Source organism: Pinus tabuliformis, chromosome 4_2 (genome assembly GCF_031772625.1).
Source record: "Pinus tabuliformis cultivar Carrire ecotype Pingquan chromosome 4_2, CPIR1, whole genome shotgun sequence".
Lineage (NCBI taxonomy): Eukaryota > Viridiplantae > Streptophyta > Pinopsida > Pinales > Pinaceae > Pinus > Pinus tabuliformis.
The window spans coordinates 62,131,497-62,203,585 of record NC_142304.1 but is presented as its reverse complement, the minus strand read 5'-3'; the positions used below and the strand labels follow the sequence as shown (position 1 = coordinate 62,203,585).

Below are 72,089 nucleotides of genomic sequence, written 5' to 3'. Positions count from 1 at the left end.
GCATCACGATAGTTCAACTCCTTATTATCCACAAGCTAACAGTCTGGTTGAAGCCGTCAACAAAGTTCTAGTCATCATGATCCGACGAATCATTGGGATTCATCGGTCGAATTGGCATAACATGCTATTTTCAACGCTTTGGGCATATTGAACCTCAGTAAAAACATCAACAGGGTTCACTCCTTTCCAACTAGTTTATGGTCTGGAAGCTGTGTTACCCATTGAATGCGAAATCCCGTCATTGCAAATGGCCATCGAGTTACTTCCAGCCACTTCCGAAGAGGAAAAACATTTTTTATACTTGGCTCAGCTAGATGAGAATCGACGTGATGCTGCATTGGCGATCGAAACTCATGCAAAACGTATTAAAGCTCAGTATGATTGAAATGTGACCCCTCAAAATTTTTCGGAAGGAGACCTAGTCTTATTGTACGATCAAGCTAATGATAAATTAGGCTCTGGAAAATTCGTTCCTATGTGGCATGGTCCCTATGTTGTCAAGCGAAAGCTAGAAAAGGGGCCCATGAATTGGTAGACTTTGACAGGGACTCTTTAGGTAAACCCAGAAATGGTCTTTACCTGAAGAGGTATTATGCTTAAAATATGGGTGTGGAGATTTTTAGTTAGGTTAGTTTTCTTTCTAGTTGGTGTGTTTTAGTTTAAAAAGTGTGCTTAGCTTAGAGAGTGTTTTTTCGTAATTATTCCTGCTTACCTTGGTTTTACTCTTGATATTGCAGATGTCGATGCCTCTCCAAACATACATTGGTTTTGCTGATGGTGCTTGTCGTAATACACGAAACATTTCTTCCACAGCTTGGGTTATCTATTCGCCCTCTGACGAGTTGGTATCTATGCATGGGATAATCCTCATTCAAACAACGAACAACATTGCCGAGTATAGTGCAGTGATTGAGTTATTATCTGAATCTATTTCATTTGGGATTCGGAGTTTGATAGTGAGGTTAGATTCTGAACTTGTTGTATTACAGCTTAATAGAGTATATGCAATTAGAAATCCAGTGTTATTGAGATTATTTTTGAGAGTGCGTATCTTGGAATGTGAATTTGATTATATTGAATATCAACATATTCCAAGATCTTTAAATACATTATCAGATGCAATTGCTTCATGAATGTTAAGTAGAAATTTGAAATAATCATACAAGTAAATTTAAAAACATTCCATAACATGTTTTACAAGATAAGCTGGTAATAGTGATATAGTATAATATAGGTGTCACACGGAATAAGTCGATCTTGCGGACAAGATAGACCTTCCTACAATCTAAAGAAGACCTAATGACAAGCAAACCAACCAGACACTATCTTTCTCTAAATATGATTTGATAAACAATAGCAAACAAGTGTTTTTAGGGCCTACCTTAGGACCAACGCAAGCTTGTGGATGCCCTCGCTCCTTCGATCCAAATGAGCTCCTTTGTCGCGAATCTGCAAACACAAACATGGCAAACAAATTAAATAGCACCTGAAAAGCCAATTGCATAAAACATATTTAACATGAAAGTCAAGGAGTCCATGAAACAAATAACATGAGATACTTGTTGAGAAAAATGAGTTTGATTGTACTAATTCAAAAGAAGAAAAACTTTACAACCTCTGCCTTGACGTTGTACAAGCTCCTCCCAGGGTCCAGCAAGAAGTCTCCTCTACTTTGACAAGTTTCACTCACTCCCCAATGAAGCCAAAAAGGTAGGTGATCTCTCCTCTTAAGCTCAACTAGGAAGTCTTGATTTCACCAGCATTTACCCTAAAAAATGTTCAGCTTCTAACCTCTCTAGCAACCAGCCCAATGCCTGTATTTATAGTGCAATGGAGGGAGGCTACTAGGTCCTCCTTCAAAGGGATAAAGCCCTCCTTCAAAGGGATAGCTCCTCTCTTCAAGGGATTAGCTCCTTCTCTTTTGGGATGCATGAACCACCTCAGAGCGAACAATCCACGTCAAAATTCCTTCTAGAAACCTCTAGAATTAACCCAAAGTGAGTTTTTTAAGATAAAACTTGTGCCTTTTGACTTTCACAGGGGTCCGCACCTACACCGTTAGGGACAGAGCGAGCAGGTCCACAGATTTTGTACACAGAAGGTGCAGGACCGAAGGTGACCATGAGAGAAAGTGCGGAACCAGAGTTACATTGATTTTCAATGTCTTTCTCTCATTTTCAAAGCTTGACTTGAAGAGCTGAGGTCTGAGACTTGCTTAGGAGGACAGTACAAGTGATGATAGACCCATACTGACTGCAAATAATCATGGTGACAATATTTTTGTGTAACAATAGGAGTGTGTTAAAATATACATCATCCTCAATCATAGGTTGAAAAACACCTTATGATCAGCAAAAATGATATACAAAAAGCAAAAATGGCATATATGTCTACAATAGGCGATCATCCTATCATTGGTGATGATCTCGATAAGAAACCACTATACGAGCCACCTTACAAAGGAACCTCCTAAAAGGTCCTGGGATCCCAATCGCATAGCGCTGTAGTCGACGAGGAATGTCATCTATGCCGGTCTCTGGAATGTCTCCTATCGAACGCTCTAGATGGCTCTCCAATTCGGCCAAGGTCTCTGCTGATTCGTCCTATGGGGCTGGTGCTGCTGCAGCTGATTGTTTCCTCTCGTAAGTCTAGAGAGCGGCTGGTCGCTGTGGACCCACGTCTGCATTTGAAACTTTTACTATCAGTTTTGGGACGAGATAAAAACAAAAAAAAAATTAAAATAGGAAAATGTTGAAAATGATTTTACCTGAGTCATCCCATTGCTCTCCTGGTGGAAGAGCCATGTTTGGGTCACCGCAAAAATCTACCCCAGCGTAAGGAAAGTCCTAAATAGAAAAAACCTGGTTTTCCAACCAATGGAAATACTCAGGTTTGAATTGAACGACCTCTGTCCCCTCATCAGGATGACGAGCCATAATTGCAACCCATCACATTAGTTTGGGCTCTCAAGGAAGTCCAGCTCCAACAGTGAGGTGCTGCGGGACCAACATTGGGACCCTCTTCAGACCAAAGCTCACAACTAAAGCACCATATCCAAAGGTCTTCAGTTTTCCATTCTTGGCTCTGGTAAGTTGGCCTTTTACATTAGCCAACACAGCATTGCACCAGTTGAAGATGGTGCCTCGAAAGCAGTCAACTGCCATCCGCATTTGGGATCCAGTGGCTATATGTAGTGTGGCACTCCCGCAAAGCCTGGTAACTAGTAAACGTGATCACCATGAGTTCAGGACGGGATATGGTTTTGATGTCTATCCCTTTGTCTCTAGTTTGGTTGTTACAGAACTCTAGCCGGAGGCTATCAACAGACTGGCCACATGGCCTAGTTCCCAATAGACTCAAGTCTTCACCTCTCTTAGGCAAACCAGTCAGAAAGAATATGTCTGCCGACTCCATTTCGAGCTAGTGGCCACCAATGAAGAAGAACTAGTCCTGTATGCTCCACCTGTCTACCAACCACTACAAGAAGTCCACCTGGGCCCTCATGCCAGGTATGGCCCAGAATTTGTACAAGCCGCATGCCTTCAATGCATCAATCGAAGGTTGGTGATTTAATGTGAAAAGGTCTATGTCCCCATGCTCCCATTCTCGCCAATCAAGCATGATGAATACTCTACATCTAATAAAAAGGTGAATTAGAATGCAAAAAACTGAATTGTTTGGGTGAATTTTGAGAAATTTAGGGTTAAAAACCCTTGTTGTGGGGACCGCACTCTCTCTATTAGAGATAGTGCGTGGGTCCGCACCTTGCCTTCATGAAAGGTGTGGACCCCTGACTTTTTCCCCATTGAGAAAAAGTCAGGGTCCGCACGTTACCTGTGTTGTGCCTGCAGGCCCCTGCACGCGCGTTTCTAGCATTAAAATCCTCTAAAAAATGAAATGAAACCCTAAAAAACAAATTGAAATAGATAGAATTGAAGAGTAGGATGATGTGGATTACCTAGAGGAGACGGCGCTCGATTCTGACAGATGGATTTTTCACAATCTTCACGGGAAGTTTCTGACCAAAAGCTCTATTTTCTCACCCAAATCTCAAACGGTAAAAATGAATTGACGAAAGCCCTTTTTATAAGTTTTTTGAATAAATGAATTGTAAATTTGTTTATGTTTCACTTTAGAAAGGTAAATTTTGCAGCATTTTTATCCATTTTAAACAGGTATGAGTAATGCTTGAAGTTTTTGTTCAGGATAACGGATTTTTCAGGTGAAATCGGTCATTTTCGACGAAAAAAAATTAGAGTCACCTTTAAGATCTTTTCTGACTCCTAAAACATGAAAAGGTCACTGAGTTTTTCTTTTTAAAATCATTAAAATGGAACTAAAAAGACAATCCACTTACAACCCTTTTTCTGACTGTAAAAACATGAAAAGATTGTCGTATTTTTGTCGTTTCAAATTCGATATTGGTTATAAAACGACGTGTCATTGATCGCTTTTTTACTTTTTTGGATCAGTGACACTAATTACGAAAAGTACTCCTTGGTTGTAAAGATCAAGCGGTTCTCTCAAATATTATTTTATACTTATTCGGGCTTGGGAGACACAAATTTACAAAAATGGTCAACCCTGGAGTCTTCTTAAGTTTTTTCAGACTCTCTAAAATTGAAAAACGCCGAGTTTCTCCTATACTGAACTCCTTAAAATTTAACAGTAAAGGACCTATTCAATTACAAACAGGAATAGACCACTCCTTCTTAGGGTTCAAATTTAAACTAAGTTGGACTCATCCGAAGGATGAGCTTATAATCAAGAAAATGTTATCCTCCTCAAGCTTGTAAAAAATAAAGAGGTACTTGCCAAAAATGGTGGGGGAAAAGAGAGAAAAATGAGCCTGTTTGTCATACTTTATAACCACTCTTGAACACGACACTTTTATTCACCTGGGTTGGGAAATCCTTTGCCTAACAGTTGATCAAACCACATTGAAAGTCTTCAGCTAGTTTCTGGGTATTAACTTTGGGTCAATTGTCACCAAATCATCTGTTGTGTCGTTATGTGTTCAAGAGGTCAGTGCCAATGAGCCATTCATATGCAAAATATCTGTCATCCATCTTGACCATCCCTGAGTCGATCCTTGCAACTAAATTTCTTCAAACTTGATCTATGATTTTGTGTTGTGGGCTTGCCTACAACGGATCGCTTTCTATCGACTTCAGCTCATTATCCAGAAAGATGATCTAGAAATTATCAGTACTTTGGGATCTGCATGCCTCAATGGCAGGTTTCTCGCCTTCGATGATAGGTTGCATCATTGACCTTTGATCAAAGGATTCTGTGACATGTTCGACATCAACACATCTATTCACATATCATGTATTGTACTGAGTACTTTGAGAGCCATTGAAATTACTGGTGGTTTCTCTCACACTTGTTAATAGTTTACATGATTGATTGGTAATCAAGTGGTTTCTACCATGTTCGACTTCAGCACATTCATTCGCATGGTTAGAATCGTACTATTTCGGGAAGTAGAAATGAAGACCCTGGATCTAGTTTCTACCATCCAGGCTGTGAGGAATTTTGTATTCATTATATTGTGGACTATTCATAAACAGATGGCTGCGTCCATACTATGTCTACATGTGTCTATACTTGTGATGTATTACAATATCATTCCTATATTAGAGTAGTAGTTAGTTTTCTAGTCAGTTTTGATCTGAGTATGGGAATGCCTACCTCAACGATGATATGATCTCATATATATATTTTTCATTGAATTTTTTTACAGGTTCAAACCAGGCTCTCCACAAGATGATCCTCGAAATGATAAAGTACTTCACTCTTCCTAAATGATAAATGAAATCCTCATCTACTACAAAATTCGCACTTTAGGGGGAAATATGTTACACAAAAATATCATCACCATGAGTATTTGCAATCAGTATGGGTCTATCATCACTTGTACTGTCCTCCTAAGTAAGTCTCACACCTCAGCTCTTCAAGTCAAGCTTTGAAAATGAGAGAAAGACATTGAAAATCAAAAAAGCTAGTTCCGCACTTTCTCTCACTGTTGCTTGTAGTCCCACACCCCCTGTTCACATTATCTACAGACCTGCCTGCTCTGTCCCTAAAGGCGTGGGTGCGGACCCCTCTGAAAGTAAAAAGGGCACAATTTTATTCTAAAAAACTCACTTTTGGTTAATTCTAGATGATTCTAGAAGGAATTTTGACGTGGATTGTTCGCTCTTAGGTGGTTCATGCATCCCAAAAGAGAAGGAGCTAATCCCTTGATGAAAGGAGCTATCCCTTTGAAGGAGGGCTTTATCCCTTTGAAGGAGGACCTAGTAACTTCCCTCCATTGCACTATAAATTAAGGCATTGGGCTGGTTGCTAGAGAGGTTAGAAGCTGAACATTTTTTAGGGTAAATGCTGGTGGAATTGAGACTTCCTAGTTAAGATTGAGAGCGGAGATCACATACCTTTTTGGCTTCATTGGGAAGAGAGTGAAACTTGTCAAAGTAGAGGAGACTTCTTGTTGGACCCTGGGAGGAGCTTGTACAACATCAAGGAACAGGTTGTAAAGTTCTTCTTTGATTTGAATTAATACAATCAGATTCATTTTTCTCAACAAATTGTCTTATGTCATTTGTTTCATGAATTCCTTTATCATCATGATAAGTATCCTTTATGATATTAGCATTTCAGGTGCTATTTAATTTGTTTGCTTGTTTGTGGTTGCAGATTCACTACAAGGGAGCTCATTTGGATCAAAGGAGCGAGGCTTCCACAAACTTGCGTTGGACCCAAGGTAGGCCTAAAACACTTGTTTGCCTTTGTTTATAAATTGCATATTTAGAGAAAGATAGTTTTTGATTGGCTTGCTTGTCACTAGACATCGTTAGATTCTAGGAAGGTCTATCTTGTCCGCAAGATCGACTCATTCCGTGTGACAATGTGGTTTTCCTTGAATAAAGGTGATGAGTCAGCCCGCATTATCAATTAGCTGCGAAAGATGGTTGTCCTTAGTGCTAGTTTGACAAGTGAGTTATGATAGGTTATCCCACCTGTGAAAAAAAAAAAACAAGCAACAAGATTCTTAATCATGGAGATTTACCCTCACTTTATCATGGGGATCTGTAATGTGTAAATAGACTTTATTACAATATCATAGCTTATCAATATCACATGCCAAAATCACCATAATTCACTTCATATGTCACTTCTTAATTAATCAATTTAATTAAAATGATAAAAATGGCATAACTATTTGGGAATATTACTATGAATACTCTAGAATATTCCATGGAGGTTAATTATCTACCATCTATTTAATAATTATTAATAATTAAGTTAAAATTAAAAAAAACTCTATTTAAAAATAGGCATGTCTACATAATTATTATTTCAATATATTGTATAAATTAAATACCTATTATTTATTGATTGATTATCAATATTTTTATTAAAAATCTAAAAAATATATTCCACAAAGATAATAAGAAATAAATATACATTATATAATAAACGTGAAATTGTGATTTACAAATTACATTGAGATATTAAAAATGGAAGACACTAAATATATTCATCAAATTGAGTAGCTCATAGGTGAGGAGCTTCACCTGGAGACTTCCTCCGGCAAAACACTCTATAGCTTTCTCATTAAGCATCAAGAATATATAGTTTACAAGCGAATAGGGGAGTTAGAACAACCACCGAGAATGTGGGAAAAAGTTCCTAATCTAAGTCTCACACATAACTAATGAACAGACTCTCTCCAATAATACATTTCCCCATTAATTTCAACACTCCCCCTTAATGGAAGAAGGGTTCACTAGTACGCCTAACATCTCTCTAAAAATTTCAAATTTAATTCTTCCAAGGGGCTTAGTAAAAATGTCTGTAGCATTATCACAAGTATTACAATATTCAATATGGATTTCCTTTGACTGAACCTTCTCCCTAAGAAAGTGAAACTGCGTATCAATATGATTTGTGTTTTTATGAAACACTAGATCATTTGCAAGTTTGATTGAGCTCTAGTTGTCACATATGATAACTGTTGCATCTTTTTGTTCTTCTTTGGCATCCTGGAGTGTCTCCTCAACCAAATTGCCTCAGAGATTGCTACACACGTTGTTTGATACTCTTCTTCTGTTGAAGACAAGTTTACAATGTTCTGCTTCTTGTTGCTCCATGCAATGACCCCATACCTAATGTTGAATGCATAATATGTTACAGATCATCTGTCATCCAAATTTCCAACCCAATCTGAAAAACATGTTCTATCTAACATCAAACGAATCAGTATATTTAATACCAAAGTCCAAGGTTCCTTGAAGATACCTTAAGACGCCTTTTGTTGCAACCCAATGGCTCTCAAGTGGCTTTGACATGAATTGGCTTAATACACTAACTGCAAAAGCCAAATATGACCTAGTTGTAGTCAAGTAAATTAGAATCCCAACTGGTTGTATATACAGTGTTGCATTAACCTCCTTAGAACCATCATTATTCTAAAGATTAATATTCTGTTGTAAAGGCATTATGGCAGCTTTGTATTGATCCATTATGAACATTTTCAATAAGATCCAGACATACTTTCCTTAAGACAAAAAATTCTGGCCATAATCCCTCCAGACTTCAAGACCCAAACAATACTGTAACTCTCCAAGGTATTTGACCTCAAAAACCTGTGACATATTCTCTTTGATTTCTTTAATGAGTTCATCAACATTTCCTGTAATGATAAGATCATCTACATATAAAGAAATCAAAACAATTTTCCCCTCTTCATCAAACACGGTATACATGTTAGGGTCATTCTTTCTTCTTTTATAACTATGATGTAGGAAAAAATAATCAATTTTATCATACCATGACCTGGGTGCCTGTTTTACTCCACATAGTGATTTCCTCAATATACAAGCTAAATGTTCCTCCCCTTGTATAACAAACCCTTAAGGTTGCATTCAATAGACTTATTATTTTAATTCCCCATTTAAGAATGCAAATTTCACATCTAGTTGGTGTATGATCGAATGATGTTTGGTAGCTAAAGAGATTAACATTTTAATTTTGTTTAATTTAGCTACAGGGGAGAAGGTTTCCTCATAGTCTATGCTTTCTTTCTATGAGTACCCCTTTGCAACCAGCCTAGCTTTATATTTGTCTATGCTCCCATCTACTTTAAATTTAGGCTTGTATAACCATTTGCAATCTATGGGTTGTTTTCCTTTAGGTAGTCAACTAGATCCCAGGTATTGTTTTTAAGTATTGACTCATATTCCTCTTCCATGGCTTCCCTCCATTCACTATATTGAATTTCTTCTTTAAAATTAGAGGGTTCAACAACATTTAACATACTAGTTATAAGAGCATGATCCCTATATCTTGATGGCAACTGGATTTGCCTACGTGATCTCCTGAGTGTTGGACTAGCTTCTTGGTGGACTTGGCCAACTAACTACATCTGTACCATCTACTTGTTCCTTTTCTGTTGTTGTTGCTACTATTGCCCATGGTTGTCCTTTGTTTCATCACATCCATCTTCCACCAGCAAAGGCATGTGCCATTCTTCATTGCATCTATCATGGTTTCCATCATCAACCTTCTCATGGAATACTACATCTCTTCTTGCAAACACTTTATGATTAGAGGGATTAAACAATTTATAAGCTTTAAACTCTGTGTAGTACCCAACAAAAATACATTTAATGGCCTTTGAATCCAGTTTCTTCATATACTCTTTTGGAAAATAATAAAAACCTTTGGATTAAAAAAGTCTTAAATGATTAATTGCAGGCTTAAAACCTAATAAGTCTTTGAATGGAGTTATAAAATCAAGGCTTTTTGTTAGACTCCTATTATTCAAATATACTACAATATTTATTTCTTGTGCCCAAAATCCATTATACAGGTTCTTACCTTTTAACATTGCCCCGCACACATGCCACAAGGGTTTTTTTCTTCCTCTCTGCAACCCCATTATGTTGAGGAGTGTGGGGTACTGTGAACTGCTGAACTATCCCATGGTCCTTGCAATATTTGATCAAACCACCCTTCTTGTATTCTCCCCCTTGATTTGGGCAGAGAATTTTGATGAATTTCCCTATTTGTTTTTCAATCATGCTTCTGAACTCTGTAAAATATTCAAAAGTATGACTCTTATTTCTGAGAAAATATACCTAGTAAATCTCATGCAATCATCAACAAATAATAAGAAATAATAGGCACCTCCTAATGACCTTATCTGCATCGGCCCACATAAATCAACGTGCACAAGTTCTAGTATATATATCTTCTTTCAATGTAAGTTTACAAGAAAATCATCTTTGTGCATCTTCCCAAGAGCACATTCTTCCCAATCAACATGAACATTCTTTAAAACAGGAAGAACATTGACCATTGAACATTGTCATGTGGGTGGAAGCCCTTGAGTCCACAAACCAAATTTATGCTTCATCATCCTCAACAGAGAACGCAGAATCAGATATAAACAATCTTAGATTTTGATTCTGATATTCGACAAAAAAATGCCATCCATGCTTCATATGTCCATGTCAAGTTTCATCAAGCCTCTTCCTATGACAATACTTAGCAATATGACCAACTCTACCATAGTAAAAAAATTTGGTTGTTGAATCATTTTTGTCGGAGACATACCTTGAGGTGGCTTTCTCTGTGGTGTACCTCCACCTTTTTGTCCTGCACTTGCCTTCCCTTTGAAGGGAGTCTTCTTCCCCATTAAAGCAAAATCTAAACTTTGGAGTTTTAGAGTCATCTTCCTTTCTTCCTCTTCCATCAGGATCCCTGTCAATTCCTCAAATTTGGGGGCCTTCTCTCTCACATTCAAGCCTGTGATAAACATCTGATAGTCATTAGTCATACCATTCATGGTAATTATGACAAGATCAGTGTTTGACACTGTCTCCCCTATGTTTCCCAACCTATCTCTGATCTCCTTGATTCAAGAGATGAATGCAACCGTTAATTCATTCTCCTCCATTTTAATGGAGATAATCTTGTTATTCAGAAACAATAGGCGATTTTTTTTTTGTGCACCCATCTGAGAGGGGTTGTATTAAGAGCACCATTTTTTTGAGATCTAGAGAGAGACATTTTTTTTTTAATTGTTGGAGGTCCAAAGTATTCTTGAGGTAGACTTGCCAAGATGAATAATCAGATGGTAGAGGCATACATGAATGAGAGAAATAAGCTCGACGGATCCAATTATTCTAATTGGAAATTCAAGTTGCAGGCCCTACTTGAGGGGAAAAACACATTGTTGATGGCAAGTAGTGATGAATTGAAGTCAACCATAGATACAATTGGAACAACAACAACAATCCAAGATTGGGAAAAGAGGGATAATAAAGAAAAATTGTTGTTAAAATTTTCAGTGAAATAAACTGAACAACTCATAGGTGAGGAGTTTCACCTGGAGACTACATCTGGCAGAATGCTCTACAAGTTTCTCACTAAGCATCAAGAATATATAGTTTACACAAAAATATGGGAGTTAAAAAAACCACTTAGAATGTAGGAACAAATTCCTAATCTAAGTCTCACACCTAACTAATGAACAAAATCTCTCCAATAATAAATTTCTCCATTAATTTCAACATGAGACATAGTTTTCACAAAAATGGCTACTACTAATTGAAAAAACAAATTATGTAACTCAAAACAGAAAGACCAAATTATGTAACTCAAAAGGGAAAGACAATACCAATGAAACATATTTTAGTAAAACAACATGAAGAAAAGAGAGGAGGAAATCTAATTGTTGAGGTGGAAAGAATTTTGGATTTGGCTACATACAATTCATCATTTGAAAGTATGTTTCAAACAAATGATTGAGCCTATTTAAGACAACCAAATGTGTAGGAGTGCTTGTCTTTCAAGAAGTATTTGTAAAAAGGAAGAAGAGAGTTAATGACTTGTACAAATTTTTTCAATCAAGCTCTCATGTGGCAGATTCTTCGGTCATCTCGACAACCAATGTTACAATTTGAAAGGAAAAAGTCTAGCTAGGGAAGGAAATTATTTGGATCTTTCTCTCAAGTAGATCTCTCCTCTAGATGACTCCAAATCTAGGGTCCTTATAGCACAACTTCCCTCTAGTAAAGGGAAGAAATTATTTTTCTCTCCTTAAACATCATAGGAGTAAGGAAAAGTTCCAAAGGAAATTCCTTTAGGAGATTAATACTGAAGCATACTCCTTCATTAATTTTTTTTCATGAAACAATAATTTCAAGCATTAGAGCAAAGGAAATTTTTTCAAAAATATGGCCAAGGTGGTGAGTCTATGTTGTAGATGCTGAAGGTTTGTCACGAGGTTTAGTTTCTTTATGGAACCCTAATCAAGATTCCCTAGAGGTTTTTTCTTCAAATGCGGTCATTATTTTAGAGGGGTTGTTGACAGGTTTAGATATACCTTCTACAATGGTGAACTATTGTGGGTCGTATGAGGAAATAAAGGATTTCTAAGACTCCTTCCATCAAAGAGGCCTCTTGGGAAGTAAAAATATTATTCTGGCTAGGGACTTAAACCTGACAATCTCATCCAATGAAGTTTAGGGAAGCAGAGCTAGGATCAACCCTTTGGCTCAATATTTCTTAAATTTGTTTCAGGAAGAGAATCTAATAGACATATGCCTAATCCCTTTAGCCCCTACTTGGAGGAACAATTAGGTGGGCTAGGAAGGCTTTGAAAAAAGGATAAATCATTTCCTCATTGTGAAAAAGATTTCATCGATTTTAGGTAGGTATAGGTCATGGATTTTCCCAAATGGAATCTCATATCACGTGCTTATCTTCCTTGAGATGGATTTTAATGAGAAGAGACCTCATTTTCTCTTCAGATTCAATAATTTCTAGCTGAAGGATCAATCCTTCAATGCACTAGTTAGAAGTAGTTGGCACAATATAGAGAAGCTTAATTTTCATTCTCAAATGGATAAAATTTCTATAACACTGAAAGATTTAAGGAATAATGTCATAAGATTGGAAAAGGATAAGAAAAAAGAACTAAATGCAGATCTAAAAGCCATTGAGTAGAAGTATATCCATTTCATTCAATTTATCAATAAAAATTCCTTTTTGACTTAGGTTAGAGACCATCTTTGTAATTTGTAGACAAGGAAGCTCGATATTTTAAGTATATAAGAAAAAACCTAGAGGAAAAAAGGTAGGGAAAATTGGATTTCATGCGGAGATGGAAATACTAAGTTTTTCGATAGATATGCAAGATATAGGAAGGTAAAAAATGTCATATGGGAAATTATAGATGAGAATGGAAGTATTGTTCCTATCAATCAAGCCTTAAAAAGGATTCTATGACACATGTTTCCTCTCAGTTCAAAAAATCATCTATAAATATCTTCTTAGAGTAGATGCAAGTTTTACAATTTTTCCCTTATTTCTTTTGAGAGGAGGAAGTTGATTGTATTGGGAGGCAAGTGTCTTTGGAGGAATTAGAAGAAACCTTAAAGTGTTGCATTAGAGATAAAAGCCTCGAGCTTGATGGATGGATGAATACATTTTTCTATCATTTATTTGATTTAATATGAGGAGACCCACTAAAAGTAGTGGAGGAATCAAGGATTAAGGGCATGATAGTAGTAACATAAATGCCACTTATTTATCTTTGATTCTGAAACCTTTTAAAGCCATGTCTTTCAACAATTTCAGACCAATCTCTCTATGCAATCTAGTATATAAAATCACATCCAAAACCATTGAGGCAGACTGAAGGAAAAATTGGAAGAGGTCATCTTTGTAGAACAATTTGGGTTTCTACTCGACAGACAAATCCATGAGGCAATTGGGATTACTCAGGAGTTTTTGAATTCAATTAAAAAAATAGTGAGAAGTCCTAGTTTTCAAAATGGATATGGTCAAAGATTATGATAGGGTAAATTGAGATTATCTTAGGCTTCTTCTGATCGAAATAGGTCTGGGTTATTTAGTCACCAGCTAGATCATGGGTTGTGTTTCTTTGGAAAATTTTGTTGATTTAATCAATGGTTCTCCTACATATTTATTTCATAACTCAAGGAGCCTTAGGAAGGGATTCCCCCTATCCCCCCTTCTCTTTTTCTTGTTCATTGAATGCCTTAGCATATTGATCCTCAAGGAAAAAAAGGAAATTGAATGGATAAAAGGAGTTAAAGTATCTCACTCTTAGATAATTACTCACTTACTCTCTATAGATGATGTGATTATTATGGAGGAAGGAATGGTAGAAGGATGACGAGCCTATAAAAGGAAAGGATAATCATTATTTTTTGCCACGCAACAGGAAAGTCAATATCCATTCGATGTTTTTATAACATAATATAGAATCCATTTTTCTAGCTAAGATAATGGATATGTTCCCTATTAAAGTGGAGTATTTGGACTTGGGACTCAAATATCTAGGTTTTTGGTTGAATCCCAATAATTACAAGGAATATGATTGTTTGTGGTTGGTCTGGAAAGTGGATCAAAAAATTGATTTCTAGCATTTTAAGTGGTTGTATTTAGGAGGACTCATGGTATTAGTCAAGTCACTGCTTGAAAGCATTCTAGTGTATTTATTATGCCTGATAAAGGTTCCTTCCTTCATTATTCAAAAAATTAGACAAATAATGTTCAACTTTTTGTGGTAGTGTAAGAAGGAAAAGGAAAATATTCACCTTGCTAGCTGAGTGTCTCTATCAAAGCCCAAATGCATGGGTGGGTGTGGCTTAATTTTTCTTTTGGTTTGGTAAAGCTCTGACATTAAAGAACCTATGGGGGAGTTTGTTTGGAAAAGGCCTACGGAGTTAGTTGTTAAAGGAAAAGAATAGTAAAAAAGACTCTTTTTTGGACTGGATCCAATCCTCTGTATCAAAATTGGTGCATGAAGGCTCTCTGTTATGGAGGGGGTTGATGCCATCCTTCTCTTGGATCTTCAAATGGATTATTTGGAAGGTATGAAATGGATGTAAAGCCAAGCTAGGTAAATATCTTTGTGGTGGGAACCCATCCTTCAATCCTTTCTTATTCCCTGGTAGCTCTCCTTAATGCCAAAGGTCCTTATCTTCTGGGCCAAGCCAAAACCTTTTTCCCCTTCATATGCTCTCAAAGTCAGTTGATTATCTCAAGAGACGTAGAATTTCAAGGGGATCTTTCCACAAAATGGGATAATTTTGTTGAAGTCCTTTCTATAAATGGGGTTTTACTTTCACAAGAAGAGGACAAGTTAGTATGGGATTGGAGACAAGACACAAGGAAAGTGGTGTCCAGTTCAACTTATGAGGCTATCTCAACTACTTTCTGTACCCTTAATATTAAATAGTAGACATCTAAACTTTGGAGGTGGGAAATTCCTCTCAAGATTAGGAATTTTCTATGGTTGGTACTTGAATATAAATCCTAACCTTGGAGAAATTGAAAAAAAGGGGTTTTAGTGAGCCAAATACTTGTTGCCTATGCCTTTCTAGAGAGGAGAGTATAGATAATATCTTCCTTAACTATAAGATGTCTAACGATTTATGGGAGAAAGTGTTGTATATGATCAAAATTTATTCTTTGGGGAAATATAATTATTATGAGGAGTGATTGCAATTATGGGTTTCAAGAAAGAGAATATTTTAAACCCTTCCCATTTTTCTTGCATGGGGCGTTTGGAACGTGTGTAATAAGGTCATTTTTTAAAGCCTTCCCCTCCCACCTATTTCAGACAAATGCTAGAGTCACTAGATACTTCAGGGAGACCCCTTATAGAGACATAACCAAGTCTCCAAGAGTGGTTGTTCCCCCTAATAAGTATAGTGTCCTCCTTATAGCTTTATTTGATGGTGCCTCTGAAAGAGGTCAGTGTGGTGTTGGGTTTGTCATTAAGTTTTTCAATAACCATTTTATGAAGGCTAGTTGAGGGATTGGGTAGGGAACCAACACCAAAGTGGAGCTCATTGCTTCATGGGACCTTCCCATCATTGTGAAGTTAGTGAATCTAACAAGTTTACAGGTTGGGGAAGATTCTAAATGCATTATAGATTGGTTTAAAGGGAGGTTAGACTTACAGGTTTTAAATATTTCTTATTGGAAGTTAAAAATGATGGAGATTGTTCATAATTTTCAATAAATCACCTTCTTTCATGTGTACATAGAAAATAATGTGATGGAAGATGCTCTATCTAAACATGGTTTGGTTCTAAGTGCAGGCACAATTCATCTGGAGGAATGGAGGGACAATGATAAGAAATTCCCAGGTTTCTTCAAACTGTTTAAAGACACACATTTTGTCTCTGATGGTGATCCTAATTTTTTTATTTGATAAAAATTTATAAGGTTTATTAAGAGTTTCCTAGTCCAATTTGTATTGGGAGACACCTTTTGTAACTTCTTGGACTGATATTTTGCTTCATGCTAATGAGACCTTCAAATTTGTTAGATAAAATGTGAGTTGTACCAATTTTGGTTTAGTAATTCTATTTTATTATGGCTAAGCATAGAGATAAGAATGATGTGATCTCAATATTATTATCATTAGAGTCTATAATCTCTTAAATCATAATTTTATATTAGTTACCCTCAAACCAAATATAATACATTGTTAGGTTTACTGATGATGTTGGAAACCTGAACAAGATATAATGGGATATTTTCAATGTATCTTTGATTGAAATTTGAATAGAAAGATACAAAAAACAAAAAAGGTGTGTTTGTCCCAATGGGGCAATATTTTTATATGCAATAAATGTGCAAAAGTTTTGACAATATAGATAGCAAGGCATAATATGTAAAGTAATTATGAAATAGTATTTAGAATGTGTTCAAATTTTTAATATTATGATTGTTAATTAAAATACAATTAGTATAGATTCATCTTAATCATGGATTTATCAACTATTGAGAGGGATCAAATCTCTTGATATGTAAACTTTTTTTTAGAATGAAAAACTTGAAAAAAGATTTATAGTGCTTCATAAATTTGCTGTTTAGATGGATTTATAATGATTCATTGCTTAAATTGAAATTTTGAATATTTTATTATTATGAATATTTTATATTAAAAATGAATGAATTACACATTTCCATCTTGTTAAGAGGTAACTAAACTATTTTACTTTTAATTACTTCTTCATTTTCATCATTGAATTTTTTTACTAGGGTCAATATATATAAACTCTCTCTCTCTCTCTATATGTGTGTGTGTGTGTTAATATCGATATTTAAACAATTTATTTAGGTTATATATTGGAATATTTATATGAAAAATAAAAGATTTTTTTTTTTAAATTACTTTATCTCGCTAAAGTTGATATAAAATTATTTTATTTAACAAAGATATTGTAACTCCAAGAGTCAAAGTGAGATATTTTCCCACATCTCTTTCACATTTGATTGTAATATTAACAACGAATGTTATTAAACCAGCTCACAAAAGGATAGAAAAGATATATCAACGCCTTAGAATTCAGCCTCTTCGAGGGGGCAACCTCCTTTACATTACTCAAATGAAAAATTCTTGGATGATACAAATGACTAAACCTCTCTTCTATATATAAGAGTCTAAGGGGTCACAATATAATCAAGTTGACATAATAATAATAACATAAGGGCACAACAATAACAATAGTGGGTTTCTATGGGGCACACTAATAACAATATAGGGACAATAGGGTCACAATAAAAACAACAAGGGCTATAATGACAATAGTAATGGGGGAATCACTAGTATTATAGGGACCTAACATGCCCCTCTCCTTCTAAAAAGCGTTGTCCTCAATACTTGAGTAGTTCTAGATGCTTCTGTATAAAATTCTCATCCTCCCATGTGGAATCTTTAGTGGATAAGTTCTTCCACTTGATGAGATACTCTGAAATTGATCGATTTTGTAGCTGCCGAGTTCTTGTTTTTGTGACTGGTTCTGGCTGCAATACGATTTTTCCTTCCTCTTCAAGTTCTAGCAATATTGTTTGAACTGGGAGCTTGTCACCTATAACCTTTTTTAAACATGAAACATGGAAAACTAGGTGCACTTGGGAAGCTGCAGGAAACTCCAATTTGTATGCCATAGTACCAATGTTTTGCAATCTTAGCTTGCTTGAGGTACATTTGTTATATGGTTGTAGCCATAGGAATACCCAGTCACCTACATCAAAAATTCTTTCGTTGCATTGTAGATCTGCCTATTGTTTCATTCTATTCTGCGCCAACTTGAGGTTATCCCTTAAGAGTTGGAGAACTTGTTGTTGATACTCGATGTGATGTTCCATTTCTTGAACCTTAGACTTTCCTCTTAAATATGATGTCATGGATGGTGGATGATATCCATAAAGTGCCATAAATGGGGTCATTTTTGCAGCAGTATGGAAGGAAGTGTTATACCACCATTTAGCCAAAGGAAACCATTTGACCCATTGCATGTCTGTTTATTAGATATAAAGCAACGAAGGTATCCTTCCAAATAGTTTTTTACTATCTCAGTTTACTTATCAGATTGAGGATGATAAGATGAGCTATGATCTAACTGAGTACTGAGACAAGAAAATAATTATGTCCCAAAATTTCCAGTGAAAATGGGATCTCTATCGCTTACAATAATCTTTGGGTTTCCATGTAGCTATTGAATTGTTTCCACAAATGCAGTAGAAACTGTACTGGCTTTAAATGGATGCGATAATTCACAAAAGTGTGCATACTTGGTAAGTCTATCAACTACCACCACGATGATACTCTTTCCTTAAGACTTGGGTAAACTTGTGATAAAATACATCAAAACCTCCTCCCAACATTGGCTTGGAATCGATAAAGGTTGTTATAGACCTGGGGTCTTAATTGTTTCAACTTTATTTTTTAGGAAAACCAAACATTCCGCCACAAACTTTTGAATATCCAATTTAAGGCCATCCCAAAAAAACTCCTTCTTAATCCTATGGTATTTTTTTAAAAATCTTGAGTGTCCTCCTAAGGGAGAAGTGTGCAACTCCATAAGAATCTTTTGTTTGAGTTGGGAATTCTTACATAGGTATAAGAGATCTTTGTACCATAACAAATTATTTTTCCAGATAAATGTATCAGATGTACTAGGATCTTGTTGCAACTTTTGAATGAGTGCCCACACTTCTTCATCATTATTCCATCCATCCCTTGCTTCGTTTATCCGATCTGGTTGGATAATAAAAATGCCGCATAGCAATGATTCCACATCCTCATCCTTTCTTGAAGTGCATCTGCCACAATATTTTGCTTCCCTTTTTGTAGATGATTTCAAAGTCATAACCCAACATATTTGTGACCCATTTCTGTTGCTCTTCAGAGGATAATCTCTGTTCTAAAAAGTATTTAAGACTATCATGATCCGTTTTTACCTTGAAGTGTCTTCCCATTAGGTAGGGTCGCCATTTCTTAAGTGCATGTAGTATTTCCAAAATTTCCTTCTCATAAAGAGATTTGTGTAAATACTTTCCTTTGATTGGACGACTTTTGAAAGCAATGGATCTTTCATCTTGCATCAAAACAACACCAATTCCATTTCCTGAAGCATCACATTCCACAATTAAGGTTTTTGTGAAGTCCGGTGTAGCAAAGACCAGTGCTTGGAACATTGCTTCGTTAAGATGTTCAAAGGCCTTTCTTGCTTCTAGAGTCCATGAAAATGCATCTTTCTTCAATAATGTTGTTAGAGGTGCTTCTATTCTCCCATAATTCTTAACAAACTTGTGATAATACCCTGTCAACCCGAGAAAGCCTCACAGATGCTTTATGGATGTGGGGATTTTCCATTCCTTAATGGCTTTAATTTTGCTAGGGTCTACCTTAACACCTTCATGAGATACAATATGACCTAGATATTCCACCTCTTGTACTCCAAAGAAACATTTGGAGCTTTTTGCATATAAATGTTTCTCCTCCAATAGTTTGAGCACCCTGTCAACATTTTGAACATGATCCTTCCAAGACTAGTTGTAGATTAGTATATCATCAAAAAATATTAACACAAATTTTCTAAGGAAGGTTTTGAAAATGGAATTCATCAAACCTTGAAATGTAGAAGGTGCATTGGGAAGGCCAAAAGGCATGACCAAAAATTCATAATGACCCTCATGAATTCTAAATGTTGTTTTCAGAATGTCTTCAGTCTTCATTCGGATTGATGATATCCTGAATGAAGATCCAACTTGGTGAAGTAAATTGATCCATGCACTTCATCCAATAATTCACCAATGACAAGAATGGGAATTTTGTCTTTAATAGTGAGCTTGTTGAGCTCCCTATAATCCAAAAACATGCACCATGATCCATCCTTCTTGTGCACCAATACTACTGGAGCAGAGAAAGAACTTTGACTAGGTTGAATTATACTAGCCTCTAGCATTTTTGCAACCATACGTTCAATTTCACTCTTTTGGGCATAGGGATATCTGTACAGTCTGGTGTTTGGAGGAACACTTCTTGGAATCAAATGAATAGCATGATCATGGTCATGAATAGGTGGGAGGCCTTTGGGAATCTCAAATACCTTGGAATGATTGTACAAGACTTTTTAGAGATCTGGAGAAATATATGATTTAAATGTGGGAACCTCTAGCGAACATAATTGCACAATTCCACCTTGTTGTTCCTTCTATAGAAGCTTTTTCATACCGTTAGAGCTGATTATATTTCCTAGTTTCCCAGTAATACCCATTAATTCAACTCCCTTTTGTTCCGAACAAAATTTCATGAAAAGTTCTTGAAAATTAAAAGCTGTTGTACTCAGAGATTGTAGCCATTGGACTCCTAGTACAACATCAGAACCACCCATTGGAATGGAAAGCACTGGGCTATTCAATACATATTCTCCCATGGATAGCTTGATATTATGGCACTTTCTAGAGAAATTTATGGTTCCTCCACTTGAAACCATCACTTGACACTCTGGTGATGGATATAGGAAGCAATTCAATTCCTTGGCTATCTTTCAATGAATAAAATAATGGGTACTTCCCGAATCAATCAACACTATTACCTTTTTCTTCTTGATATGTCCTTCTATGTTGATAGTTTGAGGAGTGGTAATTCTAGCCAATGCATTACAATATATGGTTAGATTCATTTCTTCTTTATCTAGGGCTTGTTCATAGAGTATATCCTCTTCTTTTGACATTTCTTATTCCTTTTCTTCCTCCTCTTCTCAATCTATGTAGAATAATTTCTTCTCAGCACACTTATGACCTTTAGTGTATTTTCTATAACAACTGTAACAAAGACGTCTATCTTGCACTTTTTTCTTCTAATTTTTGTGGTGTCAACCTTGTAGGTTGTCGAAGGCTAGGGGAAAAAACACTTCCATCTTTATAGTTGTGAGTGGTAGGCTTCCTGGTTGCCATAATTTTGCTTTCTCATTTTTCTTGCTAACTTGAATTACTTCTCCAATGAATCAGCTTCCCAAAGGCGAACCTCATGTTGGATATTATCCTTTAAAGTCCCTATGAACACATCAATTCTATGCTCCTCTGGAATATCTTTTACACTTATGTTCAATTTTTTGAAGTCCCCAATGTGCTCCATCATTGAACCCTTTTGTTTGAGATTTATTAATTGACTGAAAAGGTGTTACTTTTTGTATCCTCATAATGTGCTATCAATTCTTCTGTAAAAATTTCCCAAGTGACAATTTGTTTATGAGAGCAAAGCCATTGATACCATACAAAATGATTTGGTTCCAAATATAAAGTTGCAATACGTACCTTTTGTGTGTTTTTCACATTATGGAGATCGAAAAATTGCTCCATCTGTAGTATCCATGTTCTTGGATCCTTTCCATCAAACTTCCTCATATCGATTTTTGGAACATGGTGGGTATTCAATCCAACATTTGAGTCTATGAAATCATGATTAACATTTCTTCTGTTCTCATCATGAGTTTCCTTTGCTACCCTTTCACCGTTAGTAACCATTTCTTGTAGCAACGTATTCAAATTTATCTTCAATTCTTCCATCTTAGCATCCATTCCATTCATCTTAGTATCCATGCCATTCATCTTAGCTTCCATGCCATCCATTTTAGCTTCAATTACCTTTTTTGATAGTGAAATTTTTTGTACTTGGTCTTGTAATTTTGATATATCATGTTGCATTTCTTCCTCTTCTTTCCGATTCATGCTAGAGCCTTCAGGTCACTTACTAGGTGTTTCCATTCTCTTTCTTTAGGGCATCAATTAATGCTAATAATTCTTCACTATTCCCTTTGAATTAATTCAAACTAATTTTTCAAACCAATCTTATGCAAACTTTAAAAAAAAACTACACACCTTGTTTTCACTTTGTAAGAGCTCAATATTGAATCTATTATATCTTTGTAACTGCGGATCTTGAATATTAGAAATCACATCCTGTAGTGACCCTTCGATTCCTCTTTCAAATCCCGCAAGCCTGATCAAGATTGGATTCTCCAAGGAAGAGTTATGCCAAATCTCCCACGGTGACCTGATTATAGACTAGTTCAGTAGAGCAAACTTGTACGAAGTGTCACATGTCACTGTTTTGACCTTAGTATCTAAAAATGATATACAAAAAACTATAGGCTGTTCTCTTTCTGAAACTTCTTACGAAATTTCAATCTGATGCTCAGAACAAAAGTTATGATGATATTCCCCAGGTCACTTGTTTGGAATGTAATTTGGGAGTCTGCAGAAACCCTAACTTCCCCAGCTCATATCTCTGAAAATATAGTGAGACAAGCTCTGAAATTCGGACCCGAAGTGTAGAACAATTTCGGCTCAAATGGGTTGTTTTTTTATCTTCTAAAACGTCTCAGAAAAAAAAGTTATATCGAAAATGTCACAATGACCTATTTAGAGCAGTGAAACCCTAGAATCTAAACCTCTAATACCAAATGTTATGAAACCAGCTCACAAAAAGATGGAAAAAATATATCAACGCCTTAGAATTCAACCTCTTTGAGTGGGAAACCTCCTTTACCTTACACAAATGAAGAATTCTTGGATGATACAAATGACTAAACCTCCCTTCTATATATAGGAGTCTAAGGGGTCACAATATAATCAAGCCAACATAACAATAATAACATAAGGGCACAACAATAACAATAGTGGGTTTATATGGGGCACAATAATAACAATATGGGGACAATAGGGTCACAATAATAACAATAAGGGCTACAATGACAATAGTAATGGGGGAATCACTAGTATTATAGAGACCTAACAACAAACAAGTGAGCATAGGGACAATGGATTGTTGATGTTTTAGAATGTTTTTAATTAAAATTAACCAAATATGTATAATCATTTATGTTTTTATTATAGCCGATATTATTTTTTTATTTAGATTTTTTTTTAAAGGGACATATGCCAAATCCATGTTGAACATGAACAAAATCACACATCAACCTCATAGTGAGTTGTTGAACGCACATTTAGTCTCAATAAAAAGAATTTAGAAACAAATTTATTGTTAATTTCACATAATCTTTTATTTAATGTCTATGTAAATTAAAATCTATTGAAGTGTTAGAAATCATCACTTTTATAAGTTTTTCTTAAATTATTATTATAATTTGCAAGAGGACCTTTGGTTATATTAATGTGAGGGAATAAACTTGTGAGGGACTTGTGGTGACCCATTGATCCAGGTGGCTCCAGAAATGCTCAGAATTTAGAAGTGGCTTTGGAAAATCTCAAAAATCAAAGCCACTAGATTAAAGTGGAAGCATATTCAGATTGAATATCTTGTCGTAAGATTTCCAACGGCACAAACAACACCTCAATTCGAGTTGGTATGTGAAATTTATGGCCAGTCAAAGTTTTGGTCAAACTAGGCCCATTGACAACCACTAAAGGGGTAACAATTTGGCACTTATCGGCGCATGAATTCCCATGGCCAGAATGAGTGAATTTATCACCTCTTTAATTTGACTAGTGACCCAAATTTGGCCAACAGTTTTTTTTAACCAATTTTTTTAATATATATATATATATATATATATATATATATATATATATATATATATATATATATATATATATATATATATATATATATATATATATATAGGTGGTGGCCCACCTACCCCGCCACCCATCAAACATATGATATATAATATAAAACAAACATAACGAGTCAAGGCCATAGGTGACCTGAGCCCCCTTGACCACCGTGCAACAACCATATGTCAACGACATATTAAGTATTATGAGGCCAACATGATTTAAACCCGTCTGACCTAGTGGGTTAGCTTGCCAAAATGGACGGCCTCATAACCAAACAAAATTACGTGCCAAATATAACAAAGGTGATGCCATAATGGGGGTCCTATGGGTTGGATCTCACAACCTGCAAAAAAAACACTTATTTTATATGCCAGTATTCAACAAGTCATTGGTTGTTGGTTGAAAGTTCAACCCGCATCACATTATCTAAACCTTTACAATTCACCCAATGGGGAGAGGAGGTGGAGACCGGTGGGAATGACCAGCAGAACAGTGCATGAATTAGTTAAGGGCGGAACCCTAATGCAGGTTTCCGGGGGTAGAACCCTAATGCAGGGGTATCTTGTTTTATGTTGAGAGAATCTAGAAGATTCTTTGGGGGTCTAGAAGTGTCAGTGTCAGAAAGGGGTCGACTTTATATTCATTTTTCATGATTTTTTAACCAAGAATCCAACTGTTCAATCTGTTTCTCCATCTAAGGTCCAAATATTTAGGAAATCGCCATAATTATAGGTATAAGCTGTCATTTTGTAATTGCTTATAATTTTATTTTGTTGCCAATTAATGAAAGAGGCCTCCCCACATTGAGCATGACTCGAAGGTGTAGCCCACACTCAGTGAAATCTATTATCAAGTTTCTTTTGTGCCTTTGATCTCATGGTTTATTTTGAATTCTGTTTCTTTTATGTGTTGATATCACTTGGTTACATGCTCTTTTATGTGCAATTCTATGTGCATCCTTGAAGTAAAATATTTGGATCAAGTTTGGTATCAGAGTAGGTCCTCTTGATGTGAGTTGTATGAGTGAATTCTATCCAGGAACAAGATCCAAAGAGGATAAGGAAAACTCAAATCCTTTGATCTCAAAGCGATGTGTGCAACACAAAGACAGAACATGGCAAATGAGGAAGCTGGAATGGAGAAAGAGCGAAATTATCGCAAGATCTTCTTCACCATGGCAGAGGAAGTTGAAAAGTTGTTTTGAGAATATAAAAAGACAATCAAGCCTGAGAAGAAAGAACCAGATGATCATGCCTCAGTAAATCATGAAGGTGGAAGAGGAGAGCCTCTTGACTCACCCTCTCCATCCTCTAGTGATAGTTCTTCTTCTTCCTCTTCTCATCATTCTAATAGGCATCATCGGAATGCATCTAAGCCATTTTTTAAGCTAGATGCAAAGTTTGATTTGCCCACATATAGTGGAGAATGTAATGCAAATAAATTTAACAATTGGATCAGACAAATCGAGGTTTATTTTTGGATTCAATAGATCAAGGAGGATGAGGCCAAGATCAAATTAGCATCTCTTTGGCTGAGTGGAAATGTTCTCTCTTGGTGGGAGAACAAGTTGCACAAAGGCAACAAAAACTTGGGTAATCTCCTTTCTTCTTGGTCCAATTTTGTTTCTACATCAAAAGATTAGTTTTATCCTTTGGGTTATCGACAAAATACTTTAATGGAATGGAAATATTTGAGAAAGGAAATGGTCAAAATGTATAAATCTTCACAGAAGAGTTTAGGAAAAAATATTTGAATTTGGGCATTTCAGTTGATTCACCAAAAAATGTAACAAAGTATATTGGTGATTTACATAGTTACATCACACATTCTTTGTTGTTGTTTGAACCTGCTACTATTGATGCGGCCAGTGTGAAGGCCATTCACCTTAAACGTAGGGGCAATAATGACAAAGAATTTCATACCAAGAAATCATATTTCAAACCTCATAATGGCAAGTTCAAAGGAAAAGGAAACATAAAGGACAAGAAGGCATCTGCAACGAAGAAGGAGGAAGGAGCTAATCCATATTCCACACATTGCAAGAAGGAAGGCCATCATGATGAAGACTATTGGAATTTGCATCGAGATTTGAAACCAAAGAGATTTGGTGGTAAGAACAAGCAAAAGACCATGGAAACCATACAACGGGACCTTGGATCCAACTCCGGTGACGAGACATAGATCACATCAGTGGGCATCGAAGGTACTCTTTCTATTCATGCTAATGAAAATTATGAATTGCATGCAAGTACAAGTCCTTCAAATGAGTCTCCTGTTAATGAACAAAAGAGGATTGAATTGTTCCACATTAGAGTTGTGATGAAACATACTAAAGTGGAAACCTTGTTTGATCCAGGCTCACAAGAATATTTCATTTCAAAATCCTTGGTTAAGTTAGGGTTAGAGACCATTAAGCCTCATCTGAAACCCTACCCTCTTGGTTGGGTGTGTGATAAAGCCAAATTACATGTAACCAAGCAGTGTAGAGCTAGATTTGTGATTGCATCCAAACTAGTAGATGAGGTTGAACTTGATATTGTACATTTGAATATTCATGGAATTCTATTGGGGAGTCCATATTTGTATGATATGAGATCAATTTTTTTCATCATGAAAACAAGTATCATCTCACAAAAGATGAGGTGAAATACATTGTTAGAGCTCATCATGCTAAAATCAATGCCAGTCTTGTAAGTGCAATTCAGATGAAGAGATTGATCAATTCCAGCAAAGGGTGCATGCTCATGGTCATGAGAGAAAAATATCAGAGACATCTGAAGCTTTCCAAGGTTGTGATCCCACTCAAAAAAAATAATTGTATGAAATTGTTTCTAACTATAATGGGATTTTTCAGGAACCAATTGGGTTCCCTCCAAAGCATGACATCCAACATGAGATTCTCTTGTAGTAGGATGTTCCTTTACCGAGGATTGGTATGTACATGTTGTCATCCATTGAGGTGGATGAGATAAACAAGCAGGTGCAGGAATTGTTGAACCAAGGGGTCATAAGGCCAAGTTCTTCTCCATGTCGTTCACCTATTGTGTTGGTGCCAAATAAGAATGGCACATCTAGGATGTTTGTAGACAAAAGGGAACTCGACAAAATAACAGTGAAGAATCGGTACCCACTCCCTCACATTGATGATTTATTAGATCCATTGAAAAATGTTGTCTATTTCACAAAACTGGACTTGCGTAGTGGTTATCATCAAGTTAGGATTGCAAAATAGGATGTATGGAAGACTACGTTCAAGGAAAAAAATGGGTTGTTTGAATGGTTGGTGATGCCATTCAGACTATGCAATGCTCCGACCACATTCATGAGGGTGATGAATGATATTTTCAGACATTTTCTTGATGATTTTGTACTTGTGTATCTTGATGACATTCTTGTTTACAATATAACATGGGAAGATAATGTGAGTCATGTTAAAAGGGTTCTTGATGTTTTGCGAAAAGAAAAATTGTTTGTTAAAATGTCTAAGCATGGATTTGGTAAGACCTCTTTGGTCTACTTGGGTCACATTGTTAGAGGTGGAGAATTAGAAACAGATCCTTCTAAAGTTGATATGATTGTAAAGTGGCCTAAACCCACTGATGTTACAGAGTTTCATAACTTTTTGGGTGTAGTACAATATTGGAGAAGGTTCATTTCCAACTTCTCTGTCACTACATCCCTCTTACATGCTTTGACAAGTGTGAAGAAAACCTTTCAGTGGGGAGGAAAGAAACATAAAGCCTTTGATATATTGAAACAAAAGATCAGTACCGCACCAATTTTTTCCTTATGTGACCTCCAACAACCTTTCGAGATCAATACTAATGCCCGTCGGTATACCATGGGAACAATGTCGACGCAGAAGAGGAAATCTATATGTTACCATTCAGAGACGTTCTCCTAAGATGTTGTGAACTATCCAACATATGATAAGGAATTGTATGCCTTGGTTCAAAGAGTAAAGAAGTGGAAGCACTATTTGATTGGTAAGAAGACCATCATTCACATGGATCACCAGCCCTTGCAGTAACTCTAGTTACAAACCAAGCTTCAACAAGCACGAGATTCATTCCTCCAGTAGTTTCACTTGGTAATAAAAAACAAGAAGGGAACCAACAACAAAGTGGCATATATGCTTTCTCGCCCTCCTATTTTTTCATATATATTTCTGAAAAAAATTTCTTTATATTTTGAAATTGATGTTGAATAGTATGTTGATGACGAATATTTTAAGGAGATTTATGCACATCTAACTCATGGATCACAGGTGGATAATTACCATTTGCAGGGAAAATTTTTATATCATCTTGAAAAAATTTGTATCCCCACCAATGAGAGAATACATGTAATCAAAGAGGCACATACCTCTCTTGTATCGAGTCATTTTGATGTAGGGAGAACTTTGCACCATTGTTGGAGGTTATGTTATTGGCCTCACATGAAAAATATTTTGACTCGATATGTAAAGGGGTGTGTGTTGTGTTCAGTTAACAAGCTTGCGAATAGAAAACTGGGGCTTTACACACCATTCCTTGTTTCGAGTCATCCATGGGAAAGTGTATCAATGGATTTTGTTGGGGGTTTTCCTTTGTCTAGGAGAGGTCATGAATATTTGTATGTTGTTATGGATCAATTTAGAAAAATGTGTGTCTCAATGCCTTGTAAAAAGAATATCACTGCAGAGTATACTTCTCATCTCTTCCTCCAATTTGTATGGGTCCACTTTGGGCTACCCACATCTATTTTGTCTAAACGAGACTATCACAGATGAGTTTGGGGAGAATGATGGACAACAAGGTGAAGTGGAGCACAAAATTTCATCTGCAGACCAAGGGACAAACAAAAGTTATCAACTGCACAGTGATAAATTTACTCCAGGAATATTGTGGCAAGCATGCAAAGTTGTGGGATGAACAGCTTCCCTATGTACAACATGCATACAATCGGGAAGTACATTCATCCACTCAGAGCTCACTATTCGAGACATGATTTGAATATTTTCCAAAGGATCCCTTAGACATGGTCTTTGGGAGAGATGAAGATTCTAGTGAGAAATATGATAGGGACAAACCATAGAAGTTCATTCAACGAATTTAGATGATTCACGAAATAATGCAGGAACACATGGAGAAAAGTCAAGCTCAATACAAAGCTCGACATGACAAGCATTGGGTTGATCACCAATTACAAGTTGGAGACAAGGTGTGGCTCCACATCAACAAAGAAAAGATGAAAGGGGAAGGAAATAAGTTGATACCAATCTGATATGGCCCATTCACCATATTCGAAAACATTGGAGACAATGCTTTTTGTCTTGATTTGCCAACATACATGAAAATGTACTTAGTGGTGAACATTGAAAACTTGAAGCTTTATGAGCCTCATTTGATAATGTACACTGAAGAGGTTAGACAATTTCTTATAGTGGATGGCTTTGCACCCGAATACTCGGACAAGCTACCTGAGGATAACATACTGAGAGGAGGAATAGGACTTCACGACAGGGAGACATGGAGTACCTTCGTATTGGTTTCAGGGGAATGCATCCTAGTAAGCTCCATTGGATTGAAAAAGCAAAAGTGAGGGAGAAATTCCATTACTTTCCAATTGACTGATAAATATTTTGGCAACCCAAAAGCTCATTAGTGGGGAGGAATGATCTAGGTGGCTCCAGAAACACTCAGAATTCTAAATTATCTTTGGGAAAGCTCAAAAATAAAAATCACTGGATTGAAGTGGAACTAAGGTTAGATAAAATATCTTATCATAATATTTCCAACAACGCAAATGAAACCTCAATCCAAGTTCATATGTAAAAGTTATCTCCAGCCAAATTTTTGGTGAAACTAAGCCCATTGGTAGCCACTAACGAGGCAAAACTTTGGCACTTATAAATGCACAGATTCTGGCTGACTGAACAAGTGAATTTTTTGCCTCTTAAATTTTACCACTGACCCCAAATTTGGCCAGCAGGTTTTTTTAACCAAACATGCATATACTTGTGATTGCCACCTCCTTAAGAGGGATGATGACTATGATATCCTTTTTGTGATATATATGATTATTTATGTTCTAATATTATATTTGACTTGATGACCTACATGAACAAGAGAGTCATGCTATTGCTACATAATGATAAAGTTGGTACCAAATATGAGTATGTCGAGAGTAGCACTGATCGAGGACACTGAGCTAGCTCTTCCTCCCTATCTGAGCTCCCAGGGTGTGGAATTGAGATAGAGGGTTCTTGGGGTTGAGGGAACTATGGAAAATAGGGTATCGCCTGTATTTGTTACCCATAGGGTTGGAGTAGTATTTCATCCTATCTTGGTCTTTTCAGAGTATACCCCAGTTGGCATCATACTCACAAGCAGAACCTGTTGGGAATACTACTCCCCATTTGGTGAACCAGTTGAGAGTGTACTTGGGGTGTATAACCCAAGTTTATTATGATGCACGTGTTCTAGCACATGACTATTGAGGGTGATTTTTGGGAAGATGAGTAGGCAATAGGATGGGTCGAGTAGTAGGTTCTCTATATCACCTATTTCTCGATATGGGGTGGTAGTAGTAGCTCCACCATGATGTTCTAGGTTGAAATATGCTCCCTGATATGGTTCCAGGTTGAGATGTGCTCCCTCATGATATTCTCTCTCATGATGATGCAAGTCATAGATCTGACTCCCTGTTGATATTTCTGGGTGGTAGCTTGCTAATAGAGATTCCAGGTTGTAGATTGCTGGTAAAGATTCCAAGCAGTAGCCTGATGGAAAGAGGGTGGTAGATTGAGCTCCCCTCTGATGTCAAAACTATTCTTCTTTTAGATTCGAGAATATTCATCACATGATCTACGAAAATCAAGAGATAAGCAAGAATAAGCAAGAGATGAATTGAGATGAACATTGATTGAACATTTATTATTCGAGATGATGACATACTTGAGATGTGACATGTGATGAAAGGATGAGATATTGATTAATGGAAATATATTGGAAGGTGGAATTCTCCCTAGATGAGAGGGAGTGTTAAAAATATGTAACTGCGGTCAAATTCCACTTTAAATAGCTCATATGACAGAGATGATGAATGCATTAGATTCCTATTTTTAAGAGGACCAAAATCAACCTAAAGATCACTCAAATAAGATAAGGGAAAGTATAATTATGAAGAACATCCCACATGTGCATATTTGATAAGGTCAACCCTGAAGAAAGTGGACCACCCTAGAAGGATATAAATACAAGTGACCTATACCTCATTTAGATACAATGATGAGACACTCTTCTATCTTATTTTTATCTCGCACAGGTGAGAGGCTCGTCTACCCAGGATCAGGTTTGCTCTAAGGTGAAATTGCAGGGTTCAAAGCTCACATTTCAGATCTAGGTTGTTGGGCCATAGTCACATACACAACATAGAAGGATGCCAACTATAGTTTCTCTGTTAGAGGCACATGCGTGCGTCTGGAGCCTTCCAGTCACACAGGCAACTCACTATGCATGCAACTGGGAGTTAGGGTTTTCACAATCCAGATTTGACCCTAGTAGCTCACTTGCAAGGCTCAATGGAGTTATTGGGAAGCCATAGTCACTCCGCATATCTCCTCCACTGTGTGACCAAGACTAAAAAGATGAAATTTCTATCTTTCGAATATTTCGCTCCATGATCATAGTGTTCGAAAGTTGACTGCGAAGAACACAAACATAGACAGTTCATTAGAGACTTCAAAATCAGGGTTTTGAGAATACACATTGTTGAGTTCATTTCAAGGATGTTGTAGTTCTTTTGTTGGTTAGTTGCATAGATGAAGATATGAATCATTCAACTCTCTTTTTTGCTGAATCATTTGATGATAATCTACTAAGGAGAATAATTTGTAAGGGTTTTCCCCATAGTGGGCTTTTCCCTAGTCTTTGACCAATCCCAATGTCTCTATGTGTGAATTTTTTTCTTTTATTGTTCCTTTATGTTCTACTACATTGATGATGATGATATTTTTACTTCTATATAGTTGCATCTGCTGATGAATAATGATGTAAATTTGAATAATGTTTTGATGTTATGGGGTGGATGTAATGTGTTAATGAACAAATGCAATTATCAAAGAAGAGAACAATATATCACTTATAAAATTAACACTATGAACAAAGGAAGTCTACTAACTTATATACATAACATTCAAACCCATACACTCCCTTTAACACTCACCAACATAGTTTAGGTTTGGTAATACTAGGAAAATATTACTATAGAAACATGAATTAACACATCACTTGTCAATATCAAGAACTCATAATATGTACAATATTTTCAAAATTGTCAATACACATTGTATTACATCTATATAGATTTAGAAATGAAGTAATAAAATTATTGTAAAATCCAAAAAATGAAAATAATCCAAAGCACTCACTTGAATCTTATAGCTAGTTTTCTTGGTTAGGGTTGGGGAAATGATTCTAGATAATTGAAAAAAATCAACGGTATAGGTATTTACATAATGAATCTCAAATGAAACATAGAAAATATAAAAGTCTAGGAATTTTTATCTTTTGAAATGATTGAACAATCCAACATATGGATGAGATCTAATCATCAGAAAACCATGCATGTACATCTATGTGAAAGGCGACTCCAAGCCTATTATGCCAAGGAGAAAATTTGAGATAAGGGATTTGTTCATAATACATATATCACTACACCTAGTTTTAGCCTTCTTTCATAATGTTGCACTTCTAATCTATAAAATGCATGTTAATAAGTATTAAATTCTTCAACTGATATCCATGGATGAACCATTCTATGATTCAGGAAATGAAGGTCAAACATCTTTCAATAAATCCATGAGAGATATTTCTTATAGGAGACAACCTTTGCAACACTTTGAGTGCCTTTATCTGAGATTTGAGGGAAATATTCCACCTTTAACTTTTTTAATTTATGAGAAGCTATTAGAGTTTTGAGTCTAATATTAGTCAAACCCAAGCACCTACAAAGTCACATGACACTCAAGCATGGAAAGTACTTGACCAATGAAACCCTTCATTAGTGACCTCCTGGCATTGTATAAGTTAAAGTATCTCTAGAATGTGAGCTCCACAAAGATCCTCTATGCCACTATCATTGAATGAATAAGCATGGTCAAGAAAAAAAACCCAAATAGGGAATGATTTAATTAATGAAATTATTCTAGCAAGATTGAAAGAAGACGAGGACGAGAAATCTCCATCAGAGAATGATAATGAAACTAATTCCAATTTAGAGAAATTATAATAAATGGCCTTCAAGCTCTCATTTGTCAACCACAATGGATTTCTCATTAGGATAGGAATATAGAAATCTAAATGAAATCACAATTATAAGGTTTTTAGCTTGGGGCATTGCTGGGAAAGATTTATCAAATCATTATCTCTTACCCCAACACACATATCAAGATGGATAATTTGCAAAGCTTGAAATTTCTCAAGAATACAAGTAAGTCCTCTACTTGGGATGAAGAGGCAATTAACAACACTTGAATCTTCTAGAGCCTCACAAGCTACCCATTGTTCTTTCCCTCTTTCGAGAGCTAAATTTCCATATGCTTTCATGTACATATAATTTGTATCAACCTCGAATTGAAGCCTTTTCAGGTTCCTCTAACCATACCCCAACTTTTCTAGATCACCTTATCCAATATCCTGAAAATTATTGATATCCAAATATTTCAAAATCTCAAGACGACCTAGATACTCCAGCAAATATACACTGCTTACAATGAGGCACTATTGTTGCTATGATAGACACCCTTCAAAATTTTTCATACATTTGAAATTTGGAGTTTACCTATGACTTTATGATCTACCATTTCGAGTTTCCCCACTGTCTCTTCATGATTGGTTGATGTTGTGCTAAGAGTTTAAGTGTTCCGCCTAGATTATAACAATCAAACCCACTTTATTACATATGCTTAATCCTTGATATATCCATAATTTCACCCCTTTCTAGGAAGCTCAGTATCCAATGTTTATCCTTGAGAATTTCCATTGTGCTATTCTTGAAAGTAAGGCTTGCACAATCTCTAGGAATAGTGTCTACATAATGTTTAGTTACAAGGTTTGTGCAATATCACTTGACAATATTTCTCTTACTCTTGGTTTCATTTGTGTCTTCATTCTAGTGAGTTTTCTCAATTGTCACTTTTTCACACCTTTACTTTCTCAAGTGTCACTTTCACTTTCGCGACTGTCGTTTTTTCTTGCTTTCAGTTTAGCAAGTGTCATTTTTTTTTCCTTCACTCTGGCATGTAGCTCTTTCAATTTTTTCAGTTTTTGAAACACTACAAGAAAAAAGGTCATTAGTGAGGGTCATGCCTGTGACAGACCTTTCAGGTTCATCACCGATGTCGCATATTGTGACGATCCTTAAAAAAGCATTATTGTAAGTGTATATAGTGATGGTATTTAAGGTTTGTCACCAAAGCCATTTTTAGTGACACGCTTGGTGAGGGTTGTTAAAGGCTCGTCACTGATTCTATCTTTGGTGACAATTATTGTGATGATCTTTTATTGACCCTCACCAATGCTCTTTTTGGTTACTTTTGGTGACAATCAAAAAATGTTTGTCATCATTGATCATTCCAATGAATTTTTGATGATGTGACATGCATGATACTATATTTTTTGTCAAAAGATAATGATTTAAGACCATTGTTGTGGAGTCCTTTTCATTATGTGTTTTAGGCCATAGTGGTTAGAGTCAATGAATTTGTTAAGAAGTAATTAGTGTGTATCAATTCCCTCAAGTAATGAGAATATAATTTTCCTATGATTCAACACATGATTAATCTCTATTAGGTTTATTATCCAACAAATTACCTTTAGATAAAGTTCCACTAGTGTGTAGGAACTATATTATTTAATACGTAATTAGGCTTTGTCAATTCTATTAAGGAGAGAGAACTAGCACTCCTTAACACTCTTTTCCATATTAACATGTTTTGGTACACACTAACATTCCTTGGCACCTCACATGTATTGGATCGTCTTTTTACCTAGAACATATTACCATGAATAGGACAATAAAAGAAATGGTTGGCAGGCCCTAGCATAGCATAACACTCTCCTAGCATGTGTTGCATACCCTGAAACACTTTGGCATGCATTAACATACATTAGCACTTGTAACACATTGGCACTTGGGATGTATTGGAACCTATTATTAGTGTGCCTAGCATGCCCCTTTTGAAAAAGATAAAGCCCTAACTTATTAACCCTCTTATGTGTTCTTCCTTACGTATCCCTGACACTCCTTGACACATATTGGCATACCCTGACACCCTGCACTATTGGGTGGTGTTATATTCTTTCCACGACTAGCCTACGTAGTTAACCACGGGGTTAGAGGGGGGTGGGTAGGCCCCCTCTATGGGGTCTGGGGCAAAGCCCCAGGGAACTTCTTTTTGGACCCTATATTAGGTTGGGTAGACCTACCTATGGTTTTGTGCATGGTTTTCGCACATGGTTTTGGACATGGTGGTTTTCAGTCCATGGTTTTGGACGTGATGGTTTTTGGTCCATGGTATTGGATGTTTTGGCATGTATAAATATGTATTGTAACATTGAAAGGAACATAATGAAAAATCAAGCTAGTAGTCCCAGTTTTGGGATCTAGGGGAAAATTTCTGTGTATATGTGTTTTAAGTGTCATGCTCTTTCATTTGTTTATTTTCAGTTCTTAGAATTCGTATGCAGGTAATTTTTGTACAGGGTTAAAACCTACATTTGGTATCAGAGTTGTTTTGGCTTAAAGGGGACACCTTTATTGCTAAGGGGTTTTGTTCGGGCCTGTGGTAGACCATATTTAGTGGGAGATCTACGGGATCGATTCGGGTGGTGAGGGAAGATGGTGAGCAATGGAAAGATAGACATCGAGAAATTAATGGTCAGAGTTTTGAGTTGTGGAAACTCAAGATGGAGGATCTGTTTGTGGATAAAGATCAATCGATCGTGGTAGATCTGGGTACTAAAACAACATGAGTGTTTGATGAAGAATGGAAGAAGTTGGAAGGTAAAGATCACAATATGATTGTGTGTCTCAGATTCAATATTGCTGAATGTATTAGGGGAAGCTATGGCTATAGATTTATGGGACAAGTTAGGGACTTTGTGCCAATCTAAGTCTCTCATGAATAAATTGTTCCTATGGAAAAAGTTGTATAACTTGAGGATGAAAGATGGAGACTTGGTGATAGAGCATCTAAATGCATTTAATGTTGTGGTAAGTCAGTTATTATCTGTTGATATTAAAATTTCAGATGAAGATAAGTGCATCAGTTTGTTGTGTTCTCTACCAGATTCGTGGGATAGTCTAGTTATTGCAATAGGTAGCAATGCAACTACCTTGCACTTTGATGAAATAGTCTCATCCTTGCTGATGGAGGAGATAAGACAGAAAAATATGGAGAGTCAGAATGGTGATGCCCTATCTATACGAGAATGGTCCCAGAACATAAAAAAAAGTAAGTCATCGAGTGGGAGATGTAAATCTATAGGGAGATCTAAATCTCCAGGAAAACTTGTAAAGGTGGTTTGCTGGAAATGCAGAAATCTAAAGCTCCTAACAAAGGAAAGGGATCTGATGATGCTCCCTTTGCAGAGGAAAAAACCACCTCAGATGAAGGTGGGGATGTGTACTTCGCTTCTTCAAGTAGACATGTAGTTCATGAGGCATGGTTGATTGAATCAGGTACATCCTTTCACTTCACTCCCAATAGAGAGTGGTTCTGCGAGTATGAGAAATACGATGGTGGTGATGTCTTCTTAGGGGATGATAAGAAGGCTAAAGTCGTTGGTCGTGGAAACGTAAAGTTGAAGTTGCAAGGTGGAAGGTTTAGAACACTTCCAGGTGTTTTGCATATTCCTGCATTGGCCAGAAATATGATTTCTATAAGCAAGTTGGATGATGCAGATGTAAAAATAGTGTTGGAGAAGGATACTTGTAAGATGGTTCGGGGAGCACTAGTATTGATGTGGGGAGATCGGGTTGGAACTCTGTACAAACTGCAAGGTAGCACTATTGTTGATGGGTGCAATAGTTTTGTGGTTCCTGAAAGTGGAGCAAAAAATCTAGTGATCTCTGGAGAGAAGACCACGATGTGGCATCAAAGGCTTGGACATATTGGAGAGAAGGGCCTTTGAATACTTCATGGTAAAGGTATGGTAGAAGGTATGAGTAATAGCTCTCTGGATTTTGATTTCTGTGAAAATTGTGTATATGGGAAGCAGAATCGGGTGAGTTTCCCTTCTGGTGGTAAGAGGGCGAAACAAATATTAGAGCTTGTGCACAGTGATGTGTTTGGACCTGTGGAGGTTCCATCACTGGGTAAGTCTGTGTACTATGTATCATTTATAGATGAATTCTCAAGGAATACATGGATATATTTCCCTAAGAAGAAATCTGAAGTCTTTGACAGGTTTAATGAATTTAAGGCTTTGGTGGAGAACCAGATAGAGAAGAAGATAAAGGTGCGGAGGTCAGATAACGATGGAGAGTTTTGCAGCAAGGAATTTGAAGAATTCTGTAAGAAGTGTGGTATAGCACGACAGAAGACTACTCCATAAACACCTGGGCAAAATGGGTTTGCAGAAAGAATGAACAAGACATAAATGGAAAGGGTGGAAAGCATGCTTAGTGGTGTCGGGTTAGGAAAGGAATTCTGGGCAGAGGCAGTGGAGACAACATGTTGTGTGGTCAACAGATCACCTTCATCAATGTTGGAGGATAAGAATCTACAAGAGGTATGGACTGGAAAGAAACCCTCTCTTTCACATCTGAGGGTATTTGGATGTGATGCATATGTACTTGTTCCAAAGGAGAAAAGAACCAAGTTGGATAGTAAATCTGAAAAGTACATCTTTATTGGGTATAAGGATGGTTTAAAGGGTTATAAGCTTTGGAACCCAGTAACAAGGAAGGTTGTGTACAACCAAGACGTGGTGTTAAAAGAGGTTAAAGATGTTATTAAACATGAAGTCCAACCAAAGGAACCTAAGAAGATAGAGTTTCAGCTAAAGGAGGAAGAATCAGATTGTACAACAAAAGAGGAATTAGAAGATGAATAGCCACAAACTCCAAGTGTGAAATGACCAGTTCGAGAAAGAAGGCAACCAGAAAGGTATAGTCCATATGCTTTCTATTCAAATTTTTCTTTATCGATTACTAATGATGATCCTAGAACTATGAAGGAAGAAATAGATTCAGAGGATGGAAAACTCTGGAAAGAGGCCATGGTTGATGAAATGGCATCTTTGCACAAAAATGAGGCATGGGATCTAGTGGAGTTGCCGACTGGAAGGAAACCCATTGGTAGCAAATGGGTGTTGAAGAAGAAGACAAATGAAGAAGGAAAGGTGGAGAAATACAAAGCTCAGTCGGTAGCAAAAGGTTATTCCCAGGTGCCGGGAATTGATTTTGGTGATATTTTTTCTCCTGTTGCTAGGGTAGCTTCTATTAGATTACTTTTACCTATTTCTATTGCTTTTGATTTTGAGGTAGAATAGATGGATGTGAAGACAACATTTCTTCACAGGGATCTGGAAGAGGAGATCTACATGAAGCAACCTGAAGGATTTGCGGTGAAGGGTAAGAAAGAACTAGTATGCAAGTTAAAGAAGTCTCTATATGGGTTAAAGTAGTCACCAAGGATGTGGTATTAGAAATTTGATACATTTATACGGGGACTTGGCTTCACCAGAAGCAAAGCAGATCACTATGTGTATTTTAAATTAATTGGTGACCGTGTTATTTATCTAGTCTTGTATGTGGATGATATGTGATTGGTTGGAAATGACAAAGAAATTATCCAAGATTTGAAGACCCAATTGTCCTCCAAATTCGACATGAAAGATCTTGGTGCTGCAAACTATATTTAGGGCATGGAAATTAAAAGAGATCAGGCAAAGAGGAAGCTCTGGTTAAACTAGAGAAAGTATGTTGAGACAATACTGCAGAGGTTTAATATGTAGGATAGTAAACCGGTGAAGGTTCCTATTCCTGTTGGTGTAAATTTATCTACTAAACAGTGTCCCAAGACACAATAAGAGGAAGAGTACATGTCTCGTGTTCCATATACAAGTGTAGTTGATAGCCTAATGTATGCGATTTTCTGTACTAGACTAGAAATTGCACATGTAGTGGGAGTATTGAGCAGTTTTATTTCAAAACCAGGAAAGGAGCATTAGACAGTAATGAAGCGAGTTTTTAGGTATTTGCGTGGCACTAGTGATTATGGCTTGTGCTACGAAGGAAGACCAGGGTTGGACAGAGTGTTGGATATTCATGGCATTGTTGATACAGACTGGACTGGAGATCCGGATTAGAGAAGATCTACAAGTGGGTATGTGTTTAACCTATTTGGAGGTGCAGTTAGTTGGATGAGTAAGAAACAATCTGTAGTGGCATTATCATCTACAGAGGCAGAATACATGGCAGCCACCCATGCAAGCAAGGAAGCAGTTTGGTTGCAGAGATTGTGTTCAAGTATGGGGTTAGTACAGGGAGCTATAAAGATAGAATGTGACAGTCAAAGTGCAATTTTCTTGGCAAATAACCCTTCTTATCATTCAAAGACAAAGCACATTGATGTTCAGTATCACTTTGTGAGGGATATGATAGAAGACAAAATAGGTGTTGCTAGTAAAGGTGGAAACTTTGAAGAATACTGTAGATGCATTGACAAAATATGTGAGCTCTGAGAAGTTCTCTTGGTGTAGAGAAACAATGGGAGTTGCAGTGCTGAATAAATAACTAAGCTCTCCTATGGAAAGGAAACAACAAGTGGGGGAATATTGGATTTTGTTATATTCTTTCCATGATTAGCCTATGTAGTTAACTTGGGGGATGGAGCCACCCCTTCATTGTGCCGATTATGCAGCAGGAGGGTCGCAGGGGGGTTTGAGGGGGGCAGGTAGGTCCCCTATACGGGGTCTGGGGCAGCACCCCGTGGAAACTTTTTTTGGACCCTATATTAGGTTGGGCAGACCTACCTATCGTTTTGTGTATGGTTTTCACACATGGTTTTGGACACGATGGTTTTTGATCCATGGTATTGGATGTTTTGGCATGCATAAATATGTAATGTAACATTGAAAGGAACATAATGAAAAATCAAGCTGGTAGTCTTGGTTTTGGGATCTAGGGGAAAATATCTGTGTATATGTGTTTTATATGTTATGATCTCGTATTTGTTTATTTTATGTTCTTAGAATTCGTATGCAGGTAATTTCTATATAGGGTTAAAACCTACAATGCACATCTTAGCATCCTTAGCATTTGTCATGTATTGGCATGCCTTAGCACTATTTGGCACATGTTAACACACACTGGAACTCCCTAGCACACTCTGGCATGTCTTGGCATGCCTTGATATTTCATAACATGCCTTACCAGTGCTTAACATACCTTTTCACTCCCTCCTTGGCATGTCAGACACTCCATGACACACCCTCATATTCATTCACTTCCATTCATTTTTACCTAGTTCTCCCTTGTGTTTCCCTAGTACTCCCTGACACTTTTCAATATGAATTAGCACTCTCTGGCCCACCTTATCACTCTTCGACATGGACTACCACTTCATAACATGTGTATCGCTCCCTAACACACATTGGCACTTAGCACGTGTTGGAAATTGGAAAGTCTTAGCATGTCTAGCATTCGTTGAGATGCCTTGGTATGATTTGGCATGGTTTAATATTAAAAGTTATTAGAGATCACCTATTGGAAAGTAGATGAGAAGTAACAGAGGAAACTTTGCACTTAGAATGCACTAAAACTTGGAACTTGGCACCTATTGGCACCTAGTGTTGGTGTGACTATCACGACCCTCTTGGAAAAGGTAAATTGATGACTTATTAACCCTCTTATGTGTTCATTTCATTTTAGTTTAACGTGTTTCCCCTTTCTGTTTCCTTGACATCCCCTAACACATATTGTGACACCTTTTCACATCTTTCCATGCCTTAGCACTTGGCATAGCTTAGCATATTTAACATGCCTTCGCACTATCTAGCACATTTTAGCATTCCCTAGAATCCCTTGGCACTCAAACCCTCACAAATAGCCTTACATTTTTTTCACGACTTGGGAACTCAATCAAGTCCTTAGCTACTAGAGTTCATGTGGAATTGGCTTGCTTTAGCCTTAATTACTTGACCAATTGCACCTATTACAAGTATATTGTGCCTTTTTCACCTAAGAACTTACCAAGACAAGGATCACATCTAGCCATGGCCATAAAACAACTAAGACATATAGATTACACAAACAATAGTTCACATGTATGTCGAGTTCATATAAAAAATAGATCATTAACTAAGAGTTTGCAAGAACCACAAGATGCACAATACACACATGATATAAGACGACACAAGTCGAGTGCCCGAAAACTTATACACAACAATGTACAATATATTGTCTAAAATAGTTTAAAACATGAGCATTAGGCCAAAATGTGCCACATGTCATATAAAACTAATAGCTAAAGGAAAAACAGTTTTGTGCCTAGCACAAAGTCTCCCTTTATCTAAAACTACTATTCTGAGCCCCTTATCGCAATCATAGGCTAACCTCTTGTAAATCCTATTATGAAATTCTTCTAACACACTTCATCCTTGGTACAGTTGAATTCACTGAAACTCCCTGGCACACACTCTTATTTGCTATTTCCATTCATTTTGACTTAGTTTTTCCTTGTGATGCCTTGAAACTCCTTAACACTCCTCGACATGCATTGGTATTGTACGACATGTGTTAGCACACCTTTTCATTCCTTGTCATGTCCTGACCCTCCCTGGATATCATGCCCTCACAACTACCCTTACTTAATTTTCAACTTGGGAACCCAACCAAGTCCTCTCTTAACTACAAGAGCTTGAACAAGTTATGATTAATACAAATAGACAATGTTGTTGAATTGTGTAGCTTGGGAGGCACTCCACAAGCCTAGTGAGATGGATTTGTATGAGTTTGGCCACGAAAGGCTTTGTCGGAAAAGAACCCAAGTGAAAGGATTTTGGACCGAAGATGGGGTTTAAAATCTAAAAGAAAATTAAAAAGGAAAATTAATATTTCTGAAGGTCTAAGTGGATAAACTCATAAGTTCTAGAGGGTTCCTAAGAGGCCTAGCTAGGAACTTAGGAAAATTTTAAGGATGGAAAATTTTCTTGAAGTTTAAAACATTGGCGAATCTCACTAATCGCTAATATGCAAATTATAAATGTTTATTGATATATTTGTAAAATTAATAAAATTTATAATTATTTTATATATAGTCTCTCTATAATGTTGGCGATTTTTAAGGTAAGATAATTTTATATTCTAAAATTTGGGCGAATCGTCTTTTATAAAATTGGAAATTGGCGAATCTTTTTTGTGGAAAAATCATGGAAAATTAGCCCACTGGGCGAACATTAGCCCCTAAAATTTTCCATACTAGGAAGATATATCTAAGGAGGCATTAGTACAAAGGCAAGAACATGAAGTGAGAAGGAGCTCATTTGATCAAGGAGGCTAGGAGAGATATCGTCCTAAAGTAAGTTGAGTTATAGGGTTGAGTAAGGGTTGCTAAAGGGATGCCATGATCATCCACCAAGAGAAAGATCACCATGTGAGAGTTCCTAAGGATACCGTATATCTTAATGGGTTCAATTGCATATTGTTGGTTCTCTTCTAATAGATTGAGCTCAAGAGAGGAGACTCATGAGAATTTTAGCATGTGATTTTAGTGGTGCTTTTGTGTGAAGGCCACATCAAATTCTGTAAGCACATAGATGGTTGAGACCCTGTCTTGTAGTGGTTAGCAGGTTGCAAGGTATGTGATAAAGGCCAATGAAAATGGAGGAGGGTTTGCACTGGAATTTAGGGCCAGAAAAAAAGTAGCCGCAAGTGTATTATTGACTGATGTGACCATAGCTTGAGGGTTATAAACATTTGAAGTTCAGGTCATGGTTTAGTAAAATAAATGCCCAAAATCTATGGATCCATATGAGTTAGGTCGATTCCCTTATGGAGGCAAGACTTGTTATTTTTTCTATGGGTGGACAGGATTTGTTCTAAAGAAATTATAATATAAGTATAATTCCCTAGTTAGGGTGGTTTCATAGCATGTTCAGTCCATAAGGTATGCCCTTAAGACTGTGACAAATCTGCATAGAAGAAGATGGGTCATGACCCTTGGAGTGAGGTTTATTTGTGGAATATAGACCACAAATCTGGAAGATGGTTAGGAGAAGTATGTGTGGAGATAGAAGATCCAAAGGAGGGTTGAACCTGAGTAGAAGATTGAATAAAATAAATGTGCCATATGATGAATGGATTGACATGAAGAGGAGAATTCCTAGTACAGATGGAGAGTTATTAGGTGACTGTCAAAGAAGATCCCTAAGTACTTTACTTGTGAAGGACAACAAAACTCATAGAACGGTAGTTGTATTGGGCCTAAGGAAGCGTAGAATTTTAAGGACTAAATTAGAAGTCAAGTGGCTAGCCAAATGGCTCTAGTTCATTGTATTGTAGAGGATTGCATTATTGAGAAGAAGGTTGAACTCCATAGCCGTAGACTTGTCATCTTGGAGCAGAAATATGGAAAAAATGGGCAAACCAAAGAGTTGTTCATCAACGTAGTTGTGAACAGCTGATCAAAGACCTTAAGTGTTGTAGACCTTGAAGGAAAAAGGAGGTATGTAGAGGGAAAATTTTGTTGAGTCGAGTTCACTAACCTAAAGGAGTTGAGTTCATTGAGAGAGGTAGATTGAGGAGTTGTAAAATGGGAGGCAAGAGGACCTGTCAAATGTGTTCAGGGTACATGGACCAAAAGGGTTGTATGTGGCCACCATCAACAAGTAGGTGAAGTGTTGTCTTGTTCAAGGTAGATTAGTTGTCAAAGGACTAACACCAAGCCTTAGTTTTATTCCTTGTACCAGTGTGATTGTAAAGGGACATGATCCCTAATACGGGAGCTCTAGCCTGTTCTATTATAGTTTGTAATATAACAAATAAGAGTTTGAATGAGTTAAAATATTTCATGTGAATTATTTGATTCCTTGAAGTGTGTAGATTTCATTGTGAAAAGTAAATGTCCTTTGGAACTTGAGTGTGTTTTCATCAAAGATTGGAAGACCAAACCCATAGTCTCACATGCCTTGGAAATTCAACATATGCCCTATTCACCTAAGAACTACTTGTAACTCATCTTAGGCTACTCATGCCAAATCTCAGCTAATCCCACTTAACAAGTTACCAAGACAAGTCTCGTCACATCTAACTGTGGCCATAAAACAACTAAGTAACACATTACATCTTGACATGCCATATCACTTGACATGACTTAGAATTCCTTAACAATATATGGAATTTTTTATCATCTATTACATTCCTTGGCATGGTTTGACACTTCCTAACACACCTTATAACTTTCTGACATGCATTGGTAGTTTAGAATACCTGGGAACTACCTAGCATATAGCCTTGTCACTCCCTCCTTACCACACCTAGAACTCGTTGTGACTCCATGTCACGCACTCTTATTCGTTCATTTCCATGAATTTTTACCTAGTGCTTCCTTGTGTTTCCCTAATACTCCCTAGCATGCATTGGCACACCCTAGCACCTGACATAACTTGGAATCTCACCCTAGCACTGTAGTATTCCTTGGAACTTCCTAACATACCTTGTCACTCTCTCCTTAGCACACTTAAAGCTTGTTGACCCTCCTAGTCACAAAATTTTATTAATTCATTTCCATACATTTTGACCTAGTTCTCCCTTGTGTTTCCCTAGCACTCATTAACACTCCTTGGCATGTGTTGGTACATCTAGCACCTAGGACATCTTGGCATGTCACTCTAGCCTCTAGATGCCTTAACATTGCCTAGAATACCTTGTCACTCCCTCCTTAACACACCTGGAAATCGGTGATGCTTCCAATCAAAAACTCTTATTTGTTCATTTCCATGAATTTTGATGTAGTGCTCCCTTTCATTTCCATGACACTTCCAGCTAACACTTCCACGCATGCATTGGCACATCTTAGTTGCATACCACCCTAACACTTTAAAATTCCTTTAGCACTGCCAAGCATGCCTTGTCACTCCTCCTTAGCAAACTTGGAACTCGTTGACACTTCCTATCGCACACTCTTATTCATTCATTTCCATTCATTATTACCTAGTTCTCCCTTGTGTTTCCTTAGCACTCCTAAATACTCCTTGGCACACATTGCACACCTTGACACTTGGAATATCTCGACATGATTTCCTAGGAATCTATCATTCATTGGCACTACCTAACATACATTTTCACTACCTCCTTAGCACACCCAAAACTTGATAACGCTCCCTACCACACACTTTGTTCATTCATTTCCATGTAATTGAAACCAGTCCTCCCTTATGTTTCCCTAACACTCCCTAGCATGCATTGGTGCCACACCTTATCACCTAGAACATTTTGGGATGCCTTAACCCTTGGCATGTCTTGGCATGCCTAACATACCTTGTAGCTTTCTAGCATGTGTTATCACTTCCTAACATTCCTTACACACCTTGGCACTCCCTAGTTTTCATGCCCTCATAGACAGCCTTACTTTTTTTGCGACTTGGGAACCTAACCAAGTCATTGAAAAAATAGTGTTTTCTTTAGCCCAAAGCCTCCATTTGTCTAAATATTCTTTATCCATCCCCTTATTTCAATCATATTCTTACCTATTGTAAGTCCTATTATGAAATTATCCTAATACACTTTTTCCGTGGGACACCTGGAATTCACTGACACTCCTTATAAGATGCTCTTATTCGTTTATTCCCATGCACTTTGACATAGTTCTCCCTTGTGATGACCTAACAGTCCCCAACAGTTATCCACATGCATTTACATTTTCTGGCATGTGTTAGCATGCCTTTTCATTCCTTGACATGCCCTAGCACTCCTTAGTTATCATGCCCTCATAACTACCCTTATTCTTTTTGAGACTTGGGAACCAGCCAAGTCCTACCTCAACTACAACATCTTGACCAAGTTATAGTTATTACAACTATACTATTCGTTGTTCACCTAAGAATGGCCTATAAATCATGTTAGGCTACTCATGTCTAATCTTAACTCGTCCCACTTAACAAGTTACCAAGGAAAGGCTCACGTCCAACCATGGCCATAAAACTACTAAGAAACATAGTTTACATCTTGACATGCTATAGCACCTGACATGTCTAATAAACCCTTGGCACTATGTGGCATGTTTTGGCATCCCCTACATTCCTTTGCATGCTTTAACACTCACTAGCACACTGTACCACTCCTTAACATGTCCTGACACTCTTGCATGCCTTGGAACTGCCTAACATATAACTTTGTCACTCCCTCCTTATCGCACTTGGAACTTGCTGACACTCCCTATCACACACTCTTATTTGTTCATTTCCATGCATTTTGAACTAGTTCTCCTTTATGTTTCTTTTGCAATCCTAACACTCCCTAGTAAGCATTGGCACACCTTGTCACTTAGCAAACCTTGGCATGTTTCCCTAGCACTCTAGCATCTCCTGGCACTACCTAACATACCTTGTCACTCCCTCCTTAGCACACCTAGAACTCATTGACACTCCTTGTCACACACTCTTATTCATTCATTTCCATGCATTTGACACTAGTGCTCCTTTTTGTTTCCTTGGCACTCCATAACACTCTCTGACATGCATTGTCACACCCTAGCACCTCGCACATCTTGGAAGGTTTCATTGGCCTCTCACATGCCTTAACACTTCCTATCATACCTTATCCCTCCCTCCTTAGCACAGCCGGAACTCACTGACACTTCCTATCACAAACTCTTAATCATTAAATTTGCATGCATTATTTTCACCTATTTCTCCCTTGTGTTTCCCTATCACTCTTTAACACTTCCTAGCACGTGCTTTTATGGACAAAACACTATATATATGGAAAATCAACCTCCATTTGTGGACAAGTGAATTCGGTTAAGTGAGTCTGCAATAAGAAGTGTGAAGATAACCAACGAAGAGAAGGAAATGAAGAGTGAAAATTTTGGTGTTGTTTATGGGTATGTTTTAGGGCTAACACCTCCACATGTGTGAAGGAAGGAAGAACTATCTATTGCAGAAAAGGTCAAACGTCTTGTTGTTTTTCAAGAAGTCGGATTAAAGAAGAAGATAAGTAATGTTAGAAGATAAATTATAATAATAGTTCATGCCATCCAAGTGAATGAGATCAAGGTTCAAAAGGTTGGTCAACCACACGTGATAGGGTTTGTGCAAGAGGGCCAAGATATACAAATATGAGCTATAAAACTAAAATTTGAAGGATAGCCAAGTTATTGAAGGAAGAAGTTTGATCATTGTTGACTCAAGGAAAATGAAGTAAGTTGAATCAAGGAGGCTTGTGACTTGGTCTTGGAGAGGTCGTTGAGTCAAGGGTCTAGGTCATGGTCTTGGTATTCGTCAATTGAAGTCTCTCTAAGAAGAATAATATGTTTTGGTTTTCGTCTAACGTTGGAGAGGTTTTGGCATTGGTTGATCACCTATCCTCTGTGTCTCTTGTCTCCTCATTTTTTATGCATTGGTAGTTGTTTGATTAAGAATAACACTATAATAATCTAAGTAAAGAGAAGATCCTAATCTTAAAAAGTAAAAAAACATTCAAAAATATTTATCATAAGAAGAGAAATCACCTAATTACTATGCCCCATATTTATCAACAACCATGGCACTCCCAATACTCCTTAGTATGCATTGACATTGTCTGGCATGTGTTAGCATGACTTTTCCTTGACTTGCCCTGACACTCCTTAGCTAACATGCCCTCACAACTACCCTTACTTTTTTTGGGACTTGGGAACCCAATAAAGTCCTTCTTTGACACAATAGCTTGACCAAGTTATGGTTACTACAACTAGACTATGCCTTGTTCACCTTAGAATTGACTATAACTCATCTTGGGCTACTCATGTCCAATTTCAACCTATCCCACTTAAAAAGTTACAAGTTAGCAAGTCGAGGCTCATGTCCAAGCGTGGCCATAAAAAGACTAAGAAACATAGTTTACATCTTGACATGCCATAACACCTTGCATGTATAATGATCCCTTTGCACTATGTGGCACGTTTTAACACACCCTGTAGTCCTTGGCATGCTTTGGAACTCCGTAACACACCCTACCACTCCCTGACTTGCCCTGGCACTCTAACATACCTCAACACTTCCCAGCAGATAACCTTGTCACTCCCTCCTTAGAACACATGAAATTCACTGACACTCCCTATCAAAAATTCTTATTTATTCATTTCCATGCATTTTGAACTAGTTCTCCCTTATGTTTCCATGACACTCCCTAACACTCCCTGGCACACATTGACACACCCTAGCACCTAACACATCTGGGCATGTAACCCTCACACTCTAACAGTCCTTGGCACTACCTAGCATACCTTGTCACTCCCTCTTTCCCACACCTAGAGCTCGCTGACACTCCCTGTCACACACTCCGATTCATTCATTTCCATGGATTCGAAACTAGTGCTCCCTTGTGTTTCCATGGGACTCCCTAACACTCTGTTGTAGCTAAATCTACAAGGAGTTGTTTCTCAGTGATCTCGTGTCTAGAGCAGATCACCAGACAGAGTAGAATAGAATCAATGGGACAAAATCTAATTCCTGACCCAAATGCCCAATCATGCAACAAACAATCATCTATGATATAAAGATGAGGGACCACACTTGGAATCCTTGCATCTCAGGGAAGGGTTTTGAGTTCGATGCAGGTCTTGTGCTCCACTCAAGCGATCCAACACGTCCACAACAGATCTCTATCCTTGTACACAGCCACGACAAAATGAAGACGACATGTGATCTTCCTCAGAAGATCATTAGATCAAAAGAAATAAATGTCGATATATAACATGATGAAAACAAACTCATATAAGGAAGGGAACACATATTTACATTAACCATAAAATAAATAATACAATGATGGTGTTTCACCTCCAATTCTCTTCTCCACAATCCAACAGAGTTTCACCACTATATCCAAGAAGTGAGCATGAAGAATAGTAGGCTAGTGAACAAGGACCTCACAAGGTCATAGCAACATAAACCCTAGATCAGAATCTTGACACTAGCTCTCCAACACTCAAAAACTAACTGCTCTCAGGTGGTCCAATATAAATAGGCAGAAGAGAGGTCCTGAGAGCATCTATCTGGATGCTTAGGAAAAAGAGAAGTCATATAAATTGCTAAGAGATAAGTCCTAGCTAGCTCGAATAGATGAGGAGACAAGCTAATCTCCTAGGGACTAAGGCACTCTAGAAGAAATCCCTGGTCGTTGGCACTGAAAGGAGGAAAACTTTCCTTGGTCACTCCCATAGAGTGGGCTTGAGATCGAATTTGGTTCCACAGTTGCTCCCATAGGCTTCTGTGCAAGCGACTTTGGGTCAAACTAGTAGAAAAAGAGTCCAGATTATGGAAAAAGTCATTCAGACTCAAGTACTGAAGGTCATTGACCTAGAGGGGTAAAATAGGATAATAACACACTGCCTGTCATGCATTGGAACACCCTGGAACCTAGCACATATTGGGTTTTTGTGATAGCCTATAGCATGCATTAACACTGCCTAACATAACTTGTCACTCCCACCTTAACACATCTGGAACTCACTAGCACTTCTTGTCACAAAATCTCATTCATTTATTTCCATGCATTAGTTTTACCTGGTGCTCCATTATGTTTCCCTAACATTCCCTGACACTTACTAGCACACTTTGGCACACCTTGGCACATGGAACATCTTGGATGCATGCTTCCATGACACACTAGCATGTATTAGCATTGACTAGCATACCATGTTACTCCCTCCTTAGCACACCTATAACTCACTAACACTCACTAACACTCCTTATCAAGCATTGGCATACCTTGGCATATATTGGCATGCTTCGCTAACACTCTAGCATGCCTTGGCACTACCTAGCATACCTTGTCACTCCCTCCTTAGAACACCTATACATCGCTAACACTCCTGTTACGCACTCATATTCATTCATTTCCGTGGATTTGAAACTAGTTCACCCTTGTGTTTCCTTGGCACTTGGCCCTAACACTCTCTACCATGCATTGGCACCACACCCTGGAACCTGGCACATCTTAGCATTCCATATCACTTGGCTTGTCTCGACATGCCTAGCATGTGTTAGTACTTCCTTTAATTCCCTGACACACCTTGGCACTCCGTAGCTATCATGCCCTCACCACTAGCCTTACCTTTTTTGGTGGCTTGGGAATCCAACCAAGTCATTGATAAAACAATGTTGTGCCCAACCCAAAGTCTCCCTTTGTTTCAAATTTCTTTTTCTATCCCCTTATTGCAACCATAGTCTTGCCTCTCACAAGTTCTATTCCAAACTTCTCCTAACATACTTCGTCCTTACGACACCTAGAATTCACTGACACTCATTGACACACACTCTTATTCATTCATTTCCATGAATTTTGACCTAGTTATCCTTTGTGATTCCTTGACACTTCTTATCGCTCCTAAGCATGCATTCACACTGCGTACAATGTGTTATCACATCTTTTCATTCCTTGGTATGCGTTGACACTCATTATCTATCATTCCCTCACAACTACCCTTAATTTTTTTGGGAATTGGGAACCCAACCAAGTCCTGCCTCGACTACAACAACTTGACCAAGTTATGATTATGTTGAGGCCTCATAAATCTATGGCAACAACAAGGGGGATAACCACCCATTCCAAACCTTAGAGCAGCTCCTTTTCCATTTGGGATAGTGGCTCTGACTGGATATGATGGGACCAGTTTCCCAATGTTTTGGGTTTATATGATTTGAGGGATTTTTCCCGATGATTAGAAAAAGAATAACTAGAAATTAACACAACTTTAATATAAGATGCAAAACTTTGAATTAAATCTATTTTAATCTAACTCGGAGTATTGTTGGTTTTATGCGATATAAAAATATTTCTATGTAATCTTTGATGATATAGATCAATCACAGACTATATAGAGTTCATATACTGTAAGATAATTCCTTTGAGAAAATAGTTAAGCAAAATAATTGTGAAAAATATATCGCATATTCTAATGAACACATATAAAATAGACCATTCTCTATTCTGATATCGTACAATAATGCAACTAATACTTCAAACTTAGATGACAGATTTCATACATAATTCATGAAAGATAAACTTATCACTAATACTAGAACAAAGATTTAGCAAACATGATAATAGTACCAGATGTGTACCATTCTGCTCATTTGACTAGTGACAATAGGCCATAATCAATCTTCTACCAATAAGTATCCCAAAGAATACAGTAGTGCAGCAACAATGATCAACAAAAAGATATTTGATTGAAAATACCATGTTCCATGATTCCATCAAGGCATCTACAAACTTACGATAGCACATTCTTTGTAAATGTTCTTAATACAATTCTAGACCCTTCTCTAAATGCATGAGAAGGGTCTAAATACTATTCTTAATTAAATAAAAATAACTTATACAAAATATATATGAGGAGGTGTTATGAAACCAGCTCAAGAAAGGATAGAAAAGATAGATCAACGCCTTAGAATCCAGCCTCTTCAAGGGGGAAACCTCCTTTGTATTACATAAATAAACAATTCTTGGATGATTCAAATAACAAAACCTCCTTTCTATATATGGTAGCCTAAGGAGTCACAATATAACCCAACCAACCTAACAATAATAATATAAAGCCAACAAAATAATAATAGAGGGATTCTATGGGGCACAATAATAACCATATGGGGATAATAGGGGCACAACAATATTAATAAGGGATGCAACTACAATAGTAATGGGGTAATCACTAGTATTATAGGGACCCAACATGCCCCTCTCCTTCAAAAAAGTGTTGTCCTCAACGCTTGAGTAGTTCTGGATGCTTTTGTAGAAAATTCTCATCCTGCCATGAGGAATCTTCAGCAAATAAGGTCTTCCACTTGATAAGATACTTCGAAATTGATGAATTTTGTAGTTGTCAAGTTCTTGTTTCTATGACTTCTTCTGGTTCCAATATAATTCTTCCTTCCTCATTAAGTTTTGGCAATATTTTTTTAACTGGGAGCTTGTCGCTTATAACCTTCTTTAAACATGAAACATGGAAAACTGGGTGCAATCGAGAAGCTGTAGGAAGCTCCAATTTGTATGCCATAGTACCAATCTTTTGTAAAACCTTGTATGGACCATAATACTTTGGTGATAATTTATAATCCTTCTTAACTTGCTTGAGGGACATTTTCTTATATGGTTGTAGCTGTAGGAATACCCAATCACCTACATCAAAACTTCTTTCGTTGTGATGTTGATCTGCCTATTGTTTCATTCTATTTTGTGCCAACACGAGGTTATCCTTTAAGAGTTGGAGGACTTGTTGTTGATGTTCGATGTGATGTTCCACTGCTTGAACCTTATAATTTTCTCTTAAATATGATGTTATGGATGGTGGCTGATATCCATAAAGTGCCAGAAATGGGGTCATTTTTGTTTTTGTATGGAAGGAAGTGTTATACCACAATTCAGCCAAAGGCAACCATTTGAACCATTGTGTTTGTTTATTAGATACAAAGAAACGAAGATATCCTTCCAAACATTTGTTTACTATCTCAGTTTGCCCATCAGATTTAGGATGATAAGATGATCTATGAGCTAACTGAGCAGCAAGACAAGAAAATAGTTCTGTCCAAAAATTTCCAATGAAAATGGGATCTCGGTCACTTACAATAATCTTTCGGTTTCCATGTAGCTTTTGAATTGTTTCCATAAATGCAGTAGGAACTGTACTGGATTTAAATGGATGTGAAAATGCACAAAAGTGTGCATACTTGGTAAGTCTGTCAACTACGACCATCATGACACTCTTTCCCTCAGACTTGGGTAAAACTATGATAAAATCCATTGAAACATCCTCCCAACGTTGGCTTGGAATGGATAAAGGTTGTAATAGACCCGGCGTCTTAATTGTTTCAACTTTATTTTGTTGGAAAACCAAACATTTTGCCACAAATTTTTGAATATCCGATTTATGGCCATCCCAAAAAAATTCCTTCTTAACCCTGTGGTAAGTTTTTAAAAATCCTGAGTGCCCTCCTAAGGGAGAAGTGTGCAATTCCATAAGAATCTTTTGTTTTAGTTGGGAATTTTTATAGAGGTATAAGCGATCTTTGTACCATAAAGAATCACTTTTCCAGCTAAATGTATCAGACGTACTGGAATCTTGTTATAACTTTCGAATAAGTGCCCACACTTCTTCATCATTCTTCCATTCCTCCCTTGCTTCGTTTATCCAATCTAGTTGGATAATAGAAATGGCGCACAACAATGCTTCCACATCCTCATCCTCTCTTAAGAGTGCATCTTCCACCACATTTTTCTTCCCTTTTTTGTAGTTGATTTCAAAGTCATAACCTAACATCTTTGTGACCCACTTTTGTTACTCTTAAGAGGATAATGTTTGCTCTAAAAAGTATTTAAGGCTATCATGATCTGTTTTTACCTTGAAGTGTCTTCCCATTAGGTAGGGTTGCCATTTCTTAAGTGCATGGAGTATTGCCAACATTTCCTTCTCATAAATAGCTTTGTTTAAAAAATTTCCCTTGATTGGACGACTTTCAAAAGCAATGGGTCTTTCATCTTGCATTAAAATAGCACCAATTCCATTTCCTGAAGCATCACATTCCACAATAAAGGTTTTTGTGAAGTCCGGGGTAGCTAAGACTGGTGCTTGGTACATTGCCTCTTTAAGATGTTCAAAGGCCTTTGTTGCTTCTGGAGTCCATGAAAACGCATCTTTCTTCAATAATGTTGTTAGAGGTGCTGCTATTCTCCCATAATTATTAACAAACTTGCGATAATACCCTGTCAACCCGAGAAATCCTCGCAGATAGTGGGAATTTTCTATTCCTTAATGGCTTTAATTTTGCTAGGTTCTACCTTAACTCCTTCATGAGATACAATATGACCCAGATATTCCACCTTTTGTACTTTAAAGAAACATTTGGATCTTTTTGCATATAATTGTTTCTCCTCCAATAGTTGTAGCACCCTATCAACATGTTCAACATGATCCTTCCAAGACTTGATGTAGATTAGTATATCATCGAAAAATACTAACACAAATTTTCTAAGGAATGTTTTGAAAATGGAATTCATCAAACCTTGAACTGTAGAAGGTGCATTGGTAAGGCCAAAAGGCATGACCAAAAATTCATAATGACCCTCATAAGTTCTAAATGTTGTTTTTGGAATGTCTTTAGTCTTCATTCTAATTTTATGATATCCTGAAGATCCAACTTGGTGAAGTAAATTGATCCATTCAATTCATCCAGTAATTCATCAATGACAGGAATGGGAAACTTATCTTTAATAGTGAGCTTGTTGAGCTCCCTATAATATGGACACATGCGCCATGATCCATCCTTCTTGTGCACTAATACTACTGGAGCAGAGAAAGAACTTTGACTCGGTTGAATTATACCAGCCTCTAGCATTTCTACAACCATACGTTCAATTTCACTCTTTTGGGCATAGGAATATCTGTATAGCCTGGTGTTTGGAGGAACACTTCATGGAATCATATGAATAGCATGATCATGATAACGAATAGGTCAGAGACCTTTGGGAGTCTCAAATACCTTGGAATGATTGTCCAAGACTTTTCGGAGATCTGGAGAAATAGATGATTGCAATGTGGAAACATCTAGCGAACACAATTGTGCAATTACACCCCTTTGTTCCCTTTTTATAAGCTTTGTCATACCGTTAGAGCTGATTATATTTCCCGGTTTCCCTGCAATACCCCTTAATTCAACTTCCTTTCCTTCCATAGAAAATTTCATGAAAAGTTCTTGAGAATTAAAAGCTATTGTACCCAAGGATTGTAGCCATTGGACTCCTAGTACAACATCAGCACCTCCCATTGGAATGGAAAGCATTGGGCTAGTCAATACATATTCTCCCATCGATAGCTTGATATTATGTCATTTTCCAGAGCAATTTATTGTTCCTCCATTTTCAACCATCACTTGACACTCTGGTGCTATATATAAGAAGCAATTCAATTCTTTTGCTACCTTACAATGAATAAAATTGTGGGTACTTCTTGAATCAATGAACACTATTACCTTTTTCTTCTTGATTTGTCCTTCTATCTTGATGGTTTAAGGAGTGGTAATTCCCGCCAATGCATTACAAGATATGGTCAGATTCATTTCTTCTTTATCTAGGCTTTGTTCCTGGAGTATATCCTCTTCTTTTGACCTTTCTTGCTCCTTTTCTTCTTCCTCTTCAGAATCTATGTAGAATAATTTCTTCTCAGCACACTTATGAACCTTAGTGTATTTGCTATCACAATTGTAACAAAGCCCTTTTGCTCTTTTTTCTTCCAATTTTTGTGGTGTCAACCTTATAGGTTGTGGAAGACTAGGGGCAACAACACTTCCATATTTATAGTTATGAGTGGTATGCTTCCTGGTTGCCATAATTTTTCTTTCCATTTTTCTTGCTAACCTGAATGCCTTCTCTAATGAATCAGGTTCCCAAAGGCGAACATCATGTTGGATATTATCCTTTAAAGTCCCTATGAACAAATCAATCCTATGCTCCTCTGGAATATTTTTTACCCTTATGTTCAATTTTTGTAACTCCTCAATGTGCTCCATTATTGAACACTTTTGTTTGAGACTTATCAATTGGCTAAAAGAGGTGTTGCTTTTTGTATCCTCATAATGTGCTCTCAATTCTTCCGTAAAAATTTCCCAAGTGATAATTTGTTTACGAGAGCAAAGCCATTGATACCATACAAACTAATTTGGTTCCAAATATAAAGTTGCAATACGTACCTTTTGTGTGTTTTGCACATTATTGAGATCAAAAAATTGCTCCATTTGTAATATCCATGTTGTGGGATCCTTGCCATCAAACTTCCTCATATCGATTTTTCGAATATGGTGGGTCTTCGATCCAACATTAGAGTCTATGAAATCATGATTAACATTTCTTTTGTTCGCATCATGAGTTTCCTTTGCTACCCTTTCACCATTATTAAGAATTTCTTGTAGAAAATTTGTCAAATCTGTCTTCAAATCTATCTTCAAATCATCAATCTTAGCTTCCACACCATTCATCTTATCTTCCACACCCTTTATCTTAGACTCCACGCCATTTATCTTAGCTTTTTTCAGCTTTTGCGAGAGTGAAATTTGTTGCACTTGGTCTTGTAATTTAGATATATCATGTAGCATTTCTTCATCTTATTCATGAGTCATGCTAGAGCTTTCAGGTTGCTTACTATGTGTTTGCATTTTCTTTCGTCAGGGCATCAGTTACCAATAATAATGCTCTACTATGCCCTTTGAATTCCTTCAAAATAATTTTTCAAACCAAGCTTAAGCAAAAATTAAAAAAAATCTACACACTTTTTTTCACTTTGTAGGAGCTCGATATTGCCTCTGATGTATCTCTGTAATTTCGGATCCTCCAGTTCTAAAATTGTGATCTGTAGTAGCCCTCTGTGTCCTCTTTCCAATGCCACCAGTCTCATTCCTATTGGATTCTCCAAGGAAGAGTTATGTCAAATCTCCCACAATGACCTGAGTATAGACTAGTTCAGTAGAGCGAACTTGTATGACGTGCCACGTGTCCCTGTTTCTACCTTTGGCTCCGAAAAAGATATACAAGAAACTACAGTCCATTCTCTTTCAATCCGATGTTTAGAGAGAAAGTTATGATGATTTTCCCCAGGTCACCTGTTTGGAATGTAATTAAGGAGTCTACAAAAAGACAAACTTCCTCAGATCATTTCTCCACAAATATAGCGCGAAAAGCTCTAAAATTCGGACCCAAGCTTCAGTGCAATCTCGTCTCAAATGGTTCTTTTTTTAGATTTTGAAACATTGTAGAAAAAAGTTATAGCAAAAATTCCACAATGACCTATTTGGAGCAGCGAAACCCTAGAATCCAAAGCTCCAATACAAAATGTTATGAAACCAGCTCAAGAAAGGATAGAAAAGATAGATCAACGCCTTAGAATTCAGCCTCTTCAAGGGGGAAACCTCCTTTACATTACATAAATGTACAATTCTTGGATGATTCAAATGAAAAAACCTCCTTTCTTTATATAGGAGTCTAAGGAGTCACAATATAACCCAACCGACCTAACAATAATAATATAAAGCCACAAAAATAATAATAATAGAGGGATTCTATGGGGCACAGTAATAACCATATGGGGATAATAAGGGCACAACAGTATTAATAAAGGATGTAACTACAATAGTAATGGGGTAATCAATAGTATTATAGGGACCCAACAAGAGGTTTGAAACAACCTTCCTCGTTCCTCGTATTCAACTTTCCAAAAATAAAATTTCTAAAAAATGACTCAAGTATTCATTGATTAATCACCGCTGCCAACTTTGCCTCTCAGTTCACAAATGTTAGAAATTGGCCTGACTTGTGGTGGAATCCAGAATTGTGTTCTCAACTATCCTGCAAATATAGCATCATGTAAACGTGGCAACATTCTATGTACTAAATCCAAGGAGCAATTCAAGGTCATGATCTGACTGTGTCGTTTGACTAGAAGTTGCCATACTTCCTCCGAGTCAATTTTTGATAGCCCTCAATTGTTTCCTTCTGTAGCCGAATCTTAGTCTTCTAATTCTTGTCTAATTATTTAAGATCGGGAAGTTTTTTTGAACCACTCTCCTTTATGAGGTTGGATGTGTGCAACATGTGATTTATTGTTTTGATAATTCTTTTTGAAATACATGATGCTCTACCTATTGCTAGTTTAGCCTATTTCACCTATGAGTCCCAATCAGTGAATATAATATCCTTATGTTTTTCATTGATCCTCAGGAGACTTGACCTTTTCCCTTCATCTGAATCTTGCCACTCAATATAATCAAAGATGTTATAATTGAGTTCATTGAACTCAATTCTTTGATCAATAATGATGTTTGTTAATTGTTCACTAGTATTCAAATGTGGAATGATATTTGATATATGTTGGAGGAAGAGCTGATTTTGCTTTGACAGTAAAGTATTCAATGTTAAAGCCTCATTAATGAATTCCTCTACAGTAGGAATATCCTTATACTTTTCTAGGTCACTCTTTAGCTCCTGGATTTGTTTTTTTTTAGTAGATAAGTCATTTTCATGACTTATTTTCAGTACTTCCATATCCTATTGTAGCTTATGCAGCTGCTCCTCTACTTGACGGTTCATGCTGGCTCTTTCTTCATCTAACTATCACAGTAATAGTGTGATCTGGTCATCCTTTTCTTTAATCAAAATAGAGATTTTGGTTGCTTTGTCAATTGTTGTTGTAGCATAGGCTCTGGAAAATTGAGATAGCTGAGTCAAATTTTCAGTCGGATTTATTTGTGTGTCCTTCCATAGGACATCCATAAATTCATGTTCTGAAGGAGTTTCAGTTCTCCTCCTCTTTCTCTGTCCTTTTACAAAAATTTTATGAAGACAGCTATAAAAGACATCTAGAGGAGGGATATCTATTACATTCAAGACAATTTCAATAGTTGGATCTGTAGGGATTACCTCTATATCTTGGAAACTTGTTTTTGGACCTTCAATGGTCACTACTGCTATTTTCCCTGGCGGGGTCTGAAATACCATGGGTTCTTGTGTTTATGATACCTTAAGGGTATCCTATAGTTTTTCATTGAATGCATCCCACAACTTTTCTAATTCATTTGTTTCTGCTTCGTGCTCTCGTGACGTGCCTGGCTTATTCTGCGACTGAGACTTGGTTTCAATTCTATGATCAATAATCCAAAATTCTTGTGGGAGGTATTTTAACCTCTATCCTCTAAACTTCTGGAATATTTTTAATTTCTTTGGCTCCAACTTTGTCTTGGCCGCATTCAGAATCTGCTCAAAGTTCTCAGCTGATTCCAGTAAATCTTCAAACTCATCTACTATATGAGCTACAGGTCTGATCTTAACTGAAAGGGTGAATTTGTTTCCTACTTGTTGTGGTTCAAAAGGCCTTGCTGGTAGAATGACGAGCTTTAATAACTACATATTCTGATACTCTTTATATGCATGACCATAATTAAGAAGGGTAAATGACCCACACTGAAGGGGAAAATTTGGCCATAGGGATTTCTTCATTTCCTTAAACGTTTTTGTGAGGCCATTTCCTACTATTTGGTATGCTACTTATCTTGCCAATAGTTTATCCAATACATACATAGGGAGGACATGTGGGAAAGGTTGGCTACCAAATATCCTGATATAAGAGAAGGACTCTTCAAGAAAATACCTTCCAATTTCTTGGCAGTCTGTGATAGCTTCTTTTGTGAATCTTGGAAATCTTTTATTGAAAACTAATTGATCTAAGGGAAGAACAACTCCATGGCATAATTGGTGAAAATGTGGAATAAAATATTGTTCCCACATTTTATTATAACCTAGGAAGATAGGAGTAGGATCATTGGTAGTCCATTTCCAACCCATGGTTGGAAAATGAGTGCAGAAACAAATAGCATCGAAGACAAATGTAGACATGAAGAATTGGGAAACTGCTCTAGAGGAGGTAGCCCTAGTTTGGTGATATTCAATAATCGCTTTGGCCAAATTCTCAGATAGAATGGTTTCCCAATTCATAATGTGAGAATTAAAACAAGCATCAATTAAAGGAACCCAATTGATCGAGAACATAGAATTATCAGGGAGACCATACAACCTACATAGCATAGAGGCTAAAAAATTATAAGGATTGGCTAAAGGAGAAATGGGGTACATACCTGCTTTATCTTGTTTGAATTTATTATCTATTCTCCTCCATTCATGTATCATTTGAAACAGGTCTTCGTTTTCCTTTACAAACTTTGCAAAAAAAAAATTGTCGTAAATGTCCTAGGCATCGGGTAGCTTGTACATTTGTTGTAAATCTTCGGCTCTGAAAGAACCCAAGACTATGTTTTTAGCTGTCTTGATAAGTATTACTTCCAATTCTGTATTCTCTACTACCAATCTTATCATATCTATGTATGGCAAGAGCCTAGCCCTTGGTGCTATTTGGTGAAGGAAAGAGTACGCAACATCTCTGAATGACACTCCCGACAGTTCTGTGTTGTTAGTTGTTGGTCGAATGTCTGTTACTTTAGGGTTTTCATTCTCCAGTATAGTATAGATAGTCTGCCATGTCGTGGCGCCTCCATCTGCAGTGCATACTGTATTTGTAAAAACAGACAACATATTTGTGCTTTCGGTTTCTATGATAGATTTCTTGGTGTGCTTCTGCATCACCTTTCGAATGGAAATCACTTGAGTAGAGTTCCTATTAAAACCAACAACAATTAATTGTTGTGTAAAATAAAAGATTTGATGAAGTCACTGAACTTTGTAAGAAAATATTTGAGAGCGAGCTCAACATTAATCAACCATAATGAACACCATGATTACATGCATAGGGATGATAACCATATTAAATCATTCTAACCTAACTCGTGTCCAACTTGAAGACACTTATTAAACATCTGTCAAATCCGTCATATAAGATATTTAAGCTATAGTGCGAATGAAACTTTTTTTATGGATCTTGCAATCTACGATATGCGATATCTCAAAATCGCAAGATGGCAATATCAGGGTTTTAATAGGTAAAAATTAAGCTCTTGACATAATATCCTCCGATGTGCAATATGCGATTAGGATGTCTCATACAAAGTTCAATCGCAAGTTGCATATCGGTATTTTTTTAATGTGATTAAATTTACTACTAAGGAATCATGTGATTTGTGATGAGGACTTTAATATATTTTAAGTTAGGTTAAAAAGGGATTTTTGAAAAGTGACAATTTTCTAAGAGTTGGCATTTTATTCACAAAGAGGGGAAAAGTTCAATTGAAAAGGATCCATGTTTGTATTATATATAATAAAAATGGAGTGGTTGTTGCATAGCACAACAATTGGCGATTCACTTGGGAGAACCAACTATCTGTGATTAGTTTCTTTGACATTTCTCAAACTTTCAAAAGAAGAAAAGTTGTGAAAAAATAAGAATTGTATGATTCATAAATTAAATAGTGTTTCTATGGAATATAAAGTATTGACCTATTTCACTTATTTTCTTACTCAACCCTTTAGGTGATAAAACATAAATGTCTGTATCACCCAATAATTATATTTATAAAGATAAAGTAGGTATCCTCTTAAAATTGGCTTTATAGATTTTTACTCATTTATCATATAGAGAGCCTTTGCTGCCAGTAGGCATTCATAGCTTCGACAGGGTTATCTTTTAACCAAAAATGATTCATAGTCCCATCTAAAACTGAATCTAATTTCAAAATTTAATCAAAATTTTATTCAATTTCCTTTTACTTGGAACTTGTTTCTTTTTATGGTACTTTTTACTTTAAATATCTTTAAAAGCCATTGTCTAGGCTTGGTGACCTGATGGTAACAATGTCATTCACTGGTTGTAATTTAAACTGAACAAGTTGGCTCGTGATGAGACCCCTTGTCTTTTGATTGTTTCAATCAATAGCTATTACCCTGTTATGATATGCAGTATTGGTAATATCAGTCTAAATTATTTTCCTGTGATCATGATAAACAAGCTCGTGATGAGACTCATTATCTTTTAAGTTTTGAATATTTTTAATTACATTGTGAAAAAAGAAAATTTTATCAGATGGGGTGAATCATTGGCTCATTTAAGAGTTATGGATGATAATTATAGAGTTGGTAAATACCTTTTTGCAGAGAACCCTTGCTAAGTTACTGGTTCTTTTCTTGACTGGTACAAAAACATCTATACTTTATAAAATCAAGAGTCTTTTCAGAAACTAAATGTCTTTAGTAAATTCAAAATTTTCCCAAAGAAATAAGGTTTATTTAAATCTCATATTTATAATTATCCTTTTACTCTTCTTATTTATAGAAGCAAGAAAAATCAAGTAAATTATCAGAAATTTAAAATTTTGAACAACCAAAAGAGATACTATTCAATCTTTATTTTCCTAACTTCAAATTTTAAAAATAAAGTTTAACTTGTAAGAAGAATATTTTTTAAGAATTTTCCCATTTACAGGTAAAGAGTCTTTTCTACCTAACAAATCTTGTAACAAAAAGGTGGATGGGCTTAATTTCTCTATGATTTGAAATCGACCAAGCCACAGTCTTTAGAATTTGGTATGTTTACCTTTTTCCTCATGTGCCTTATCCCGTTTCAAAACAAGATCTCCAATTTCAAAAGTTCTTGGGCTAGTGGATGTTGTATCAGATGAAGCTTTAACTATCTGTTGATGATGAGCATGTATTGCTTTGGCTTTCTCCCTATGTTCTTTTAATTTAAGGATTTGACCATGCCTAAGTTGAAGAGAAGAAGAAGGGTTTTCATCAATAAACTAAACTAAAGAAGGATATGCTATTGTTATGTTTGTGGGTAGAATTGATTCTTTCCCATAAACCAATACAAATGGAGAAGTACCTATTGAGGCCTTTTGAGTGATTCTATCTACCTAGAGAGAAAATATTAGTGCTTTATGCTAGTTCTTATGATTTTTCTCTACAGTCCATTTGATAATTCTAATCAGGTTCTTGTTTGTAGATTCAGCTAATCTGTTACCTTGCAGATAATAGTTAGCTGAGTATTTAAGTTTAAAACCTATTTTCAAAGAAAACTCTACCATAGCATTTCTGGAAAAGTAAGATGCATTATCAAACATTAAAGCTGATGGGAGACCAAACCTAGTAATTATAAACTGATCAATGAAATCTATAATGTTTTGGGTGTTAACTACCTTTAATGGGATAAATTCTACAAATAATCAGTTGCAGTTAGACTATACTTATGCTGTTTGGAGGAGGTTGGAGTTATTTCACCAATAATATCTAACCCCCATTGTTCAAATGGTTGCTGTATATTTACTGGCTGCAACAGGAGTGCTTCTTTCCTTTCTCTTCTTGCTACGGTTTGACATACTTTGCATTTCCTCGCATATTCATGTGCATCTTTGAAAAGGGTTGGCCAATAGTACCCGACATGCAAAATTTTATGTGCTGTGGTATTTCCTCTGAAATGACCTCCAGCTGGCCCGTCGTGTAATTCCTGCATTACCTTTTTAGCTTCAGGTTTCTCTAAACATCTTAATAATACAACATCATAGTTTCTTCTAAATAACACATTATCAATTAATTGATACTGATTTTCTTTAAGCCTTAGAGCATGCTTAGCTGTATAATTGAGATATAATGGAGCATGTCCATTTTTCAAGAAAAATTTCAGATCAACATATTGTGATTCAAAATCGTTGAGGCTTACCTCAGATAATTGCACTTTAGTAGATTGATTGTCCTCTGTTGGTAAATGAGAGGCTCCAATTAGCATTCTGCAAAAACCTTGACCTCTAATAATTTTAGCAGGATGTATTTCTACATCATATTCCTGAAGTGCAGTAACCCAATTTGCTCTCTTCTCTCCTACTTCTCATTGGATTAACAACTACCTTACAGTGGGGTAAGGGACTATTATCTTAGTGTGTGTTTTTAGGAGGAAAGGTCTGAAATGTTTTAAAGTTTTAAATACAACAAAGACCTATTTCTCCACAGTTGAATAATTTAGCTCAACACCTTGTAAGTTAGAACTAAAGAATGAAATAGGTGCTTCAACATTCTGATCATTTAGCTATGTCAAAACTGTCGCGTAAGAGGTATCAGAAGAGAATGTGTATAATACAAATGGTTTTAGTAAATTAGGAGTTGTTAAGGAAGGAGCGTCAATGCTGGTTTTCTTTATCAACTCAAAAGAATCTTTCTTGTATTTCCCCCATTTAAAAGTTGATTTTTTTTGGATCATTGACTATAGGGGTAAGACAATTTGAGAAAAACCAGGAATAAATCATTTTACAAAATTAATCTTCCCTAAAAATGATTGCATCGTTTTTTTGTTATGTGGTAGGGGAATGTTTTCAATTTCTTGAATCCTATCGGGATCGATATAGATTCCTTTCTTAGATACCACAAATCCTAATAATTTACCTTCTGCCAAGGTGAAATAATATTTTTCAGGATTCAAATAAATGCCAAATTTCTCACATCTCTCAAAGATTTGTTTTAGGTCACTGATAGGATTCTTTATATGTTTAGAATAGATAGTGATGTCATCTAAATATATTACAACTGAATTGTTGATTAGTCCTCTACAATCTATGTCCATAGCACGTTGAAATGTAGCGCCAACATTAATCAAGCCAAATGGCATCTTTTGATATGAATATGTTCCACACTTTGTTCTAAATGTAGTCTTTAATCTATCATTTGGATGAACCATAATCTGATTATAACCTGAAAATCCATCAAGAAAAGACATCAATTCAAAACCTGCATCTGACCGCAAAATCTAACGGTAAGCAAAGGAAAATTATCTTTTTGGTAGGTTTTATTCCAATTTTTAAAATCTATGCAAATCCTAATGTCTCCATTCTTTTTTCTCACAAGAACCATGTTTGACACCCATTTTGAATGTCTTATAGGGAAAATGATTTTGGCTTTAAGCATTTTATTGAGTTCATACTTAATTTGACTTTCTAAGTTTGGTTGGATCTTCCTAAGCTTCTGTTGGACAGGCTTGTCATTTGAAATCATGGGTATAGAATGCTACATTATAGAAGTATCATATGTTTTGAGATCTGAATAATCTGAAGCAAAGACACTTTTATATTTTCTTATCAATTTAATGAATGAAATCCTTTCATTGGGTGTTAAGCCCAAACCTAGGTTTATGTTTTGAGGTTTATCAGTTGTACCAAGATTAATCAACTCAAATATTAGAGTAGAACTCTATGTTTTTGAATTGGTAGTCTTTTTAAACCTATCTTTTAAATCATAGAGATCTTCCATCTTGACTACAGATTTGGGAATTGGATTTTCATCCTGTTTATTTTCAATCTGTAGGTCATGTTCATGTTCGTCTACGATTTGACCTTCATAAGATCCATCTGATGAAAGAAAGTCAATTATATCTATATCATCATTAAACACTCTCCAATTTGTTATGTTATCGAGAATGGAAGGCCTAAAAATCAACTCAATCGAAAATCTATTTGGACTAAATTCTTCTAACGATATCAATTTAGATGCTACATTGGCAAGTAAATCAACACTTGCGTTTTGTAACTTAGGGATTGTTGAAATATTAAATGTAGTGAAATGAGAAGGGACGTTCTGAGCTAATGCTTGATAATGTTTCAGGTGTCCAGAAATACAATGGATTGTGTTCTTGACTTTCTTAACGATTATTTGAGAGTCCCCATATACTTGCAAATATTTAATGTTTAATCTAATGGATTTGTATGGGCCTTGAATCAATTCTTCATATTTGGCAATATTATTCGTGCATTGAAATTTGAGTCTGCAATCTAGCATTGTTTTCTCTCCTTGTGGATTGATTAAAATGGAACCTACCCCTGCACCATCATCTGATTTTGAACCATCAAAGTATAGAGTCCAGAACAAAGAATGATCTAAAGTTTTATTACTAAGATTAATACATTTAGAAGTGTCTGATTGAGAAAAATTTTCAACCTGAGAAGTAATAGTATTTTCTGGGAAAGGTGATATTTGCGCATTGAATGAGCCAAGGAATGATTCAGGAGAATAATTTCCAATAATATTATTAGTAAAAATCATAGGCTCGTTCACACCCAATTCAGTGACTGTATGTTTCATAAATTTTTTGCTATCAACTCTAATTTGATATGGTTTACCATTATATGGTAACCACATGTGTGACAATCGGTTGTGAAATATCCATGTAGTTTCTCAGACCAATCCTACATAAAATTAGACCATAAAATTCAAGGATGTTTGCCACTAAGACATCAATCACTTGTAGCACCTTTGGGTTGGATGATAATCTAATTGATACTGAAAACATTTCTCCAACAAACTCAACTTTTGTTATTTCCAATTGGACTATATGCAAAACAGACTTTTGAGGGGTAACATTAAGTCTCCCTCACACAGATCTTGGCATGATATTTGAAGAAGCTCCTGAATCAATGAGACAATTATGAACATTTTTATTAAAAATCTCATAAGTCAAAAGGAAAGGAGGAGTGTGAGACCTAGATCTATCACCAATCAACACAAGATCATTTGGTTTTGCCTTGTTTCAAGGTGACAAGGTTTTCCCATATCTTTGTTAGCTTGGGCTATAAGCAGTGGTGGTATGGGATCTACAGGAACTACCTTGAGTTCTCTCAGTAATATTTTCTGTTGTTGTTTGAGTTTGGTCATTTCATATAATGAAATGTTTGCTTTAGTATTTTTTATGTCTTCAACTATATTGTATTCCACTGTATCTGAAACTATCAAATTAACCCATTTAACCCATTTAACCCATAACCCATTTAATTCGACTTCCTCTTCGGGCTCTGGTTCTTCTTCAGTTGCTGAGGTGTCTTCAACATCTTGATTTGATTCGGCACTTGAAATCACATTCAGAGGCTGAGATGGCGAAGTAGGACTTCTATTGTATGGGTGATATGCTTTCTTAGGAACTGATGATTCAACTACTTGTTTCGTTATTTCAATCATATCATTTGACATAGTTTTCAAGACTTTTTTAAGACCTTCAGGATCAAATGGATCCATTGGGGTTTTCTTCTTTGATTCTTGGCTAAAATTCACTTTTTTAGATTTCTAATCTTCCATCTCAATTCACTTTTCTAAGGCTAGAATTCTCTTTTCTACAGACAGGGCTTCTTTCATGTTTTCTGAAAGAGTAACCTTACCGAATCTATCTACAAAAGTGGCTATATGAGAAGGTAAAGAAGGAATGTACCACTCTATTTGTACATTGACACCAGGTTTAGAAGCAGATGGGATTTTGTTTAATAACTTGTTATACTTGGAGTTGAAATCTTTGATCCTTTCACTTGAATTTGTTTTTAAGTTAGAGAGAGCATTAATTAAATATGCTATAGTTCTATCATCTCCAAAATTTGCAAGAAACAGTCGTTCAAAAGTTACCCTGTCTATTATAGTTCCTGCTGGAAGAGAAAAGTACCAGGATCCTACAGATCCTTTAAGAGTGTAGGGAAACAATATTAGTACAATATCTTCATGTGCAACCCCATTCAAATTCATGGCCAACATAAAATTGTTGATGTTTTCTTCAGTAGGAAGAACATCCTCTGGATTGTATTTAGATAACCATTTCTCTGGATGACCAGGAAGAGGATGTGGGTTTGAAAACAATACGGCCCTAGGATTAGTCCAAGGCTGATTAGCCATAACTTGAGTTAGGATTTGAGAAGATATATAAGAAGATCTAGAAGTAGTGGGTATGGATGTAGAACTTACAACTGGACTAGTACTACTTTTGGTAGCAGTAAATGTTTGACTAGAAGAAATGGAAAGATGAGAGGAAGTGAATGGAGGTGTAGTGAATGAGGGAGTAAATGGAGGGGAATTTGATATGACCTCACTTGTATCTGACTTAGATCTAGACACAGGAACTTTATTACGATGTGAATGTATTGGAAACTCAAAGGGAGGTATTCCATGTTTATCACTTTTTGATTGCATTAGGCTACCAATTTCTCTAAATAGAGAAGTAATAATTTCTTCAGAAGCTTTGGGTTTATCAGGATTCTCAGTAGAAATAAGTATTATTTCTAGTTTATGAAATAAGGACTGAACTTCAGGAGATTTTGGAGTATATTCTAAAGAAGGTAACTGTTCAGATACTTCAGAAGATGAGGGGGAAGTTTCTACAACTTCTAACTTATGAGTGGGTGACTTAAAATGTGATCGAGAAGCTGTAGGATTTTTTTGAGGGGGATTGACTCCTGTGAAGGCTTCGAGTTTGAGATTTAGATTTATATTCCATTCATAGTTGGGGCCCTCCTTCTAGGGCCAAAAAAGTTGAGGCCTTAGAAATCTATGGCAACAACAAGGGGGATAACCACCAGGTCTGGACCTTAGAGCAACTCCTTTTCCATTTGGGATTGTGGCTCCGACTGGATATGAGAGGACAAGTTTCCCAATGTTTTGTGGGATTTTTTCTGATGATTCACAAAAGAATAACTAGAAATTAACACAAATTTATTCTAAGATGCAAAACTTTGAATTAAATTTATTTTAATCTAACCCAGGGTATTGCTGGTTTTATGCGATATAAAAATATGTCTATGTAATCTATGATTATATAGATCAATCAAAGACTGTATAGAGTTAATATATTCTAAGATAATTCCTTTGAGAAAATAGTTAAGCAAGAGAATTATGAAAAACATATCACATATTCTAATGATCACATATAAAACAAACCATTCTCTATTCTAATATCGTACAATAGTGCAATTGATACTTCAAACAAAGATGACAGATTTCATACATAATTCATGAAAGATAAACTTATCACTAATACTAGAACAATGATTTAGCAAACATGATATAGTACTAGATGTGTACTGTTATGCTCATTTGACTAGTGACAATAGGCCATAATCAATATTCTACCAATAAGTATCCCAAAGAATACAATAGTGCATCAACAATGATCAACGAAAAGATATTTGATTGAAAAGACCATCTTCCATGATTCCATGAAGGCATCTACAAACTTACGATAGTGAATTATTTATAAATGTTCTTAATAAAATTTTGGACCATTCTCTAAATGCATGAGAAGGGTTTAAATAATATTCTTAATTAACTAAAAATAACTTATATAAAATATATATGATGAGGTTTCAAACGACCTTCCTCGTTCCTAGAATCTAACTTTCCAAAAATAAAATTGCTCAAAAACGACTCAGGTCTTAATTGATTAATCACCACTACCAGCTTTGCCTCTCAGCTCACAAATGTCGGACATTGGCCTGACTTGTGGTGGCATCCTAAATTGTTTTCTCAACTACCCTGTAAATATAGCATCATGTGAAGGTGGCAACATTCTTTGTATTGAATCCAAGGAGAAATTCAAGGTCATGATCTGATTGTGTGGCTTGACTAGAGGTTACCATACTGCCTCCTAGTCGATTTTTGATAGCCCCTCAATTTTTTCCTTTTGTATCTGACTCTTATTCTTCCAATTTGCATCTAATTCTTTAAGATCAGGAAGTGTTTTTGTATCACTCTCCTTTATGAGGTTGGATGTGTGCAACATGTGATTTATTTTTTTGATAAAGCTTTTTGAAATACCCGATGCTCTGGCTATTGCTAGTTCGGTCTGTTTCACATGTGAGTCCCAATCAATGAATAGAGTATCCTTATGTTTTATGTTGATCTTTGGGAGACTTGACCTTTTCCCTTCATCTGAATCCTGCCACTGAATATAATCAGATATCTTAGAATTGAGTTCATTGAACTCAATCCTTTGATCAATAATGATGTTTTTTAATTGTTCACTAGTATTCAAATGTGGAATGATATTTGATATATGTTGGAGGAAGAGCTGCTTTTGCTTTGACAGTAAAGTATTCAGTGTTAAAGCCTCATTAATGAATTCCTCTGCAATAGGAATATCCTTATACTTTTCTAGGTCACTCTTTAGCTCCTAGATTTGTTTATTTCTAGTAGATAAGTCATTTTCATGACTTATTTTCAATACTTCCATATCCTGTTGTAGCTTATGCAGCTGATCCTCTACTTGAAGGTTCACACTGGCTCTTTCTTCATCTAACTTTCACAAAAATAGTGTGATCTGGTCGTCCTTTTCTTTAATCAAAACATACCTCAGTTTCTTTCTCGATTGCTACTATAGCATAGGCTCTGGAAAATTGAGATAGCTGAGTCAAATGTTCAGTCGGATTTATTTGTGTGTCCTTCCATAAGACATCCATAAATTCATGTTCTGAAGAAGTTTCGGTTCTCCTCCTCTTTCTTTGTCTTTTTTTTTTTTTAAACTGAAACAGTTATGAATTTTATTTACGTGGAAAATAAGAAAGGGGACTTTGCCATGGCAGCTCGGAGTACAAAGTGAGCAGCCTTCTACTTCAGGTTTTGGATTACATCGATTTCATGGTATAAGGAAAGAGATGTTACCATTTACAATCAGCTGCCCTTTCGGGAGAGAGCATCCTTTATTCGCCATTTGATCAGCTTCACCATTCAAGATTCTGAGGATATGATAGAACTTACAGGTGTTGAAATCTTGCAGCACTCTTTTTAATCTGCCCAGGATTTTGTTTAACGCAACATTGCTAAAAAGATCTTCCGTATTTAATTTCTTTATTAAGATCTCGGAATCTCCAAAAACTTGCAGCTCTTTTACCCCTTGATCTCTTGCTATTTGGCAGGCTTTGAGAAGGCCGTATATTTCAGCTTGGTTGTTGGATTTCTGGCCTAAACTCCAGCAAAAACAATCTTTTAGAGTCCCATCTGTGGAGTATATGATCCCTCCTGCACCAGCAGTTCCGGGATTTCCTTTTGAGGCCCCGTCGAAGAAGACTGTGGTTATCTTTTTGGATCTCCACCAGATTGAGAAGGTGTCCTCGGGATCTCTTCTGCGCCATTCCGGATTTGCTGTTTGGGGAGTGAGAGAAGATTTTCGAGGAGCAGGCTCCAGGGGACATAGCCATCTCCTTTCTTCAGGGAGGAGAAGAGGATCCTCTTTATGAAACTGCTGTTGGGTTGCTTCCATTAGGAGGGCTTTGGCTTTAGCTGCAACCTGAAGAGGAGAGAGTTGCTGTCCATTAAAGATCTGTTCATTGCGGGCCAACCAAATCTGCCAACAGACAAATTTTGGAATGGATGTCCATACTTTGTTCCAGAAGGATTTAATAGGAATGCTTTGCGGGTATTGCTTGTTCCAATTGGCAAAGAGGTCGGCTACAGAACACTGGGGAAAGGGAGGAATCTGTAGTCCGGATAGGATGAGGCCCCATGTTTCCTTCGCATAGTGACAGTCCAAGAATAAGTGTTGAGCTGTTTCTATATTGCTTCTACATAACGCGCACCTGTGAGGCCCAGCTATATTCCTCTTCTCCAGATTGTCACCTGTTAAAATTTTGTTATGCATCAATGTCCAAAAGAAAAAATTTACTTTTGGGAGGGCCAGATTGTCCCATACTCGCTTCCAGAATGCTGTGTTGTGGTTGATGTTCCTTATTTCCTGAAGGGCTTTGTAGCCAGCTGCAATAGTGTAAACGCCTGTCTGCCCCCATGCCCAGCTATCTTTTATTTGCCAATTTTCAGGCATCGCTTCCTCCAGGAGCTCGATTAATAGATTTCTCTGTGCAGATAGCCAGCCGGGAATGTCATGGAGGTCCCACCCGGCCCACTCTCCTCGTTGATCCCATATTGCGAGGTCGCGAAGCCTGTTGATTCCTGCGCCCTTCATCCAGTCTCTGAGCTCTGAAATTTCATCAATCTGCTCCAGTGGGTCACGTCCCATGATTCGGTCCTTCCACAGGTCGATACGCTTGTCGTTGCCTGGAATTTTATAGAGCGATTTTTTAAAGAAAGCGCTGCTTTTGCAACATAGAGCCCATACCTGCGAACTGTTAGCAGAAGGCTTGAATTGCAGGTAGCTGAGAGATGAGTTCTAAGCGTATTTCGAGAGCAGGGTTGCACTGGTCGGATGCTTGGGTTCGTTAACCAGTTTCCACAAGAGTTTGCCTCCAAGCGCAAGGTTGACTAAGGATGGGTCGCGGATCTGGAGGCCTCCTTCTGTTGTTGGCCTTTTAACCATGTCCCAATTAACTAGATGCATCTTCCTTTCGTTACCTTTCCCACCTTGCCATAAGAAGTCTCTCAAGAGCTTAGAGATCTGTTCCATAACATTTCTGGGGGCCAAAAGGAATGCTCCCTGATAGACTGGAAGCGCAGATAAAAGAGACTTAATTAAAATAACTTTACCTCCTTTAGAAAGCCAGAAGCCGCCCCATGCTGCTATTTTTGATTTAATTTTGCAAATGATGTATGACCAGAGTGACCTTCTATTGGGCCCATTTGTGATGGGAAGACCTAGATATTTGAATCGGTCCCATCGATTGTGGCCTCTAAACCCCAGGGCATTCGAAATTCCTATTAGCTCTTGATTGTCAATATTCCAGGTGTAGATTTCGCTTTTGTTT

At 36.7% G+C, this 72,089-nt stretch overlaps 1 pseudogene; it reads right to left on the bottom strand.

The window, feature by feature from the left end:
* Positions 1–32,763: 32,763 nt before the first annotated feature.
* Positions 32,764–66,657, bottom strand: LOC149168259 (F-box/LRR-repeat protein 14 pseudogene; annotated as a pseudogene).
* Between the last annotated feature and the right edge of the window lie 5,432 nt (positions 66,658–72,089).